At 41.6% G+C, this 72089-nt stretch overlaps 3 protein-coding genes and 2 pseudogenes across 3 annotated transcripts; 3 read left to right on the forward strand and 2 right to left on the reverse strand.

The window, feature by feature from the left end:
* Nucleotides 1-18885: 18885 nt before the first annotated feature.
* On the reverse strand, nucleotides 18886-19188 carry LOC132541477 (small ubiquitin-related modifier 2-like; annotated as a pseudogene).
* An 8685-nt stretch (nucleotides 19189-27873) lies between these two features.
* On the forward strand, nucleotides 27874-30759 carry LOC132541478 (PRAME family member 12-like). Its single transcript, XM_060202385.1, has 4 exons — nucleotides 27874-27917; nucleotides 28633-29205; nucleotides 29692-29833; nucleotides 30334-30759. Exons 1-4 carry the CDS (start codon nucleotides 27874-27876, stop codon nucleotides 30757-30759), a joined length of 1185 nt encoding a protein of 394 aa, XP_060058368.1.
* Nucleotides 30760-34223: 3464 nt separating this feature from the next.
* Nucleotides 34224-36747, forward strand: LOC103128191 (putative PRAME family member 26). The gene is made up of 3 exons (XM_016195192.2): nucleotides 34224-34543; nucleotides 35963-36035; nucleotides 36133-36747. The coding sequence occupies exons 1-3, from the start codon at nucleotides 34224-34226 to the stop codon at nucleotides 36745-36747; spliced, it is 1008 nt and encodes a 335-aa protein (XP_016050678.2).
* Nucleotides 36748-39434: 2687 nt separating this feature from the next.
* Nucleotides 39435-49483, reverse strand: LOC103128192 (PRAME family member 12-like; annotated as a pseudogene).
* Nucleotides 49484-66284: 16801 nt separating this feature from the next.
* On the forward strand, nucleotides 66285-68958 carry LOC103128193 (PRAME family member 12-like). Its single transcript, XM_007539060.2, has 3 exons — nucleotides 66285-66577; nucleotides 66961-67533; nucleotides 68355-68958. The coding sequence occupies exons 1-3, from the start codon at nucleotides 66285-66287 to the stop codon at nucleotides 68956-68958; spliced, it is 1470 nt and encodes a 489-aa protein (XP_007539122.2).
* Nucleotides 68959-72089: the final 3131 nt, after the last annotated feature.

Consider the following 72089-nt stretch of genomic DNA (forward strand, 5'->3'; position numbering starts at 1 on the left):
TAGGGTTGTGTAACAGGGAGAAGAGTAACAGGGAGGAGAAAAATTCTATTATTAACTATTATTTTTCTTATTTGCCTGATTGCCTCAACAAAAGTTTATCATGCTTCTTTTTTCGGGAGATTAAACCCGAAAAAATCGTGATTCAGTAACGAAAGACATTTTACATAATTGTTACACTATTCCACTCTAACACATCTAGTTTATATTAAACATTCTATCATACTTTAATCATAAGAAGCTAAGGACAAACTTTCATTGTTATGGACCTTGCTCAGGTGCTTGGTGGATGGAATGTTGAGTCTAGTGAGGTTGGTTCTTACGTTCTGGTCTGAAGATGTATGTTAGCTGATTAGACAACTATTAGTGAAGGGGACTGTGAAGACAAGATCCCACACAATGTCTCCAATTCCTGAGATGAAAGCTGTGACCAGGCAGGATTGTGAATATATAGACAGTGTAAACTTGCAGTGGGCACTAAACAGGCTGCAGCTGAGGAATGAGGAAATCTAGCAGAACATATACTGACCATGGTGACATGTCAGGGAGGCCCTGGAGACTGGCAGGACCAGCAGTTGCTATGGGACTTTGGTGAGCTTTGGTCTATGACTTACTCCTAATGGTCTCTCCAAGCCCAGAGATGGGGCATCTGGAGTCCAAATAAAGTCTTAAGTCAGCCTGAGAGAGGTGTCTTCATCTGTATCCAATTCTCCTACCAAAAGTGCCAACACTTTTGGATAGACAGGCCAGATCTCTTAGACTTTGTTCTACCTCATATTACTATCTTCAAGGATTGAGAGAGAAAGAGAAAAGTGTGGACATCTCTACCTGAAAATAAAGAATTGTGTTTTTGAACTGCAAAAAATGAATGGCAGGCTCATATGAATACTGTTGAAATGATTCAGCCTTAAATAGTGCTGGATTAGTTGGGGCTCAGATCTCAAAGGGCATGAGACTTGGCGTATCATCACCTCCTATGGTACTGAAACTACTAACAACCCCATTCCGGATCCTAACCTCTCTCCCCAGATATCTTAATGCCCCCTTGGAGGTCTTCTCACTCAATAACTGCACTCTTACAGAAGGAGACTTGACTCAACTGTTCCAGAGCCCACACATCACTCACCTGAAGGACCTGTGTCTGAAGGGGGTTCCCCTGACCTTGGTCAGTGAGCTTCTGAGAGCTCTGCTGGAGGTAAATTCAGCCACCCACCAGCACCTTTACCTGGGTCTGTGTGGCCTCCAGGACCCCCAGTTTGAGGCCCTGCTCCCTGCCCTGAGCATCTGCTCCCACCTCAGCTCCCTCAGCCTGAATGGGAACCGCGTGTCCATAGCCACCCTGGAAAAGCTGCTGTGCTGCACCTCGGGGCTGGAACATTTATGTCCCCAGCTGTTTCCTGCCCTTATAGAGAGTTTCAGCCTCCAGGGAGATCTCCAGCCTGTGGCATTTGATTTGATCTGTACTCAGATCTCAAAGGTTCTCGAAGACATAGGACACCCCAGGTCTATCGTGGTGAGCACTGGTCACTGCTCATCCTGTGCCAAGAAGCTGTTCATAGATGGGGAGCCAATCATTCTACCCTGCCTGTATTGTGCAAATCACTATAAGAAGCTGTCTTTTTGACTCACAGGAAGTGACATCTAACAATTTTTCTCCTCAATGTGCACACAACATGTAATATCTGGCTGATTGCTTCTGACATCATGCCCATGAGATGAAGAAGGAAAGGTGATGCAACGCAGCACCAGTGTTAGCCTGCAGAGAATGCATTTGACTCTTAAATCTGAAGGGACTAAATGCATACTTGTCTTATAGAATCAGAATCACAAATTTTGTGAATAATTGCAAAGATGTAAGGTGATAATTTGGGTTGAAATTCATGTGGGAGATTTTACTTGCTGGATGTTATGAAGTGTTGAGAAATAAAATGGATCTTAATGCTATTTTCACTTGTTTCTGTTGTTTTCCTACCAAAGTTATTTTTAAAAATTTATTATATTGAATTTTAATTAAACAAGCATGAGATACTGACAGTGGAAAAAAGATAGTGACAAAGAAGAGCGACATCTGTAGCACTGTTTTGCTAATTGTGAAATGTCTACCCTGCAGATGGGTCTTTGCTTCCAGTAAACTACCAATGGTATGGACCTGCCCATAAAATTTCCATAATTTCATCTCTTCCTTCTCCTCCTCCTTCTTCTCATCACCCTCTGCTCATATTCATACCAGCCAGAGACTCTGAGCCTGATATTTTAACTTTCCAATGACAAAAATTTGATGAGGCATGTCCTAACACATGGTTCCTCTTCAAGTGGTGCACTCTCTAATGACACTGCAGACCTCAGATGTAGGCTAGCACCTAGAGGACTGGGTGCATGTATACATGTGTCCTTAAGCTAGGGAAACATATATACCTCAGAGGAAAAGTGCTTAGTCGACCTCTGTTATTAGATTTAGACCTAATAAGGTTGGCATTGTAACAGAAAGGCCTAAGAAGGCTCCATAGATTGTCTACACAAGGATTCACTGCTTAGGCCTAGGCACACTCATACACTTTATTTCACTTCCCTCAATCACTCTATATACTCAACTCACTACACAAAAGAAAGTAACATATATGTCTTACTATCTTTAACAGCATCAACATTATTGTCACCCCTGCATAATATTAAAAAAATGTCTACAATTAACCAAGAGATATAGTATCAAAAAAATATATATCAAATAAAGGATAATTGTTGTCTGTATGTCAGCCTTTATTAGAATCATCACAGAAGTAAATGCAGTAAAACACAAGGTTAGATACGCCTCATTGCAATCCTAGGTCTATTTCCTCCCTAACGTGAAGCCAGGCTCCATAAACTTAATAAAGGTTTGAATACAACAAATGACTCTCATGGCTTTAACTGCTGGAAGAAAGCCTGACCTTGTCATGTGTAGAAGGGACTACAAAGCTAGGTAAGGGCAAGCGTGATGACCTTTGTCAATTTAGGCCATCCCATCCCCTGGGATCCTAATCTGGGAATCCTTGGATTCCCCCATAGATACAATGGACCTAAGCCTATAAGAGACACTTTGGTCCACTATCAGTGGTGATTTTCATCAGGAAAGAATCATAAGTCTTCTGTGGGCTTCTTCAGGACCTTGGCCTCACTATGAACTAGCATGCTAGGGACTGCCACACTCTCTGACGGTAGATTTGGTCATCCTATCTTCCATTCAAGGAAAACTGGCCCTGAAATGAGAGCAGCCTAGAATGTTCCCAGTCATGACCTTGGATTGTGATATCAGTCTAACCAGGACTCAGAGGTTATACAGGTTCCTGTGTTATAAATGTGAATATATACACATGGTCAGATGGACATGATAGATAGTTCATTGTATTTATATATTTTCTTTACATTTGGGAGCTACTCTCTGCCCTGGTCCAGCTCCTTAGTCCTATTCTCAGGTGTGACACCATCTTCCCAGACAATATTTTTATTCTGCCTCCATATTAGCCATCAGGCTCAAGCAAAAATTAACAAAGTCATGTGCCCCAGGATCAGATATAAAGCAGATGTCACAGATTATTTTTACCCTAAAATTCCTATTCTGATATTATCTATTCTTACTATTTATTAAACAATTTTTTTTTTTTGCTTTAGTACCTTTTCACCACCAAGTTGCAGATGCTAGTATGACTCCATCTTGAACTCCCTGGGCAAATGATCTCACCAGTGTATCCCAGAACTTTACTTCTCCAGAGCACTCCCCACTAGAGACAAGATAGAAAAAGGCTGGAAGTATGGATGATCCTGTCAATGCTCATGTGCAGCAGAGACTATTACAGAACCAGAACTTCAGTTTTCTGCACCCCATAGATAATTTTGGTCCATACTCCCAAAGAAGGAGTCCATATTCAGCTTAGGAGCCTATGTAACCTCTGCATCCCTGTAGGTAAAAGCTCTCATTCTGTGGTCATAAGTAGGGATGTTCCAGGTTGCACCAAATTCAGGACCCATCTTCTTCAGGTGGTAGATAGAGTACGTTATCCAGCCTCTGTTTGGAAGATGGAATATTCTCTACCATTGTTGATACACATTGAAGGCAAAGTCCTATGGGGTCCAATAGAGGGGTCCATTGTTTTATTCCTTGGTGGGAAATTGTGCAGATGCAGTCACATCTGCCATGTTGTCCCCTCAGGCTACTGCTAATTCCCGAGTGAGTTGTGACATTCTAGGAGTGCCTGTTTCGCCATTTTGTGCCCTCAGGGCATTGTCTATTTCCCCACGATATTTAGAGTGCTATGGTTACTCCTCCCCCTTCCCATTCTCGTGAAAGCTGTTCCTATAAAAGCCTTTCTTCTTCCGCACCTCGCTCTCTTGCCAGCGCTTCAGCTCGGCGCTTCACCTCTCTTGCCAGCGCTCCACTCCTTTGTTCAGACACAGGAAAGGTTACTGTGTGAGGCGGCCATTTTTGCTACCTACTCATGGCCCAACCTGCTTCTCTAGCACCCAACTCTAAAGTGCCAGCACAAATGAAGATTTGTGTTCATTCTTCTCCCCATACCTCCCCTCTCTCTGTTCTCCACGGCCCGCACAAGAACATCTGGTGCCCTACTGTGTTCCGCACCCATGCCCCGCTGGGTGGCCCAGCCTGAGGTCCCCGAAAGTCGCCCAGACACAGGTAAGGGGCATCCGCCTGCCTCTGTGGCCCTGCGTTTCCCTCCACCATGGGATTTTTTCCATTTTACGAGGAGGTGTCCCAGACATTATCTCCTTCTCTCCTGGGACAGGTTTTTGCTATCAGAGACGCTTTAATTTTCGCTACATCGTGGGTTCTCATGGCTATATTTACTATTTTCAGGATATGTACAAGGCCTCCTGCCAAAAGGTTAAGTGACCTTGAGGCTGAGATACGGCAGTTAAAGGATATTTGCTTAAGACTTAAACGCCCTAAGCGATCTGCAGTCAGCCCCAAAACCGCTGCCTCTGGAGACACGTCTGGTTTCTTCTGCAGTGGCTTCTGCTTCCTTGACCCCTCCTCCCGCTGCCCCCACAGACACAGGTTCGGTTTCTCTTGCTGAGGTTTCCACTTCTTTGACTCCTCCCCCTGCTAATACCTCATTATTAAGAGACCCTGTGGCTTCCTCTCCTTTGACTCCTCCCCCTGCTGACACCTCATTATTAAGAGATCTTGTGGCTGAGATACGAGAGTTAAAGGATATTTTTTAGCATTTAAGGACCATAAACTATGAGAGCTCCATCCCCATAGATACGTGTTCAGTTTCCCCTGAGGCCACTACAGTAGTTTTCACAGCACCTTCCACTTCTGTAGCTCCCTCTCTCGCACCATCGAACCAAATCCACACCTTCCTGGTAAGCGTGGCCCCCTCTAAACAAAACCCTCAGCCATGGCAGCGAGCTAGGACAACTCAGGCAAGCGGTCAGAGAGGACAAAATTCACGCTCCATGGACCAAGTCCATTTTAAGGAGTTTTTACCAACATCTTAATACCCCCCCAGGACTGGAAAGACCTGGCTCCTGCTGCACTCCCAGACTCCCTCTACCTATAGTGGAAAGCATGCTTCCGTGATGAATGCTCTAGACAATCGCAGGAAAATAGTGACAAACAGGTGGAATGGAATTTTGATGCTTTGTTTGGAGCAGGAGCTTATGAATCTGGAGCTCAGCAGGCAGAAGCCAGGTTTCCAACTGGTTATTTTGAACAGGTACGCATCTGCGCAACACAAGCATGGGAAAGGGTGACCCCACCCAATGAAGATTCGTCAGTTCCCATTAACTCTCTTCGCCAAGGAAATGACGAATCATTAGTGAGCTTCATCTCAAGGGTGAAGACAAGCTTAGAGAGAAAGGTTTATAATCCTGATGTCCGTTGACTACTCCTGAGCTCTATTGTCTGGGAAGGCATGACACCACAATTCCGTCAGGCATGCCTTAATCTTAAACACCTACACCTAGATAATTGGATTTTATCAACACAGGAACTTACATCAGGCAATTATGGGGCATCCGCTACGACACAGGTTTATGCAGTTACCCCACATAATTGAAACAAGGCCTAATTTCAGTGCGGTCACCAAGGACATTGGCGTAACCAATGTCCTGATAAGCTGTGACCATGCCTCCAGTCAGGGAAGCCCTGCCTCCAGTTAGAGCGACCACACCTACAGTCAGAGAAACCCCGCTTTCAGTTAGGGAGCCAGAAGCCATGTACGGTGTGTCCTAGATGCTGTAAAGGATTTCACTGGAAGAGAGATTGTCGGTCAAATTTTCACAACGATGGGTTGACCCTGAATGGTACAAATTTGGGGCCTGAGGTTTTGTGGACCACTCCTGTTTTAGAAAGAGGTCACCCTTCTATGACAGTAAAGATTGACAATATTCCTTTTAAATGTTTGATTGACACGGGAGCAGAAAAGACGATTTTAAGGCAAGCAGAGGTTCCCCAAGATTGGGAACTCCTCCCTGGTCCTAGTATACCTGGTGTAGGAGGGGTGACCCCATCATTTTGCACACAAGATTCACTTGTGTGGGAAGACCCGGAAGGTTCTACTGGACACGTCTGCCCTTTGGTAGCTAATATTAGCACCAATGTACTAGGTAGGGATCTTCTGGAATGTCTTGATGTTAGGATATCCACAAATGCCTCTGCAGAACGTAACACCCACTCCTGCGAGACCAGATCTAATTAGCACCCCCAATACTAACTGCCACTGTTTGTAGCCAAACTCCCTGCTTAGGCTGGCTTTCTAATGAGCCTGTCTGGGTGGAACAGTGGCCTTTACCTAGTGATAAGCTAGAAATTTTAAAGGAGCTCGTCCAAGAGCAGTTGTCCTTTGGACACATTCCTCATTCTCAAAGCCCATGGAATACTCCTGTCTTTGTGTCTAACTAACCTGAATCTGTTTATACTCCAAAGCAAAAATGATTAAAGATCAATATATATTTTAACTATAATTAGTTTAAAGATCCTGCTGTAGAGACTTCTAAAGGAGGTGACATTAGATGACCTTTTAACAAAATCATAAAGATATTCAAACCAATTATAATCATCGAGGTATCAATTATAGTAAACCTCTAACTTGTTACAAGTTTTATTTTTTTTCACAAGGAAGTGATTACAGCTATCAAGCCTTCATATGAAAAATCATCTGTTCATATGGTAAGGTATAAAACTGTAAGAAGTTCCTCCATATCCAACCTATGTGAATTAACAACATTCACATATTCTTATAAACTTAACTGGGGTATCTTGTCTTGCCACCATAAGCCATGCCTTTGTCAGCCAACAATAAAATTAAAATAAAAACAATAAAATAAATAATAAAGTAAAATAAAAAATAAAATAAATAATAGTTAATAATTAATAAATAATAGATAATAAATAATAAATAAAATAAATAATAAAATGAAATAAATAATAAATAAAATAAATAATAAATAATAAAATACAAAAATAAATAATAAAATAATTAATAAAAACAATAAAATAAAAATAAAGGGAAAGACATTTCCCTTTATAATATCACCCATGCCACGGACATCCTTTACTACCCCCAAAGACAAATGACTGTTCCCCTAGACATCACATCCACTGACTGCTTCCCTTAGACTTGAGATATGATCCCACCTCTTCATACCAATGGATACATTCCCCCTTCCTTACCTGTCTACCCTTAGTTGTGGGACCCTAGTTTGTTTTACTTCTTCTGCTCACAATAGGTCCTATAATTATTTTTTAATCATTTTAATTTATTCATTAATGAGAAAGATAGGAGGAGAGAGAAAGAACCATATATCTTTCTGGCATACATGGATCGAACTTGGGACCTCACGCTTGAGAGTCTAACGTCTTATCCACTGTGACACCTCCCAGACCACGGTCCTATAATTTTTAATAAGCTCATGGCCTTTTTGCAACAACAGATTGATGCCATAAAGATGAAACCTATACAAACTCACTATCATAGGCTGGGCATGGCAGAATATTGAGTTGCTGTGAAGGATTTGCCCCCCTCCATCAGAACGTCCACCATGTAGAGGGCTAGCTAGCCAATGATGGGTAAAAGGGAAACTAGCGTTATCCAATCAACCTAAGACAGGGCACCTGGTACTACTGGGCAGTAATGACCAGGTGTTCCAATGACAGGTAAGATGGAAGGCTGGTCCCCAACCTAAGACAGGCACAGTCCACCCTGCCACAAAATAAAGTGCGCCAAACATCAAAACATGATATAACAAAGCGGGACATGTGGGGACCCACATGTGCCCTAAAGGTTGCTATTGGCATGGCCATAGAGTTTATGTTAAAAGATAGTTCCTGGGAATTGGGCAGTGGTGCAACGTGTGTGTTTAGTACAGGTGGCGTTAAGTGCAAGAACCGACTTGAAGATCCCAGTTTGAGCCCCTGGCTCCTCACCTGCAGGGGAATCACTTCACAGGTGGTGAAGCAGGTCTGCAGGTGTCTCTTTCTTTTTTCTTCTCTGTCTTTCCCTCCTCTCTCCATTTCTCTCTGTTCTATATCAGTAATAACAACAATATAATTACAACAATAAAATAACTAGGGCAACAAAAGGAAAAATACAAAAAAAAAAAAGATCCTGCTTCCCTACACCTTAGAGGCCTTGTTAAAAGATAAGTTTTTTTTTCCCCATGAATCACCCAGGACCTTCCAGATAATGGCTAATTACCATGACAAATAATAATAATAATTAATAATTAGAAAATATACATCCCCAATACTCAGTTGGCTAAGGCACCAAACCTCTTTTTCTATAAAAAATTCAAATCAGATGCCCTGCTAACCACGAGAAGCAGATTGTTTTTGTTTCTTCCACAGGAATCCAGGAAAAAAACATCTGGACCGCTGCACACCCTGACATCACCCACTAGATGGCACGACTACAGTGGCATACCCGCCAAAACCCTAGATGTCACCTGATGCGATCTTAAGAACCTGATTCACAGACTCCAAAGACAGAACTTTTTTTTACTGCCTGTCTGCCTTTCTGGTTTCTGCTTTGACCTGTCATGTTTTGTTGGTTCCAGCTCACTCTCTACAGAAAAGCAGAATTCCAGAGGCTGACGTTCCCCATGCAGCATTTCATCCCCTGCCATTTCTCCCCCTAGTCGCCTACTTTGGACTGAGACTTCTATTGGACTTGCTGGTATACACTTTGGACACTTTAGACAATTTTACAGCAGCTTCCTTCCCTTCACGTTGCTGGTTTTTCATAGACTGACCCTGAGTAGTTCACAGACTTTACACACTGTTGCCCTGGGCATTAGATAAAAGGAAAGGGGGAGATGCTGGGAAATTGTGCAGATGCAGTCACATCTGCCATGTTGTCCCCTCAGGCTACTGCTAGTTCCCACGAGAGTCGGGACATTCTCGGAGTGCCTGTTTTGCCATGTTGTGCCCTCAGAGCATTGTCTATTTCCCCACGATATTTGGAGTGCTTTGGTTACTCCTCCCCCTTCCCATTCTCGTGAAAGCTGCTCCTATAAAAGCCTTTCTTCATCCGCACCTCGTTCTCTTGCCAGCGCTTCAGCTCGGCGCTTCACCTCTCTTGCCAGCACTCCACTCCTGTGTTCAGACGCAGGAAAGGTTACTGCGTGAGGCGACCATTTTTGCTACCTCCACATGACCCAACCTGCTTCTCTAGCACCCAACTCTAAGGTGCCAACAACAATAAAGATTTGTGTTCATTCTTCACCCCAGACCTCCTCTCTCTCTTTTCTGTGGCCCACACAACAACAGTTCCTGATGAACATGACCAGTGACAATGGAGGGAGGATCTATTTGAGGTCTAGTCTCATCATATCTGTATGAGAATCCCAGGAATCCCCAACTAAGGCCCCAGCTGAGGAGGGGTGGCCTGATAGTGACTAAAGAGTCATCATTAAATTATGATAGTCTCTTGCCCTTATTTGGCTTTTGTAGTCCTTAATTTGATAAGGTTTGCTTTGGAGTGACTGAGGGAAGTACAATGGGAAGTAGGTGAGTAGCATATCTAGATCTAAGTAGAAAGTATTTCACTAGGTACTTTATGGTGTCATTTTAGGCCTATCTACTTACTTACTTCATTTATTGACTCACTGCAGACTATTGTGCACTTTTTTCTTTCAGGTATACATTTTGCCATAATTTATGAGTACATGTGCATGATGCCCTATCTCATGGGACCTGGTCTATAGCTAGGTTTTGAGGCTCTGTTAGTAAGTCAACCACCTTGAATGGAATTAAGGTGTCCTATGATAAAGGAAAGGTCTCACCCAAGTAATGAGGTTGAAGGGCTAATATTCATTCCATGCCTGACATCTCTGGATGCAGTCCAAAGTGAAGCATGCACGATGGTACTTATTGTAGTGATGAGGTTGGCATCAGCAGATGCAGTGTCAGCTGGTATGAATTGAGAGAAGCATGCAGGAAGTGAGCCCCACTCTAGAGGTTCCAGGACTGGGATAACTATGGGCTTTACAGAGGAAGTGGGAAGTTCCTTCTGTCTTAGGGTTTAAGAAGGCGATAGATAGTTATTGCTATAATCAAATTATTTGGAAATTTGGTTAACTTTGAAAATCCCATTGTTAGGATTTGCTGTATCATACACAACATCACCATACTTATGTCCTTTGATGTTACTTATATTTAGCTATGTCTTATAGAGTAATGCCAGTAGTTGCTTCTGTTTTCTCTGGTCTAAGCTTTTGTGAGAGTCAACATTTCAAAGAACAATCATTACTAAAATGTATTAACAATTTAAGACCACTGTTAAAATTCAGTCTTATTACACATTTAAAGTCTTAATAGCTTAGACTGAAGGAACATATACTCAGCCTAAGTTCTGTTCATTAAAAACTTTGAGACATTCAATCAGGTTTTCCCCTTTCATATTAACTGAATAGTGATTTATGAGACTAAAGTTTAAAAGGAGTGCACATCAACACCGCCCCATCCACCAAAGTACTGTGTGAAGCTAAACATCTACTCTCACCCTCCACCCATTTAATACCTATGCTTCTAAACACTTAATACCAATACTTCTAAAGCTCTTCCAAAAGATTAAGAAATAGGAATACATCCTTCTAACTTCTATGAATTCAACATCACCCTTATATCAAAAGCAGATAGGGACACAACAAAAAAGGGAAACTACAGACCAATATCTCTAATGAACATAGATGACAAAATGTTGAACAAGATCCAATCCAACCAGATACAGCAGTATATCCAAAATATTGTTCATCACAACCAAGTGAGATTTATCCCAGGAATGCAAGGCAAGTTCAGTATATGTAAGTCAATCAGTGTCATTCACCACATCAACAAAAATAAAACCCAAAACCACATGGCAATATCAATAGATGCAGAGAAAGCCTTTGACAAAACCCAACACCCATTCATGCTCAAAATTCTACAACAATGGGAATAGATGTAAAATTCTTCAAGCAAGTGGAGCCCATATTCAGCAAACCTACAGCCAACATAATACTCAATGGACAGAAGCTGAAAGCATTCCCCCTCAGGATGGGGACTAGACAGGGTTGTCCATTATCACTATTACACTTCAACATAGTATTAGCAGTCCTCTCCATAGCAATCAGGCAAGATAAAGAAATCAAAGAAATACAGATTTGAAGGGAAGAAGTCAAGCTCTCACTATTTGCAGATGATATGATAGTATACATAGAAAAGCCTAAAGAATCCAGCAGAAAGCTATTGGAAGTTATGAGGCAATATAGCAAGGTGTCAGGCTACAAAATCAATGTACAAAAATCAGTGGCATTTCTATATGCAAATACTAAGTCCAAAGCAGAGGATTTCCTGAATCCACTCCCTTTCACTGTCGCAGCAATATCAATAAAATATCTAGAAATAAACCTCATCAAAGAAGTGAAAAACTTGTATACTGAAAACTATGAGTTGCTATTCAGAGAAATAGAAAATGATGCCTAGAAATGGAAAGACATCCAATGCTTGTTGATTGGAAGAATTAATATAATCAAAATTAATATTCTCTCCAGAACCATCTACAAATTTAATGTGATACCCATCAAAGTTCCACCAAGTTTCTATAAGAGAATAGAACTAAAACTACAATCATTTATCTGGAACCAGAAAACACCTAGAATTGCCAAAACCATCTTTAGGAAAAATAACAGAAATGGAGGCATAGCACTCCCAGATCTCAAAGTATATTATAAGGCCACCGTCATCAAAATAGCCTGGTACTGGAACAAAAATAGGCACACAGACCAGTGGAACAGAATTGAAATCCCAGAACTAAACTCCCACTCATCTAATATTTGATAAAGTGGCACAATGTATTAAGTAGAGGAAGGAGGCTCAGTTCATGGGCAATTTCAAGCTAGCTACAAAATTAAAACTACCATAGTTGTGTGACCCAGGAACATGCCTGAAATGGATTTTCTAGTTTTCTTATATCCTAAAGTCCTTAATGCCATCCTATCTAATCCTACTTTTTGATTTTTTTTCATTAACTATTTTGCCTCAACTTAGGTCATGCAACATACCAGATACAAGTTACAGATGCTACCATGACTCCATCTCAACTTCTCTTGGAATACAACCTCACCAATGTGTCTTGGACTATCATATTTCCAGAGCTCTGGTCCACTAGGGAAAGATAGAAACAAACTGGGGCCATGGATTGACCTGTCAACACCCATGTTCAGTGGAGAAGCAATTACAGAAGTCTGAGCGTATACCTTCTGCTCCACAAAAAAAACTTTTGTCCATACTCCCAGCAGGAATGATAGGATGAAGTGGTCTTTGAACTCCAGATGCATTCACACCCAGAGAGAGAGAGAAGGAAAAGAAGAGGAATGTATGATGTAATTATGATGCCATGAGTGGCTTGGAGTGGAAGAGAGGATTGATTTAGAATAAAAGGCAGCAAATATGTATAAATGTGGACAGACAGTTGTAGAGATGATGGTTGGCCCATGTCTATAACCTTAGGGGAATTTTGGTGGGTTGCCATGGGAAGACCTTAGATTCAGAACTCTGGTGGTGCGAATGGTGTGGATTCAAACCCATGTTGACATGTAATTCTGTAAAAAAAAGTTTTTTAAAAAATTATAATAATTTTTTAAAAAGAATGTTAGGAGGTGAACAAGAACTATTGGATAGTTTTTTTTTTTTTTTCATATTTTTCGGTGCCCCATCAAGAATACCAGGGATCCTGACACGGTCATCTCCTCTGGATGCATTCAGACTTCAAGGAAGCTGGGCAGGAAGGACGAGAATGGGATGATGCATTCTCCCCCCATTATTGTTACAAATAATTATACTGTCACAATTGATTAATAGTGCATGTTGGGAATGGAGAGTCAGAAGCAACCCCTCTCCCTTACACAGGGGCATATTTGAAAGTTACATTATGAAAGTGGGGAAGGTGGATCAGCATAGACGGACAAAAGAAGTCATGTTATGACCTGCTCCTCAAAGAAAGAATGAAGAGATTGAAGCCTCCCAGGTACAAGTTGACGTATCGAAACAAAGAAAGATTAATAGTTAAACCTACCAGATCTAGATGAGCAGTGGCCCAGGACTAGGCAAAGATCTGTATGCCCCCCATAGAAGATTACTGATAGAAAGAGCCCTCAAACAACAAACGGAAAATTATTAAAAGACATAGAATTTGGAAACTAAACAACATGCTCCTTAAGAACCTCTGGGTCAGAGACTCACTCAAAAAGGAAATTCAAATGTTCCAGGACACTAATGAAAATGAAGACACAACCTATCAAAATATTTGGGACACAGCTAAAGCAGTACTGAGAGGGAAACTTATCGCCATACAATCACATATTAAACACCAAGAAGAAGCACAAATGAATGACATTACTGCACACCTCAAGGACGTAGAGGAAGAGGAACAAATGAACCCTAAAGCAACCAGAAGGACAGAAATCACTAAAGTTAGATCAGAAATAAACAATATCAAAAATAAAAGAACCATACAAAAGATCAATGAAGCCAAATGTTGGTTCTTCGAAAGATTAAACAAAATTGACAAACCCCTAGCCAGACTCACCAAACAAAAAAGAGAGAAGACTCAAATTAATAGAATTGTAAACGATGCAGGAGATATCACAACTGACACCACAGAAATCCAGAGAATCCTGTGAAACTTCTATAAAGAACTATATGCCACCAAGCTAGAGAATCTGGAAGAAATGGAACAATTCCTAGAAACCTATGCACTCCCAAAACTGAACCAAGAAGAACTACTAAATCTAAATGCACCAATCACAGACAAAGAAATTGAAACCGTTATTAAGAATCTCCCCAACAACAAAAGTCCTGGACCAGATGGCTTCACAAACGAATTCTACAAAACCTTGAGGAAACAGTTAATACCCATACTTCTTAAGCTATTCCATAAGATTGAAGAAACAGGAATACTCCCTTCCACCTTTTATGAAGCCAACATCACCCTGATACCAAAAGCTGATAGGGACAGAACAAAAAAGGAAAACTACAGACCAATATCGCTGATGAACATAGATGCCAAAATATTAAACAAGATCTTGGCCAATCGGATACAGCAACACATCAAAAAGATTGTTCATCATGACCAAGTGGGATTCATCCCAGGAATGCAAGGCTGGTTCAACACCCGTAAGTCAATCAATGTCATTCACCACATCAATAAAAGTAAAGCCAAAAACCACATGATTATCTCAATAGATGCAGAGAAAGCCTTTGACAAAATCCAACACCCATTCATGCTCAAAACTCTACAAAAAATGGGAATAGATGGGAAATTCCTCAAGATAGTGGAGTCTATATATAGCAAACCTACAGCCAACATCATACTCAATGGACAGAAGCTGAAAGCATTTCCCTTTAGATCGGGGACTAGACAGGGCTGTCCACTGTCAGCGTTAATCTTCAACATAGTATTGAAAGTTCTTGCCATAGCAATCAGGCAAGAGAAAGAAATCAAAGGAATACAGATTGGAAGGGAAGAAGTCAAGCTCTCACTATTTGCAGATGATATGATAGTATACATAGAAAAACATAAAGAATCCTGCAGAAAACTACTGGAAGTTATTAGGCAATATAGCAAGGTATCAGGATACAAAATCAATGGACAAAAATCAGTGGCATTTCTTTATGCAAACACTAAATCTGAAGAAGAAGACATCCAGAAATCACTCCCATTTACTGTTTCAGCAAAATCAATCAAATACCTAGGAATAAAGTTGACCAAAGAAGTGAAAGACTTGTATACTGAAAACTATGAGTCGCTACTCAAGGAAATAGAAACTGATACCAAGAAATGGAACAATATCCCATGCTCATGGATTGGAAGAATAAATATCATCAAAATGAATATTCTCCCCAGAGCCATATACAAATTTAATGGAATACCCATCAAAGTTCCACCCAGCTTCTTTAAGAGAATAGAACAAACACTACAATCATTTATCTGGAACATTAAAACACCTAGAATTGCCAAAACTATCCTCAGGAAAACAAACAGAATTGGAGGCATCACACTCCCAGACCTTAAGCCATATTATAAAGCCATCATCATCAAAACAGCATGGTATTGGAACAAAAATAGGCACACACACACACCAGTGGAACAGAATTGAAATCCCAGAATAAATCCCCACACATATGGACATCTAATCTTTGATAAGGGGGTCCAAAGCATTAAATGGAAAAAGGAGGCTCTCTTCAATAAATGGTGCTGGGAAAACTGGGTTTTAACATGCAGAAGAATGAAATTGAACCACTTTATCTCACCAGAAACAAAAATCAACTCCAAATGGATCAAAGAACTGGATGTCAGACCAGAAACAATAAAATACTTAGAGGAAAACATTGGTAAAACAGTTTCCCACCTACACATCAAGGACATCTTTGATGAATCAAACCCTATTGCAAGGAAAATTAAAGCAGAAACAAACGAATGGGACTACATCAAATTGAAAATCACCTGCACATCCAAAGAAACTATTAAACAAACAAAAAGACCCCTCACAGAATAGCAGAAGATCTTCACATGTCATACATCAGACAAGAAACTAATCACCAAAATATATAAGGAGCTCAGCAAACTTAGCACCAAAAAAGCAAAGGACCCCATCCAAAAATGGGCAGAAGATATGAAAAAAAACATTCATTCGAACCCTGGCTCCCCACCTGCAGGGGAGTCGCTTCACAGGCGATAAAGCAGGTCTACAGGTGTCTATCTTTCTCTCCTCCTCTCTGTCCTCCCCTCCCTCTCTCCATTTCTCTCTTTCCTATCAAACAACAACAACAATAATAACTACAACAATAAAACAACAAGGGCAACAAAAGTGAATAAAATTTTTTTTTAAAAAAACGAAAAAAACATTCACCTCAGAGGAGCTCCAAAAGGCTAACAAACATATGAAAAACTGCTCCAGGTCACTGATTGTCAGAGAAATGCAAATTAACACAACACTAAAAGACCACCTCACTCCTGTAAGAATGCATACATCAAAAAGGACAGTAGCAACAAATGCTGGAGAGGTTGTAGGGACAGAGGAACCCTTTTACATTGCTGGTGGGAATGTAAATTGGTACAGCCTCTGTGGAGAGAAGTCTGGAAAACTCTCAGAAGGCTAGACATGGACCTTCCATATGATCCAGTAATTCCTCTCCTGGGGTTATACCCCAAGGACTCCATAACACCCAACCAAAAAGAGGTGTGTACTCCTATGTTCATAGCAGCACAATTCATAATAGCTAAAACCTGGAAGCAACCCAAGTGCCCAACAACAGATGAGTGGCTAAGAAAGCTATGTTATATATACACAATGGAATACTATGCAGCTATCAAGAACAATGAACCCACCTTCTCTGACCCATCATGGACAGAGCTAGAAGGAATTATGTTAAGTGAGCTAAGTCAGAAAGATAAAGATGAGTATGGGATGATCCCACTCATCAACAGAAGCTGACTAAGAAGATCTGAAAGGGAAACTAAAAGCAGAACTTGATCAAATTGTAAGTAGGGCACCAAAGTAAAAACCCAGTGGTGAGGGGTAGACATGTAGCTTCCTGGGCAGGTGGGGGGTAATAATATTAACTATCGATTGTCTTTTTGAACCCTAAGACAGCAGGAACCTCACATCTTCACTATAGAGACCCTACTTCCCCCAGTCCTGGAACCCTTGGATAGGGCCCACTTTCCTGTATGCATCTCCCAATCCAAACCAAATAATATTGCATCCGCTGATCACAACCTAACCAAAGCAACGATTGCCACCACAATATGCTTCACCTCAGACTGTATCCAGAGACTTCACGTGTGGAATGACAACCCTTCAACTTCATTACTCGGGTGAGACCTTTCCTTTTATAGTACACTCTAATCTCATCTCAGGTAGTTCACTCTCTAACAAAGTCCCATAATCTAGATATACACCAGTTTCTGTGAGAGAGAGCTTATGTGCACACGTATCCATAAACTACTGCAAAATATATACCTGAAAGCAGAAGTACACTAGAGTTTGCAGTATGTACCTCCCTAACACTTCCTCTCCACTATTTCAAGCTTGGGATCCATGATTGCTCAACAAATTGTTTGGCCTCATATGTTAACTCTCTTTTCAATCACCAGGTTCCAGATGCCACCTGGAGGCTGGCTAGGCCTCCCTGGATTGAAGACCCCACCAATGTGTCCTGGAGCTCAGCTTCCCCAGAGACACACCCTACTAGGGAAAGAGAGAGGCAGACTGGGAGTATGGACCGACCAGTCAACGCCCATGTTCAGCGGGGAAGCAATTACAGAAGCCAGACCTTCTACCTTCTGCAACCCTCAAGGACCCTGGGTCCATGCTCCCAGAGGGCTAGAGAATGGGAAAGCTACCATGGGAGGGGGAGGATTATGGGGATTGGGTGGTGGGAATGGTGTGGAGTTGTACCCCTTCTACCTTATGTTTTTGTTCACTAATCCTTTCTTAAATAAAAAATTTTTAAAAAAATGCTGGGGGAAAAAACAACCAGTAATTGTTATGCAATAAAGAAAAATGTTAATTACTAAAAAAAAAAAAAAAAGAGCCCTCAGCAAAAGTCAAAAAGAATTTTAAGTATGACCTCCCCTGAGAACAGGGTGATACTAAGTATTGTACCATTCTTTACAGTAAAAAGGGGTAGTGGCATGCACACAGCCAAAGTCACAAGACTATCATGCTAATTGCTACTTCCTTATGAGCTGGATGTTTATGTAACCTGAATGTAACCTGAATAAGTATAAAAGCTAATGCAGTTTCACTATTAAAATGAGTCCAGATTTACCCTCCATATGAGTGTGGTGTTTTCTGTTCTCCCTTGCACTGATTCCTGACCCAATGGGGAGGTCACCTTCTGAGACCCCTGACTCTCCTGCTGCTCATCCGCTGTGGTGGCCCACTGCAATATATGGCATAGAGTATTTACACCCATGAATTATCAGCCCATATCAAAAGAAACAAAGGAAGGAAGGAGGAAGGCAACTAACTGCTGTAGCTTTCTGATTACTTTGGAATTTAATTTGAGCACAGGTAGGCACAGACATTTGGTGTTGGGCGAAGTGTAGTATATGTCTCATCTTTAAACATTATTCTATTATGTTCACTGCTATCATCTTCATTTGACAGGCATTGATGATTTACAGTTTAGCTGTGGGCACATGTGTAAATGTTTTCATTACATGAAGACAGGTGACTGACTACAAAGCAGTCTCACCACCACCTCAGGTGCTTTCTAGCACCATGTAGGAGCACCCAAAGGACCCTCCTCTAACCCCTTCCTGCTCTCCTTTTTCAGGATGTGGTGGAACCAAATTGCGCTTTTCTAATTGAGAATGTCTTCTTGGTCTGAAGAAACAGAGCTCTGGAGTAAAGTAGCAGGGTCCCTTTTTAGTAGACACCTCCTGCCTGGGACTGGAACACATACATTATATCTACACCCTCCATTTCCAACTGTGCAAGTGTATCTGTTTCATTGATTGGCTGCCCGTCAAATCGGAATCTGATCTGCCTCATTGACAATCACTGTCATTCACAAGAGGCTTTCATTAGCTTACTAAGTGGTATCTGCCTCTTATTCTTAAACTTTACCACCGAACTATCCTGACTCACTACATTCAGATTAATGTGGTCCTTGTTCTCAGTCTTGACTCCTACCTTGGGTTTTTGTCAGGTATGGCGAACTCCAGGGTCTCCTCACTTGCCTCTTCACAAAAGAGGAACCAGGTCCACGCCAAACCAGCACACAAGCAGCACCAGAAGTGGCAGAAGAGGGAGTCAGCAGCGGTGGAGGAGGGAGAGGATGCGCCAGAATACATTTATTTCTCTATCTCTCTGTATCCTATCTGTCTCCCACTAATTGTATCATCAGGCACAGTGAATTCCAGACCATCACTCCTGGTGGACTCTTTCCTGCTACCCAGTTTGTGGATTCTCAAACAGTAAGACATGGAGAGGGGAGAGGAGAGAGGGAGGGAGGGAGTATGGAGAGATAGCATAATGGTGATACAAAAATAATCTGATTTTGAGAATCTGATTCTCAAACAGTAAGACATGGATAGGGTTTGGGGGAAGGGAGGGAGGAGGTATGGAGAGATAGCAGAATGGTGATACAAAAAGAATCTTATTTTGAGAATAATATTCTCAAACAGTAAGACATGGAGAGGGGAGGGGGGAAAGGGGGAGGAGGTGTGGTGAGATAGCATAATGGTGATACAAAAAGAATCTGATTTTTTATATTTATTTATTTATTCATTTTTGCCACCCTTGTTTTATTTTGGTAGTTATTGTTGTTGTTGTGTTGATGTAGTTCTTGTTGGATAGGACAGAGAGAAAATCGAGAGAGGAGAGGAAGACAGAGAGAGAAAGATAGACACCTGCAAACCTGCTTCGCAGCCTGTGAACTGACTCTTCTGCAGGTGGGGAGCTTGAATCAGGAACCTTAATGCGGTCTGTGCGTTTTGCACCACATGTGCTTAACCCACTGTGCTACTGCCCAACTCCCCAAAACTCTGATTCATAAGACTTCAAGGTCCGGGTTCAGTGCCCTACACCACAATCAGACAGAGTAAGGCTCTGCTATGCAAATGAATGAAGGAAGGAAGGAAGGAATGAATGGATGAATGAATGAAGGGAAGAAGGAATGAATGGATGAATGAATGAATGAATATATAAAACAAAAAAAAACCTCCAATATTTTTTTGAATTATCTATTTATTCTCTTTTGTTGACATTGTTGTAGTTATTGTTGTTGTTATTGATATCATCATTGTTGGATAGGACAGAGAGAAATGGAGAGAGGAGGGAAAAACAGAGAGGGGGGAGAGAAAGATAGACACCTGCAGACCTGCTTCACCGCCCACCAGTGAAGTGATTCCCCTGCAGGTGGGGAGCTGTAGGCTCGAACCTGGATCTTATGCTTTGTGCTCTAATACTTTTTAAGGTATCTTAGCGGCTAGAAATTAGATGATCATGGAAAACAAATTGTATGCTTTACCAATTGTCAGAGATGAACTCTTGAGAAGAAATCCCCAATGAGCAATGAGCTGTCACTATGACATTAGAAGCCTTGGGGACTCCCCATGGGTCTCCATTCTCCCTGACCCAGCTGTCCTCCAGGACACACAGACTGTCCCTGACTATGGATCCTCCTTACCTGGGGGAACTTCCTATTTGAGCAGGACATCAATTCCATCCATCACAGCTTTGAAACTTGGATTCTCAGGAAAGAAGTCTTGAACCAGGGCTTCAGGGAGGTTTTTCAAAGGGCCAGGTCTGCACTAGAGCCTTCAGGGTCTCCCAGTGTCTGTGAGTGTGTGCTTTCAAACAGATTAAGGAAGAGCTCTACAGGCAGGTCCCTTAAGGAAGAGATGGCCAAGTCATCACTCAGCAGGCTCTAACTGGCCTGTCATAGGAGACTGGATGGCTTAAAGTTGCTCCTTTTTGTCTCCTCAGGCAGCAAACCTGTGGGAATAGTCAAAGAAGAGGACATGTTTCTCAAGGTAAGCCATAAGCCACTCTCCAGTGTCACTACCACCTAAACACACAGGTAGCAAGTGTGCCAGCAAAGTGAGAATCGTGGCATGGTCTCCACAGTAATTTCCCACACTTTCTCAGTCAGAGATGGTATGGATTAAAAAAATAATAATAATGGAAACACCACCATATGAAGTTTCATTTTATTTTACTTGAACATTTTATAAAGTATTTTCATTTTTAATGTTTTAATTTATTTTAAAATTTTCTCTTTAGAAAGAAAGATCAGAGAACTGCTCAGCTCTGACTCATGGTGATGCTGTGGATTAAACCCCAGACCTTGGAGCCTCAGGCATGAGAGTTATTTTGCATAACCATCTTGCTATCTCCCTAGCCCTCTCTTGAGCATTTGAACATAAATCTTTGGTAGTCTTAAAACTACCCTGCTTGTTGCCCAGGAGGTGGCACAGTGGATAAAGAGTTTAACTCTCAAGCATGAGGTCCTGAGTTTGATCCCCAGCAGCACATGTACCAGACTGATGTCTGGTTCTTTCTCTCTCTACTACTATCTTTCTCATTAATTAATAAATAAAATCTTTAAAAAAAACTACCCTGCTCTTAGAAATGGAAAACAATAAGACCTACATCTCTAGGTAGCATCTCTTTACAGAAATTAGAAACACCTATGAGCCAGGTGTCCTAGGTAGTAAAGGAGCTCATAGTGTGATCAGAATGTTCTCTCTTGAAAATATCCTATGGTCTATTTTGAAACTCCTCCTTACAATGAACATATGATCCAGTGAGTGTTACCCAGACATAGAGTAAGCCTTGAATGTGTGTGGATCTTGGTTCAGTTCTTGTAACAGTGGATACCAGAGCCTTGCTATTCCATCTTCATGGCATAAGTAGTATGACTACAATGGACAGAGCATGGTGGATGTGGGATGATTCACAAACAGGCAAAGGGAATGGCCAGGTGGTGACTGCACTGTGTTGAACCCACACAGGTTAGTGCTCAAGGACTGGAGCTCAAGCCCCAGTCCCCACCTGCAGGAGGGAAGCTTCATCAGAGTGTGTCTCTCTCCTTGTTTGCCTTCCCATTTCCTTGTGTTTCTTTGTATTCTGTCAAATAAAGGGGGCAATAATGGCTGCTCAGAGCAGCTGATTCACATGCAGGTTCTGAGTGAGCCCCAGCAACAATCCTGGTGGCAAAACAAACAAATAAATGAATAAAAATGGAAAGGGGAATCTTGAAGTGAAACTTGGACTGGTTTTGTGTATTGTTGCCAAGCAAAGGACTCTGGCTAAGGAGACAGGGAAAGGGCTGTGCATACATGCCAGCACTTTCCGTCCTTAGTCCAGATGAAGGACCTGGGGGGTGTTATAGGTGTTAACCTATATGAACAAAATGAGGAAATGCATCCATGTGCCAACAAATTTAACCTCCCAATAATAATTTGAAAAAACAGTAAAGAACTGAAACAAAGTGAGTATTTGTGATATCAAGGAATAAAATGTCTACATTCAGCGTTTATCATTGAAAAATGTGCTTTGGCATGGAAGTAGATAGAATCGAACTGTGACACATTCACAAGTGAAAATTTTAGTAGAGAGGCCAATGGGAACATGAGAAAACTGTAGGTTCATTAATTTTCATTGCAGTGCTAATGCATTTGACTAGCTTCTATCAATAATATATTCTTTTTATTTTATTTTTTATCTTTATTTATCCCCTTTTGTTGTCCTTGTTATTTTATTGTAGTAGTTATTATTATTGTTATTGGTGTCATTGTTGTTGGATAGGACAGAGGGAAATGGAGAGAGGAGGCAGAGACAGAGAGGGAGAGAGAAAGATTGACACCTGCAGACCTGCTTCACTCCACTGCAAGTGGGCAGCCGGCTGATTGAACCCAGATCCTTATGGCAGTCCTTGTGCTTTGTACCACCTGCGCTTAACCCACTGTGCTACCACTTGATTCCCTGAATAACATATTCTTTCTGAAGAAAGGCATTCCTAACACACCAATACAGATTCAAGAACATGCATCATTTTCAGTTATATTTTGTTGCCACATACATTTATATTAAATAAAGAAAATCCTGACTCCAATCTTCATAGTTTGCTACCTGCAACTCTTCAGTGACCTGACTTCATACCAAGATGATTTACCTAATTATTTTTTATTCATTGTTGATTTTTAAAATTATAAGTTAATAAGTGTAGAATCACTTTTTATTTTGTATTTATTTATAAATTGGAAATATTGACGACAAGACCATAGGATAAGAGGGGTAAAAATCCACACAATTCCCTCCACCAGAACTCAATATCTAAACCCCTCCCTTGACAGCTTTCCCATTCTTTTTTTTTTTTTTTTTTTTTTTACCTGAGCACTGCTCAACTCTGGTTTATGGGGTGATGTGGTGGATTGAACAAGGGACTTAGGAGCCTCAGACAGGAGAGTCTCTTTGCATAACCATTATGCTGTCTACCCTCTGCGAGCTTTCTCATTCTTTATCCATCTGGGAATATGGACCCAGAATCATTATGGGGTACAGAAAATGGGAGGTCGAAGGAGGGAAGGAGGGATAAAAGAAAGTAGGAAGGAAAGGAGGGAGGGAGGGAAGCAGACAGGAAGACAGAAACAGTACATACATAATCCATTCTCTGCTAAGAATATTTCTGGAGTAATCTTTCCAACTCCTAAATATAACCCTAGGTACTCCAGACAAAAAAACAAAAATGGGAGGTCTGGCCTCTGTAATTGCTTCCCCACTAAACATGACCATTGACATGTTGATCCATACTCCCAGCCTGTCCCTCTCTTTCTCTAGTGGGGCACGGATCTGGGGAAACAGGGATCCAGGACACATTGGTGGGGTATTCGGCCCATGGAAGCCAGATTGGCATCATGGTAGCACCTGGAACTTGGTGGCTGAAAAAAGAGTTAAGATATAAATCAGAACAAAACGTTGACTAATCATAAACCTAAAGGCTGGAATATTGCAGATGAATATTGGGGGTTTCTGTTTTGGAAAAAGTTCGTAGGTCTATTTTAAGGTGTATAATTTTATAACATTCTCACCACCAGAGTTTTGTTACCCTCACACCCAGCAGCAGAAATGGAAATAGGTCTTGTAAGTCACAGACATGCTTTAATTATATATCCTCATCTACCTATCTACCTATCATTTATTTACTTAACCACTTTTATTCACTGTTATGACCCTCCCTTCGCTTCCTTTCCAAATCACACTTATGCCTTTTACTACTTCTGAGTGTACCTCCCTTTCGTTCTTCCCTCTCAGATAAGTGAGGCAGTGCCTGTCTTCCTCGTGTGTTTTCCTGATTTCTTCCATTTCAGAGATGTTATATTTTATTTATTTATTTATTTATTTATATTAGATAGAGAGAGAGATAAATTGAGGGGAAGGGGAGGTAGAGATGGAGAGAGACAGAGGGACACCTGCAGTCCCACTTCACCACTAGCAAAGCTTCCCCCCTGCAGGTGGGGACCAAGGGCTTGAACCCGGGTCCTTGCACACTATAGTGTGTGCGCTTAACCATGGCTTAGAGATGCTATAAATATAGTGTCCCGATGACAAATGTTTCAGGGTGCAGTGGAACTGAGGTTCAGAGCTCCACTTAGGCAGTAGTGGAGAAAATTCTTCTGGGAGTGTAGAGTGGAGGAGTTCTGGCTTCTGCAATTGCTTCTCTGCTCGCCATGTCTTTGGCAGATTGATCCATAGCCCCAGTCTCTCTCTGTGTCAGCCCACAAGTGTATGTCAGTGACCTTGTTCTATGAAAGCACACATCACCTGCTATGATTTTCAAAAACATAATGCAACTAGATATAGATCTGCTTTGGTATCTTTCGAGATGACACTGTTGATTAAAAAAGCAATGATTTGGGTGGGGGTAGATGGCATAATGGTTATGCAAAGGGACTTTCATGCCTGAGGCTCCATGTCATAAATTCAATCATACCAACATAAGGCAGAACTGATCAGTGCTCTGGTAAAATAAATAAATAAATAAATAAATAAATAAATAAATTTTGGTTATTAAAATAATAATACTATTGTAATTATTAGTAATAGCCGCATTTTTGCAGTACTTGCAATCACTATGATATCATCCTGGAGGTCAACATTATACTTTCTGGTTCTATGTTTTGGGGTTCTGTGGGAACATATTAAAATTTCTCCAATGTCACACCCAGCACTGAATGCTTGTATGGCTTCAACTCTGTCAATCTCTTGAAATGCATCACTTTCAGAGTCAGCCACAATTAGTCTCTAGCTCATAGGTATGAGAGCTAACCATTTCAACCAGGGAAGGTCTTAATCAGGGTTAAGCTGAGAAAGATGCTGGGATCTGAGAAGATAGCCTATTCCCTCAAGGGAATTATCCAAGAATTTGGAAGTGTAGGGTGTAGCCTACAAAGGATATAAAAAGGTAGGTTCTTAAACTGGGAAGGAAAATCTCGCAGCTCTACAGTCTTTGTGTTAGTTCTCCAGAGACCTGAGTTCTGAGCATATGGCCAACTTCATCACCGCTGGTAAGTTACCCTCTTCTGCTAGGGACCCATCATGTCACCTGTGGCAACTCAACTATGGTAAAATACACAAGGGATGAAAGGGATACTTATATTTTTCCATACTTTTAAGTATTTTATTTTATTTTAATTTTTGAGATAGATTTATAGAGAAAGACACAGAGAGAAATCCCAGAGCACTGCAAAGCTCTGGATTTTGGTGGTGCAGGGGATTGAACCAGGACTTAAGAGCCTCAGGCCTGATAGTCTGCTTGCATAACCATTATGCTCTCTACCCCTGCCCCTTTCTATTTTCACATGAACAGATATCAGAGTTTTCTGTTGCCTCTTCATAGTTGTTTATTTTAATCCAAAATGTGATGGTTTATATGCTTTATTATCCATCTTTCCACATATTTACTTATTTTTAAATACTTATTTTTTCCAAAACATTGCTCAGCTCTGGCTTATATTTGTGCTAGGGGATTGAACTTTGGACCTGTGAAGCCTCAGGCATGGGGATCTGTTTGCATAACCAATATGCTATCTTCCCTTCCCTCAAGGTTTTTAAATGACAAATAATTTTGGGAATTTTATTCTTTGATATCTTAAGTGTTTACTTGTTATCTTTCTGTTCTTGAATTTTTTTTTAATTGGAAAGTAAAAGATTTATAATACAGTTGTTGGCTTGTTGACAGATGGGTACAATTTTGAGAGAGAAATCAGGCCTATCATCCAGGAATAGGAACTCTGGATTTGGCCGATGCCTCTCCCAGTCTCTGTCTCCTGAGTCCCTTCTTTGGAGCAATACAGAAAACCAGTCCAAATATTGATTTATGTTTCCCCTTTCCATCTTTTCATTTGTGTTTAGTTTGTTTTGCCACCAGGGCTATTGCTGGGGCTCAGTTACTGGAAAGGAATCCACTACTGTTGACAGTCATTTTAAATATATTTTTTCTTTATTTGATAGTCAAAAAGAAACAAGAGACAGTGAGGGGAGAGAGAGAGAGAGAGAGAAAGCTGTGCTCTCATGAAGCTTTCTTCCTGTAGGTAGGGACCTGGGTCTTGAACCCTGGTTACTATAATGTGTTAGTACCTCAGTGTGATTCACACCCAGTACTGTTGTTTTTGTTCTAATTTCTTAAATTTTAAGTCATCACATATTCCCCCTTATCTTTAGATTATAGTCACATACTTAGAGCTAAAGGCTGTGTTACTGGAGGTGTTGTTTTTGTTGCAAGAATTAAATTGAGGGGCGCAGGGCAGATAGCATAATGGTTATGCAAACAGACTCTCAAGCTTGAGGCTCCAAAGTCTATCCCCAGCACCACCATAAGCCAGAACTGAACAGTGCTCTGGTTAAAAAAAAAAAAAAAAAAAAGAACTGAAATGAACTTAGGGCCTCATGCATGCAAGGCTTACTATCTTTGGGATACATTTACTGATTCATATATTCTTATAAGTAAGAACTTAAAAATAGATGATAGGGTAATCTGGGAGGTGGCGCAATGGATAAAGCATCAGACTCTCAAGCATAAGGTCCGAAGTTCAATCCCCAGCAGTACATGTACCAGAGTGATGTCTGGATCTTTCTCCTCCTATGTTTCTTATTAATAATTGAATAAAATCTTTAAAAATAGGTGATAGGATATCCTTTTTAGTTGGAATTTTAAAAATTGATTTATAAAATGGAAACACTGACAAGATGATAGGATAAGAAGGGTACAATTCCCACAACCTGAACTCCATAGCCCATCCCCTAAACTGATAGCTTTCCTATTCTTTAACTCCTGGAAGTATGAACCCAGGGTCATTATGGGGTGCAGAAGGAGGAAAGTCTGGCTTATTAGCTAAGAAATCTAGCCACTGGTATCTCTAATGCATGCAAAGAGATGCTACATAGAGTTGTATGCCACTGCTTCTTGATTTGAGTCCTCAGTTTTATATCAGCATTGTACTTGCATGACTATTATAATCTCACATCAAAATATCTAATTTAAAAAGAATGAAACCCTATAGGTTGGTGACTCTGGTTCTTTGAACTGATCTCTGACTGTGAACTCTCATAGTAACTAACAGGAAACCAAATATGAACTACGACAATCCATCCAGTCTCCTACAACTGACCATCCAGAGCCTGCTGAAGGATGACAACTAGGTTATCTCTTCCCTGAAGGACATACCTGATGCACTCTTACCCAGTCTGTTTCTGAAAGCACATATTCAAGGATGCTATAAGACCCTGAAGGCCATAGTGCTGTCCTGGCCCTTTGAAAGACTCCCTCTGGGATCCCTGGTTCATGACAGGGCTCCTGAGAATCCAAGTTTCAAAGCTGTGATGGATGGAATTGATGTCCTGATCAAGCAGAAAGTTTCCCCCAGGTAAGGAGGATCCATAGTCTGAGAGGGTCTGTGTTTCCTATAATATAGCTGGGTCAGGGAGAGTAGAGGACCATTGAGAGGAACCAAGGCTTCTAATGCCAATGTAATACCTCCTAGCCCACTGGGGAGCTCTCCTCAAGAGTTGACTTTTGGCCAGTGCTATAGTTCCAGTGTTGAGCACACAGGTCTCTCTCTATATATCTCTCTCTCTCCTTATTTGTTTTTGTTTCTTATCTGTTGGTATGACTTGACTGAGCTGTCATATATTGGTGTAAGGAATTGAACCAGCACTTTGAAGCTTCAGGCAGTAAAGTCTTTTTGTAGAACCATTATACTATGTGCCCTACCATTTCCATCTTTGTGAAACTCTCTAAATAGTTTCAAGAAATATTTCACCATCAGAGAAAGTCCTGTAGTTTCCATGCCCTAGTTATAGAACTATTGGAAAAGAGAGAACACAAGCAAAAAGAAGTCTTCTAATATCGAACTTGGCTTCATTGCAGTTACAATGAAAGTATATGATAGAGTTTTTATTTCCTTGATTTAGAGAATAATAACTTATAATGGGAAAAATAGATCTAAAATGTCATTAGAGCAGTGACTTGCTGAAATAATATCAGACTTACGCTGTCTGATTCTTTCAAATGTTAGCAATAGGTCAAAGACTGTGTTCATTTTTTACAACTACATCAGTGTCCTATTTTGCCCAAAGCAGGTGCAGATTACAAGTGCTGGATTTACAGTTCACTGGGCAGAAGTTCTGGAACACATGGACTGGAACCCACCTCCAAGTATATTCACAAAAGAGAGAACTGATGCCTGAGGGAACTTCAAAGAAAGAGAAGGCCACACCCTACTTGGAGGTGTGTGTAGACCTCTACCTTGGTGAAGAACAAGTTGATAGGTTTTCCACCTACTTGCTGAACAGGACCAAAAAAAGAAAGGGAGTGCACCTTTCCTGTAAGACAGTAAGGATACATTACCTGACCAGAAAGTATTTCAGGTTTCTGTATGCCGTGTCATGCTGTGACATCATGGAGCTGGGAATCCATTGTACCTTGCCATTCTCCACCCTGCGCATGCTTGCTAACCTGCTGGGCATGCTGAGTAACCTCAAGAGACTGGTGGTCTGCATCAAGATTCCTACTGCAACCACCCCAGAAAAGGCAGAATGGAGGTTGCTGTCTATCAACAATTTCACATGTGAATGCTCCCAGCTACTTCATCTTCAAGAGCTGTACCTGGAATCTCCCTCCTTCCTCAAGGATCATCTGCACTGTCTGTTCAGGTAGGACTGTGTCCCCGACAGAGTAACTGTGCAGGAGACACTGGGTCTCCAGATTCTTACTTCACAATTCTATTATTTACCATTGTTTATTGTTGTTATTATTGGCCAGATTGCCTCTCAAAATAATAGTATATGAAAGTGCTAGAGATTAAACCTGAGACAACTGAAGAGTCAGGAATGAAGGACATTTTATATAACCACTACACTCTTCCACTCCTACCCATCTCTCTCATACTAAATATTCCATCAGACCTTAACTATGAGAAGGCACAGGACAAACTTTCACAGTTATGGAAGGAATATCTTCCTCAGATGCTTGGTGGAATATTCAGTCTAGTGAGAGTGGTTGGTTCTCAGGTTCCAGTCTGAAGAGGTCTCTTAGATGACTAGACAACTATAGTGAAGGGTTTGTGAAGAATAGATCCCACACTATGCCTCCAATTCCTGAACTGTTAGCTGTGAGCAGGCAGCATTGTGAATATACAGACAGTGCAAGCAGAGGGCACTAAACAGTCTGCAGCTGAGGAATGAGGAAATTGGCAGAACATATGCTGAGCATGGAGACGTGTCACAGAGGCCCTGGAGACTGTCAGGTCCCATCCCATACATGCTGTGGGACCTTTTCCAGGTTAGTTCTGTGACATTACTCACAGTAGTCTCACACAGCCTGGTTATGGTGAAGCTCCCGTTCATAGAAAGTGTGAGGGAAGCCTGAGAGAGTACTTTCATTAGGATCCAATGCTGCTGTAAAAGTATCAACATTTTTGTAAAAGGTGACCACTTCTTTCTGAGTATGCTCTAGTATGTTCTATAATTTATACATTAAAAAGGTATGAATTTCTCTGCCTGAAAATAAAGAAATATAGTTGAGGAATTGCAATAATGCAAAGCCAAGTTCATTAATACAGGGAAAAGTATTCATTAAGAAGCATTATACTAATTTTGGACAAAAGGATCTTTGAGCCTTAGCACATTATGACCTCCCACAATACTGATACTCTCCTGCCAAACCCATGGTCCATCCTAAACTCTCTTTCTCACTTCCCAGGTGTTTTAATACCTCCTTGGAGGTCTTCTCACTCACTAACTGCTATTTAGAAAAACAATTTTGACTCACATGTTCCGAAGCCCATAGATCAGTCAACTGAAGGACCTGTGTCTGAAGGGAGTCCCTTAACCTCCCTCAGTAAGTGCCTGCGATCTCTGCTGGAGGTAAATGCAGCCACCCTCCAGCACCTGGACCTGGGTCTATGTGGCCACCAGGACCCCCAGATTGAGGCCCTGCTCCCTGCCCTGAGCAGCTGCTCCCAGATCAGATCCTTCAGCCTGCATGGGAACCGCCTGTCCATGGCCACCCTGGAGAAGCTGCTGAGCTGTACCTTGGGCATCAGCAGGATAAAACTAGAGCTCTATCTGGCCCCTCTGGAGAGTTTCAGCCCACAGAATGTTTTGTTGCCTGCAACATTTAGGTTGCATTGTACTCAGATCATAAAGATTCTCAAGGACCTTAGACACTCCAGGTCCATTGTGGTGAGCACTGGTCAATGTTCTTAATGTGCTGAGAAGTTGTTCAGAAATGGGGAGCCCATCATTCTACCCTGCAAGTCTTGTGTCAGGAAATTTAAGAAACTGTCAATAGACTGACAAGAACTGACATCTTATCAATTTTGTTTCTCACTGTGCACTCAACCCTGCTTCTGACACTAGGTCCATGTGATGGGGAAACAAACAGACCCGGCATCAGTGCTAGACTGTAGTAAATGGATTTCACTTTGGAATTTGAAAGGGTCTTTAGGGAATTTTTCTTTTTTTTAATTTTTATTTCTTTATTAGGGAATTAATGTTTTACATTCAACAGTATATACAATATTTTCTACATGCATAACATTCCCCAGTTTCTCATATAACAATACAACCCCCACTAGGTCCTCTATCATCCTTCATGGACATATATTCTCCCCACCCACCCCAGAGTATTTTACTTTGGTGCAATATGCCAATTACATTTCAGGTTTTACTTGTGTTTTCTTTTATGATCTTGTTTTTAAACTTCTGCCTGAGAGTGAGATCAGCCCATATTTATCCTTCTGTTTCTGACTTATTTCACGTAACATGAATTTTTCAAGGTCCATCCAAGATCGGCTGAAAACGGTGAAGTTACCATTTTTAATAGCTGAGTAGTATTCCATTGTGTATATAGACCACAACTTGCTCAGCCACTCATCTGTTGTTGGACATCTGGGTTGCTTCCCAGTTTTGGCGATTACAAATTGTGCTGCCAAGAACATATGTGTACACAGATCTTTTTGGATGGATGTGTTGGGTTCCTTAGGATGTATCCCCAGGAGAGGAATTGCAAAGACCTGGGTTTGAGCCCTCATGCCCACCATCAGGGGGATGCTTTAGGAGTGGTGAAGCAATGCTGCTGTTGTCTCTCTCTATTTCACTGATTTCTACCCATCTCCATCCAATAAATAAAGAGAACAAAAAAGTCTTTTAAAATATGGGAGTCGGGCTGTGGCACAGAAGGTTAAGTACAGGTTGTGCAAAGCGTAAGGACAGGATTAAGGATCCCAGTTTGAGCTCCTGCTCCCTACCTGCACAGGCAGTGAAGCAGGTCTGCAGGTGTCTTTCTCTCCCCACTCTGTATTCCCCTCCTCTCTCCATTTCTCTCTGTCTTATCCAATAACAACAATGATAAATAACCACAACAATAAAACAAGGGCAACAAAAGGAAATAAATACATAAATAATAAAATAAGAACACTTAAAATACATATATGTAATTTTAACCCTTTGGTTAGAGCTCATAAGTTTTGTAGCACTGTGATAGGATTCGTAGGTTTTGGTTTCTCATTGCTTGTTGTAACTGTTTGACCTGGAGCACTGCATAGCTGTGGCTTAGAGTTCACAGGGCAGATAATGGCACTAAGGTGAAAGCTGTTAGCTGTTGGTGCTACCTCCATGGGAACTGTTCTTTGTACTTGTGTTCCTTTCTCTTGGTTCATTTGTTTCGTGGAAGTGGGATCTAGATCTTGAGTAATGTCACTGCTCCAATTCAGATAGGATGACAGGTGAGACAGAGACATTACAGCACCAGTGCCCCCACCACTGACACAGAAAAACCATGTGTTACCTAGACTCAAACTTCTGCCATTCACGTAGGAATGCAGGAATCCAACCCAATGAGCTATCTCTCTGGTTCCTTGATTTGATTTGATTTTTAATTTCTTTACTGGAGGCTTAATGATTTGCAGTCAACAGTAAAACACAATAGTTTGAACATGTGTAACATTTCTCAGTTTTCTACATAACAATTCAACCTCCACTTGGCCCTTCTCCACCATCCTCACCCTCACCCCACCTCCACCCTCAGAGTGTTTTATTTGGGGGAAATACACCAGATTTTATTTTATTTTAGTATGAAGCAACTGTATTTCTTCTTATTTTTTATTACTTTTTAAATGTTTTTATTTGTGATTGATAGAGTGTTACAAGATTAAAAGATCACAGGATATGATGCCACACTGTACCCACCACCAAAGAACTGTATCCACCCTCTCCCTTATTTCTTCTTATGAAATTATCTCTCAAGGGTGGAGGTAGGTAGCATAATGGTTATGCAAAACAGACTTTCATGTCTGAGGCTCCATCAAGTCCCGATTCAATCCCTCGCACCAGAGCTTAGCAGCGCTCTGGTATATATATATAAAGTAGAATTTTATTTATTTATTTATTTTTGCGCTTCTTTTTTTATTTAAGAAAGGATTAATTAACAAAACCACAGGGTAGGAGGGATACAACTCCACACAATTCCCACCACCCAATCTACATTTCCCACCCCCTCCCCTGATAGCTTTCCCATTTTCCATCCCTCTGGGAGCATGGACCCAGGGTCATTGTGGGTTGCAGAAGGTAGAAGGTCTGGCTCTGTAATTGCTTCCCCGCTGAACATGGGCATTGACTGATCAGTCCATACTCCCAGTCTGCCTCTCTCTTTCCCTAGTAGGGTGGGTCTCTGGGGAAGCTGAGCTCCAGGACACATTGGTGGGGTCTTCAATCCAGGGAAGCCTGACCAGAATCCTGATGGCATCTGGAACCTGGTGACTGAAAAGAGAGTTAACATACAAAGCCAAACAAATTGTTGAGCAATCATGGACCCAAAGCTTGGAATAGTGGAGAGGAAGTGTTAGGGAGGTACTCACTGCAAACTCTAGTGTACTTCTGCTTTCAGGTATATATTTTGCAGTAGTTTATGGATACGTGTGAATATATGCTCTCTCTCACAGAAACTGGTGTATATCTAGATTTTGGGACTTTGTTAGAAAGTGAACCACCTGAGATGAAATTAGAGTATACTATGAAAGGAAAGGTCTCACCCGAGTAATGAAGCTGAAGGGTTGCGCTTTATGCCACATGCACTTAACCCACTGTGCTACCGCCTGATTCCCCTTTGAGTAAATTTTATTTTGAATTTGAAATTTAGACTGTCTTTTTTACTTTATTAATATTTCATTCAACAAGCTGTTACCCTCTGATTGTACTTAGGAATATGACTGACTACCAATTATTTTGAAACTCAAGGAAAGAGAGGGAGCTATTTATAAGAAATGGAAATTTATCTTAGTTCTAAGTGGATAAGTCAAGCGGATGTTAGAGGTTTGAACTACCCTATGATTGTTTTCCCCCTAAATAAAGTAGAATTTTAAGTAGAGAACAGACTACAAACTTTCTAATATTTGTTTACACATTGGAATCTTTTTTTTTTTTTTTTCAGCATTCCTGGTTTCCTATCCAAGAATACGGGGTTGAATATTTTGTGGACCGGAGTCAGCTTCTAAGTAGACTCACAAAGGACGGAACTGGTGACTGAGGGAGCTTCAAGGAATGAGGATGGCGTGCCCTGCTTAGAGGTGTGTGTAGACCTCTACCTCAGTCAGAAACGCACAGATCAGTTCTTCACCTACCTCTTGAACTGGATCCAGGAGAGAAAAGGGGTGCATCTCAGCTGTAAGAAGATGACGGTATATTCCCTGCCCAGCAAAAACGACAGGTTTCTGCATGCCATGCCATTGTGTGGTATCCAGGAGGTGGAAGTACACTGCACCTGGCCATTCTCAGGCCTGCACCTGTTTAGTCAACTTCTGGGCAAGATGAAAAGCCTCCAGAGACTCAGTCTTAACATCGGCATTCCTAAGGATGTCAACCCAGAAGAGTGGGAGAAACGGGCACAGTCTGTCAACCCATTTACTTCTGTGTTCCTGCACTTACACCATCTACAAGAGCTGTACCTGGAATCTCCCTCCTTCTTGCAGGGCCATCTGGACCAGGTGTTCAGGTAGGCTTGTGCTCTGGCAGAATCACAGTGAAGGAGAAAGTGAATGTCAAGTACATTGTCTCACTCATTCTATTACTATTGTTGTTGAATCTATTATTAAATCTTCCTGACCACGTATCAAACCCAATTTATGGAGGTGCCAAAGATTACACTAAGATCAATGGTGCCTCAGTCAGGAAATACCCATTTTCTTTTCTTTTTTTTTTTTATACTTCATCTCTTTCTTCTTCTTCTTCTTCTTCCACTTCTTCTTCTTCTTCTTCTTCTTCTTCTTCTTCTTCTTCTTCTTCTTCTTCTTCTTCTTCTTCTTCTCATACAGAAGAAGCTTGAGAGAAAAGAAAGATGATAGATAGAGACACTTGATCACCTGCTTCACTCTGCTGAAGCTTCCCTCATTCAGGTCAAATAGTCTATTATTATTGTTGTTGTTATTATTAAATTTTCCTTACCATGTATCAAAACTGATTCATGCTGGTGCTAAAGATTAAACTGAGATCAATGGTATGTCAATCATGAATTACTCATTTTTAAATAATAATTTTTATTTATAAAAAGGAAACACTGACAAAAAACATCACATAAGAGGGATACAACTCCACACATTCCTGTCACCAGAATTTTATATTCCATCCCTTCCCCTGACAGCTTTCCTATTCTCTATCCCTCTGGGAGTATGGATCCAAGGTCATTATGGGATGCAGAATGTGGAAAGTCTGGCATCTGTAATTGCTTCCCCACTGAACATGGGTGTTGACAGGTCGATCCATACTCCCAGTCTGTACCTCTCTTTCCCTAGTGGGGCAGGGTTCTGGGGAAGTGAGGCTCCAGGACATATTGGTGGGGTCATCTGCCCAGGATGGCATCATGGTAGCATCTGGAACCTGGTAACTGAAAGAAGACTTAACATATAAAGCCAAACAAATTGTTGACTAATTATTAACACAAAGACTGGAATAATTCAGATGAAGACTTGGGGGTCTCTTTTGTAGATATTTAGTAGGACTATTTTAGTCATATTCCAAAGGGCCCATGATTATTCTACTATTTTTTTTTCCCTGAGCCTGACATCTGATATGCTGGTGTACTCAAGTTATTGTCTGGGGAGATATATTTTTTTTACATTTTATTTATTCTATATTCTATTTTTTTCACTGATCCAGAGAGAAGCTTAAGGGAAAGAGAAGATCGAGACATGAGCCCTGCTACTGCCGAAGCTTCCCCCATTCATGTCAAACAGTGTTTGACACACTGACCAGTTTTCTCTGAGTCTCCTATCTGAGTCTCTTCTAGCACAAGCATGTACAAAGTCCATACATTCAAAAAAAAAAAAAAGAAAAGAAGAAGAAAGGAAGAAAAGAAAAATGTGCCATTCTCTGCCTGATACATGAGGAAATGTGTTTTGGAAATTGTCTGCTCCAGCCCCAGGTTCAGGAAGAGGTGGAAGAGCTCAGTTCAAACATCATTGGTCTACTTGGGGGGTGACTTTGTCAGAGTAACCTTGAACAGTGTGTATGATCACCACCACCCTTTCAACTTACACTCTCCTGCCAACCCGTGGTCCATTCTAAGCTCTCTGTCTCTCTCCCCAGGTATATAACAGCCCTCTGGAGGTCTTCTCACTCACTAACTGCACACTTACAGAAGAAGACTTGACTCACCTGTTCCAGAGCCCACATATCACTCACCTGAAGGACCTGTGTCTGAGGGGAGTCCCTCTGACCTCTGTCAGGGAGCCCCTGCGAGCTCTGCTAGAGTTAAATGCAGCCACCCTCCAGCACCTGGACCTGGGTCAGTGTGGCCTCCAGGACCCCCAGCTTGAGGCCCTGCTCCCTGCCCTGAGCAGCTGCTCCCAGCTAAACTCCCTCAGCCTGCATGGGAACCACCTGTCCATGGCCACCCTGGAGAAGCTGCTGCATTGCACCTCGGGACTGCAGCATTTGTGTCTCCAGTTGTTTCCTGCCCCTCTGGAGAGTTTCAGCCCCCACAGAGTTCTGCAGTCTGGGACATTTAATTTGCTTTGTATTCAGATCTCAAAGATTCTCAGGGACCTAGGACACCCCAGGTCCATCGTTTTGACCACTGGTCACTGCAAATACTGTGCCAAGATGGTGTTCAGAAACTGGGAGCCCATGATTCTACCCTGCTTGCTTTGTCTGTGTGACTACACGAGGCTGTCTTTTAGCCTCACAGGACGTGACATCTAGCAGCTTTGTCCCTCAATGTGCACACACAACTCTGCCTCTGCCATCATCACCCTGTGATGGGGAAGCAAAGGAGACCCAGCTCAGAGCCAGCCTGCAGGGAATACATGTGACTCTCAACTTTGAAGAACCAAATGGGCATTTTTCTAGTGAAATCAGAGTCACCAGTGATTGGATCTGATTTGCAGTTGTAATTTGCGTGGAAGTTCAAGCAGGAGATTTTCTTTGCTGGATTTTTCATGAAATGTTGAGAAATAAAATGGATCTCAATGCCGTCTCTCGCCTTTGCTCTTCATCTTGCTGTCAGAACCTGTCATCTCTGGTAGTGCTAGGGAAAAGAATGTGAGCAGAGAGACCATCTAAGAACCATCACAGACCACAGGGAACCTTGATGTTGTCCGCAGCCACCTGATCATTTCTTTATATATTTATTTACTAAAAGTCAGGAATAGAGAACATCAGTGCCCCAACAGCTTGTCTGTGAAACTCTGCTGAGGTAATGTACCAGAACTATGGCCCATGTTACTTTAAATTCTGTCTTGTGTAAAGCATCATCCCAAAGATAACTATTTTTCATTTTTTAAAAATGTTAAATATTTATTTTCCCTTGTGTTGACTTTTTTGTTTTTATTGTTATTGTAGTTATTGTTATTGTTGTTATTGATGTCATAGTTGTTAGATAGGACAGAGAGAAATGGAGAGAGGTGGAAAAGACAGAGGCGGGAGAGAAAGCAAGACACCTGCAGACCTGCTTCCCCACCTGTGAAGCAACTCCCCTGCAGGTGGGGAGCAGGGTCTCCAACCAGGATCTACCTGCACTTAAACTGCTGTGCTGCCGCCCAACTTCCTCAATGATAATTTTTCAAAATTTTGGTCTATACTCCCAGAGGAGGAGGAATGTTAGGAAAAGATGACTAGAGGACTCTGAAACCCAATTCCATCAGGACCCATAGAGAAAAGAGAGAGAGAAAGGGAGAGGGAGAAGGAGAGAGAGAGATGAAGAAAAGGAAATTCAGAGGTAGTAAAAGGTTCACATGTGACTTAAAATGGAAGAGAAAGTAGGACCATAGGGGAAAAAATAGGGAAAATTAGAGATAGATATTTATGGAAATAGTAGTCAACCCAAATCTATGACCTTGGGAGAATTACTGCAATTTCCAGTTAAGGGTACTGGGATATAGAACTCTGGTGGTGGGAATGGTGTGAAGTTGTATCCCTCTTGTTGTGTAACTCTACACATCACTAATACAATGCTGAAAGATCATTTTTAATTGTAGTAGTTAACTTGCTCTCCTGTAACCCTTCAAGAAATCTTTATAGACGTAACTGATAAACCATGGATCTAGCCTAAAGCAGATTGGACTATCTTCAAAATTGCAAAATCATTAGAGAGGACCCCATTTTGTCTTGTTAATGATCTGGAAAATTTCCTTTTATGCTTCATACAGATTTTTTTTGTTGTTTTTTTGCCAGAGTTTCTGTTCAGCTCCTGTTTCTGGTATGATTGGGCTTTGAAAATAGATAATTTGGTGTCTCTGGTTCTGCAATTCCATTATGCTAATCTACTCATGACAATTTAAAAAATTATTCTATTTTTCTTTCTATTTTGCTCAATACATCATTTACTTTCTACCGGATCAGTTGAGAGGGGAATTAGAGAAAGGGGGAGAGAGAGAGACACCTGTGTCTTTACTTGATTTCTGTAACCTTCCCACTGCAGGGGGTACTGAGGCCTTGAGCCTGGGCTTTCTCACTGTGCACTGTGCTCTCAGGAGTGTAGGAGCCATCATCCTGTCCCTCCACACAGCTTTGCTTTGAGGAGGTGCTGCATTAAATCCTCATGCTCTCCCTGTCCTCAGTGAGGAGGGTTCCCTTTATTCCCTCCACTGAAGCACAGCTTCTCTCCCACCAACAGCCAACAGACCTTTCCAGAATCCAGCTTGTTCCTGCTCTAGGCAAAGTCTCTTGTTGCAGTTAACTCAGCTCAAACTGCACTGGACCTGGACAAAAGGCACCAAGCAAACACTTCCTGCTGGGCCTCAGGGCTGGGGCTGCTGGGCTAGGGACCTTAGGGCAGGACTTCACTTTCCTGGGAAGGGAGGAGCCTGATGCTCACTCCATTGCTCTGATCTTGTGGGATCCAGTGAGATGAAGCCTCGGAGGCCTTGGCCCTGGGGAGGACCTACACTGAGAGCTCAGGCCATTTCCTGCTTTCTCCCTGCTGGCAGAAGTCTGCATGTTGACCCTACAATTGCACCCTGTACTCAGGATAGTTAGGCAAAGGAGCCTGGGATTCTCCAGATTTAACAGCCTTGGGGTAAAGAGAAGCAGGATGGACCGCTGAAGCACAAAATCCCCAGTCTGCAGTATTTTACTGCCACCTGCTGGCAGATCAGTAGGACACAAGCAGGAAATGTCAGCAAGACTTTTATCAGTAAACTGAAAACTCTGGTATCTATACAAGAGGAAAACAATTATTTGTGTTGAGAAGTATGTAAATATTGGAATTCAGAAATTGTAGTAATAAGGTGATTTTTTAAAAGAATTTATTTATTTATTCATGAGAAAGTACCAGCCATCACTCTGGTACATGTGCTGCCGGGGATCGAACCCAGGACCTCATGCTTGAGAGTCTAGTGCCTTAGCCACTGCACCACCTCCTGGACCACAAAGTGATTTAATCAAGGAGTTCATGCACATATTTTATAAATGTTGACACTGGTTTTGCATATCATCTGAAGAGAAGCATGGACATTAATTTTTCTTAGATTCAAGGGGACAATTGTACCCCTATATTCACAGCTGCCATCCTCACACTCCAGCTGTGGAGAGAGCTGAAATGCCCATGTACAGAAGATTGGAAGAAGAAGTTAGGGGACTCTTGGGAGTACTACCCTACAGCTTGAAAAGATGATACTGGGTCCTTTAGGACCGATGGAGCTAGGGGTGATTGTGCTCAGTGAAGTGAGTAAGGAGGTGACAGACTAGGGAGTTTCTGTCATACATGGAAACATGGAATAGAGTATTAAAGCACGTGGATTCCCCCTCACACACATCACAGGAAAGGAGCTTGTTTTGTAAGAATTGTGACATCTATTGCTAGGAATGAGGTCACTGAATTTTGACAGTGGGGGTGTCATGGAATATGCTCCCAAAATATTATCTTACCTATTCTATTTTATATTATTTTATATTGATATTATCACAGCACTATTCATCTCTGGCTTTTGGTGCTGCTTTGCATTTAACTTAGAATATGTGGCATCTCTGGTATCAAAATTATGGGCCTGAGATAGAGGTTAGAGTGCTTTGTGGTCACCAGTCTTCATGTAATGAAAACATTTGCACATGAGCCCACAGCTGTACTATAAATAATCAACACCTGTCAAATGAAGCAAATGGGCACACTAGAAAAATGTTTAAAGATGAAACATATACAACACCTCATCCAACACCATATCTGTGCCTACCTGTGCCCAAATTAACCTTAACAGTAATTAGAGAGCTATATCCATTTATTGCCCTCCTCCCTCCCTCATTTGATAGTGCCTGACGATACATTCATGTATAAAGCTTCTATCCCATAAATGAAAAGAATACCCTGTAGCTGTTGTTTACCTCCCTAATTTCTCTTTTATATTTTTATATTACAGAATTGCATGTCAACAGGGGTTTGAATGCACACCATTCCTGCCACCAGAGTTCTGAATCTTCAGTCTCCCCAAGGCAATCCACCACAGTTTTGCTCTGCTATAAGGTTATAGACATGGGCTAACCATCATCTCTACAACTGTCTGTCCACATTTATACATATTTGCTCCTTTTTATTGTGATTCAATCCTCTCTTCCACTCCAAGCCACCCATGGCATCATAACTACCTCATACATCTCTCTACTTTTCCTTCTCTCTCTGGGTGCTGATGGAGCTTGAGTTCAGAGTCCTCTTATCTTCATCCTATCACTTCTCTCCTGCTGGGAGTCTGGATCAAGGTTGTTTATGTGGAGTAAAAGGTAGGAGTTCTGGTTTCTGTAACTGCTTCTCCACTGAGCATGAGTGTTGATAGGTCAACCCATACCCTCAGCTTGTTTCTATCTTTCCCAGGGCATATTGGTGAGGTTGTCTGCCCAGAGAAGTTGGGATAGAGTCATGGTAGCATCTGTAACTTTGTGTCTGGAGGGTGGCATAACCTAAGTTGAGACAAAATGGTTAATGAACAGGAACCAAAAAGTAGGATTAGAGTAGATGACATTAGGGACTTTAAGGGTAGAAGAAAGCAGAAAATCCATCTTAGGCATGTTCCTGGGCCACACAACTATGGTAGTTTTGCTTGAGTTTGGTAGGTAGCTTGAAATTGCCTACAAGGATAATGAATAGGGTAGCTATCAAGGAATGTGATTGGATATGATGCTCTGGGGGTGGGCATTGTGTGTAAACATACCCCTTTTATCCTATAGTCTTTTCAATATTACCATTTTATAAGTAAAAAATAAAAGTAGAAAAATAACTAATAAAAATAATTTTGAAAAGGGGGGGAATGTAAATAGCATAATGGTTATGAAAACAGACTCTCATGCCTGAGGCTCCAAAGTGTCAGGTTCAATCCCCCACACCACCATAAGCCATAAGAGCTGGGAAGTTAAATTAAAAAAAACGAAAGTTGGTAGAAAAATGTACATAGACAAGTAAGAGATGGAATTGAGATCCATTTTATTTCTCAACCCTTCATGACATCTACCAAGGAAAATCTCCCATATGACCTTCAACCCAAATTATAACTCAACATGCTTTGTAGTTATTTACAAAATGTGTAATTCTGATTATTTTTAAAAATATTTTATTTATTTATTAATGAGAAAGATAGGAGGAGAGAGAAAGAACCAGACATCACTCTGGCATATGTGCTGGGGGGGATAGAACTCAGGACCTCCTGCTTGAGAGTACAAAGCATTTTCACTGTGACAACTCCTGGACCACTATAATTCTGATTCTGTTAGACAAGTGTGCATTTAGTCCCTTCAGACTTAAGAGTCAAATGTATTCCTGCATTCTTTTTTTAAAGATATTATTTATTTATTCATGAGAAATGATAACAGAGAAAAAGAACCAGACATCACTCTGGTACATGTGCTGCTGGGGACTGAACTCAGGACCTCATGCTTGAGAGTCCAATGGCTTATCCACTGCACCACCTCCCTGACAACCATTCGCTGCATTCTAACAGTGATGCTGGGTCACTTTTTCTTCTCCATCTCATGGACATGTTGCCAGTATCAAATTGCGTACGCATTGAGAAGCAAAATTGTTACATGTCACATGTTTTGAGTCTAAAAGACAGCTTCTTATAGTGATTTATACAAGGCCAGCAAGGTAGAATCATGGGCTTCCAGTTTCTGAAAATCTTCTTGCCACAATAAAAGCAGTGACTAGAGCTCACCAAGATGGACCTGGGGTGTCCTAGGTCCCTGAGAATCTTTAAGATCTGAGTACAAAGCAAATCAAATGTTTCAGGCTGGAGAGTTCCCTGGGTGCTGAAAATCTCCAGAGGGACAGGAAACAGCTGGAAACATAAATGCTCGAGCCCTGAGGTGGAGCGCAGCAGCTTCTCCAGGGTGGCCATGGACAGGCGGTTCCCATGCAGGCTGAAGGAGCTGAGCTGGGAGCAGCTGCTCAGGGCAGGGAGCAGGGCCTCAAGCTAGCGGTCCTGGAGGCCACACAGACCCAGGTCCAGGTGCTGGAGGGTGGCTGCATTTACCTCCAGTAGAGCTCGCAGGGGCTCCCTGACAGAGGTCAGAGGGACTCCCCTCAGACACAGGTCCTTCAGGTGAGTGATGTGTGGGCTCTGGAACAGGTGAGTCAAGTCTTCTTCTGTAAGTGTGCAGTTAGTGAGTGAGAAGACCTCCAGGGGGTCATTAAGATACCTGGGAAGAGAGAGGGAGAGAGATTAGGATCCAGAATGTATTTGGCACAGTTTCAGTACTGTGGGAGGTGATAAGATACACCAAGGCTCATGTTTACTCTCAACCTCAACTAGTCCAGTGCTATTTAAGGCAGAATCTTTTTGTCAGTCTTCATATGAGCCTGGCATTGAATTCTTGCAATTTCTAAAACACATTTCTTCATTGTCATGCAAAGATATGCACACCTCTCTCTCTCTCTCTCTCTCTCTCTCTCTCTCTCTTCCTAGTTGAAGATAATAATAATATCTGGTAGAACATTACCTAAGAATTCTGGACAGTCCATTCAAATGTATTGGCACTCTGGCAGCAGTATTGGATAGAAATGAAAATACTCTCACTCAGGCTGCCTTCAGACGTTCTTTGGACTCTGTCCTATCTCTGGGCTGGGTAAGACCATTAGGTCACAAACCAAACCTGTGCAAAGTCCCACAGCAACTACTGGTCCTGCCATTCTCCAGGGACTCTCTGATATATCTCCACACTCAACATATGTTTGGCTAATTTCCTCATTCCTCAGTTGTAGCCTGTTTAGTGCATGTTTGCACTGTCTGTGTATTCACAATCCTGCCTGTCACAGCTTGCAGTCCATAAACTGCATTGTGTGCAGACTTCTTCTTTCAATTATCTTTATTTTTTTTTATATGAACAGTCATGAATCCAAAGGAAAGTTGGTAATAGAGAAGAAGAGAGGCAGAGAGGCACCTGCATCATTACTTCAGCACTTAAAAACTTTCCCTCTGCAGGTGGGGACCAGGGACTTGAACCCAGGTCCTTGTGCACTGCAATACCTGTGCTCAACCAAGTGCACCACCACCTCGTCCCTGGGATCTCTCTGCACAGTCCCCTTCAATAATATTTGTCCAGTCATCTAAGAGACTGCTTCAGACCGGAACCTGAGTACAACCTCACTAGACTGATTATTCCACCAAACATCTCAGTAAGGTGTCCCTTCCATAACTCTGTGAAAGCACAAACAAACAACCTGATCACACGCCATAAAGGCCTAAAAGAAGAACAAAGGGACCATAAAGCAACAGGAAGGACAGAAATTACTAAAGTTAGGGCAGAAATAAATAACATTGAAAATAAGAAAACCATACAAAAGATCAACAAAAGTAAATGTTTGGTTCTTCGAAAGAGTGAACAAAATCAACAAACCTTTAGCCAGATTCAAAAAAAAAAGAGAGAGAGAGAGAGAAGATCCAAATAAGTCAGTTTATAAATGAAAAAGGAGATATCACAACAGACCCCACAGAAATTCAATGCATCATGCGAGGCTTCTATAACAACTATATGCCATCAAGTTAGAGAACCTGGAAGAAATGTATGTTTCTCCTCGGGAAACATGAGACAGGGAATCCAGAAAGTCCAAGGAGAAATCTTCGTGCATCTTCCAAGCTCTATGATCACGGTAATAAGGAACCAAAGTTCCTGGTCAGGGAACCAAAGTGTGGCCCAGAGCAAAATGTTCCAGAGACAGAGAAACTGTCTTATGAAGGAAGAGTAGAAGCTTTGGGAAACCTCTTCATAAGTAGAAAGGCAGCCCATGGTGGACAGGTAGCCAAGTTTACTTATATAGGGGATGGGCAGGTTAGGACCCACGTTGGTTGGGCGCCATATGCCAGTCCCTGTTCAGGGCGCCATTTGCCAGGCTAGCTTCATTGTTGGGAGACAGATGACCAGGGACTCATGGCTGAGCTGAGAAGCAGCATCTCTTTATTCATGTGGAACACAGAGCAAGCTAAGCTATCTCTAATCACAATCCTGTCCTCATATATCCTGAGGTGAAAGTGTCAGGTCCGAAGAGGATGTATGTAGGATGGGGGGTGGGGAGAAGGAAAAATCATGCAAAACAATGATGATTAAACCAATGCCCTGGAGGCAGGGTAGTGCTTAGTTAACAGTGGTTATGTAAATAGAATACAGTGTTAAGCAGGGGGGATTAAACCAATGAAACAGAAGGGGTCTTAGAAGCATACCAACACCAAGAATAAAAGTTCTGGACCAGATGGTTTTACAAATGAATTCTACAAAACCTTCAAATAAGAACTAATACTTCTACTTTTAAAAGTAGAAGATTAAAGACAATGGAATACTCCCTTCCAGTTTCTATGAAGTCAGCATCACTTTGACACCAAAAGAAGACAGGGAGACAATGAAAAAAGAAAACTACAGATCAATATCTCTGATGAACATAGATTCTAAAATATTGAACAAAATTCTAGCCAACCGGATACAGCAGTATATTAAAAATATTGTTCATCATGACCAAGTGGAGTTTATACCTGGGATGCAAGGATGGTTTAGCATATGTAAATCAATCAGCATGATCCACCACATCAATAAAAGCAAAACCAAAGACCACAAGGTTATATCAGTAGATGCAGAGAAAGCCTTTGAGAAAATACAACATCCCTTTATGATCAAAATGCTACAAACAATAGGAATAGATGGAAAATTCTTCAAGATAGTGGATTCTATATATAGCAAACCTACAGCCAACATCATACTCAATGGTGAAAAACTGGAAGCATTTCCCCTCAGATCAGGTACTAGACAGGGCTGTCCACTATCACCATTACTATTCAACATAGTGTTGGAAGTTCTTGCCATAGCAATCAGGCAGAAGCACGGAATTAAAGGCATACAGACTGGAAGAGAAGAAGTAAAATCTTCCTATTTGCAGATGACATGATAGTATACATAGAAAACCCTAAGAAATCCAGAAGAAGCTTTTGGAAATCATCAGGCAATACAGTAAGCTGTCAGGCTAGAAAATTAATATTCAAAGTCAGTGGCATTCCTCTATGCAAACACTAAGTTAGAAGAAGTTGAAATCCAGAAACAATTCCTTTTTTACTACAGCAACAAAAACAATAAAATATCTAGGAATAAATCTAACCAAAGAAGTGAAAAGATTGTACACTGAAAATTATGAGTCACTATTAAGAGCTCAAGGAAATTGAAAAAGACACAAAGAAGTGGAAAGATATTCCATGTTCATGGGTTGGAAGAATTAACATCATCAAAATGAATATACTACTCAGAGCTATACACAAATTTAATGCTATCCCCATCAAGATCCTAACCACCCTTTCTAGGAGAATATAACAAATGCTACAAATGTTTATCTGGAACCAGAAAATATCTATAATTGCCAAAATAATCTTGAGAAGAACAGAACTGGAGGCATCATACTCCCAGATCTCAAACTGTATTAATAGGGCCATTGTCATCAAAACTGCTAGGTACTGAAACATGAATACACACACTGACCAGTGGCATAGAATTGAAAGTCCAGAAGTAAGCCACCACACCTACGGACATCTAATCTTTGACAAAGGGACCCAGACTATTAAATGGGGAATGCAGAGTCTCTTCAACAAGTGGTGTTGGAAAAAATGGGTTGAAACATGCAGGAGAATGAAACTGAACCACTATATTTCACCAAATAAAAGCAAATCCCAAAGGGATCAAGGACTTGGATGTTAGACCACAAACTATCAGATACTTAGACTAAAATATTGGCAGAACTCTTTTCCACATAAATTTTAAAGATATCTTCAATGAAACGAATCCAATTACAAAGAAGACTAAGTCAAGCATAAACCTATGGTACTACATCAAATTTAAAAAGTTTCTGCACAGCAAAAGAAATTACTACCCAAACCAAGAGACCCCTCACAGAATGGGAGAAGGTCTTTCACACCATACACCAGACAAGAGTTTAATAATAAAAATATATAAAGAGCTTGTCAAACTCAACAAGGAGATAACAAATGACCCCATCCAAATATGGGGAGAGGACATGGACATAATATTAACCACAAAAGAGATCCAAAAGGCCGGGAAACACATGAAAAAATACTCCAAGTCTCTAATTTTCAGAGAAATGTAAATAAACACAACAATGAGATACCACTTCACTCCTGTGAGAATGTCATATGTCAGAAAAGTTAAAAGCAGGAAATGCTGGAGAGGTTGTGGAGTCAAAAGTACCTTGTATGGAATCTTGTATGGTGCTTGAAGAAATCATGTTAAGTGAAAATAACCAGAAACAGAAAAATGAATATGTGATGATTTCACTCTCAAGCAGAAGTTGAAAATCAAGATCAGAAGAGGAAACACAAGTAGAACCTGTACTTAATTTACTATATTGCACCAAAGTAAAAGTCTATGGATGGGTGTGGTGGGGAGAGTACAGGTCCTGGAAAAGGATGACAGAGGGCCTAGTGGGGGTTGTCTTGTTATGAGGAAAACTGAGAAATGTCATGAATGTACAAACTACTGTATTTACTGTAAAAATGTAAAACATGAATTCCCTAATAAAGAGGGTAAAAAGAGGAGTGGAATAGTATAGTGATTATGTAAAATGTCTTTCATTTCTGAATCATCATGTTCTCAGATTTAATCTCTAGCACTAACATAAACTAGCTTTTAGAGGCAATCTGGCAAATGAGATGAATAAATCATGGTTAATAATAGAACTGTGAAGCAAGGAACTTCAGATCCAATGTTTCCTGCACAGTCACTTTGTCCGGGATACAATCCTACCTGAGCAGCTGGTCCAGATGGCCCTGGAGGAAGGAGGGAGATTCCAGATACAGCTCCTGAAGATGAAGTAGCTGGAAGAAATCAGCTATTAATGGGATGATAGAATGATACCATTCCCCCAATAAACTGGAGAAGATTCCCACAGGTGTGATGATATTCAGACAGAGTCTCCTGAGATTTTTTTATCTTGCTCAGATATGGACCAAACATTTGTAGGTTGGAGGATTTAAAGGTGCAATATATTGTCATCTCCTTGACATCACACAATGGCAGTGTATGCAGAAGCCTGATATGCCATCTTCTCGTGGCAAGTATTATCACTGTCTTACAAGAAAGGTGTACTCCTTGTCTTTGATTGACCCAGTTCAACACGTAGGTAAGAAACTTATCTTCAGGTGCTACACTGAGGTAGAGGTCTACCCACACCTCCAAGAAGAGCCTGACCTTCTCTTTCCTTGAAGGTTCCTCAGCCACTAGTTCTCTCCTTTATGAGTACACTGGCAAGTTGACTCCAGCCCACACTCTCCAGAACGTCTGCCCAGTGTTGCGTAAGTCCAGCACCTGCAGTTTACACCTGTTTTGGGTAAGTAGGACATTGATGAAGACAGAAAACATGAACAGAGAATTTGACCCAGAGGGCCAGCATTTGCCAGGCTCTGCCCAAGTCTGCTATTTCCTCATATTTCAGATTCCACCTACACTCTCCCCACTTCTCTTCTAACTTTCTTCATCAAATTTCCACATTACATATTTAATATTCAGTAAACTGAGAGAATAAAAACTACTATGATGCTATACCATTGCAACTGCATTAAAGTCAACCTAGAGGGTGGGGGCGATAGTATAATTGTTATGCAAACAGACTCTCATGCCTGGAGCTCCAAAATCCTAGGTTCAATACCCCATACCATCATAAGCCAGAGCTGAGCAGTGCTCTAGTCTCTCTCTATCTCCATCTCTCTCAAAAATAAATATTTTTTTAAAAGTCAACCTAGAAAGTAGAAGACACCTTTTCCCTCCTGCTCTCTTTCCATCTTTCTTTCTGCTAGTTTTGTGCCTTTGGCAAAGTGACTTCTCTGCTGGTGACCTCTCTGTTGACTCCATTTAGATAGAGATTTTTCACAGGGAGGGAAACTGTAATAGTGTAATGGTGATGGAAAAAATACTCTGATGCCTAAAGCTTAAGGTCTAAATCACTTAAAATATATGCTAAAGCAAAGTCATGCCATGAAATGAGAAAATAAATAATATGGATAGAAAGGCTGACTACCGGGAGTCGGGCGGTAGCACAGCGGGTTAAGCGCAGGTGGCGCTAAGCACAGGACCAGCGGAGGGATCCCGGTTCGAACCCCCGGCTCCCCACCTGCAGGGGAGTCACTTCACAGGTGGTGAAGCAGGTCTGCAGGTGTCTGTCTTTCTCTCCCCCTCTCTGTCTTCCCCTCCTCTCTCCATTTCTCTCTTTCCTATCCAACAACAATGACATCAATAATAACTACAACAACAAAACAACAAGGGCAACAAAATAAATAAATAAATGAATAAAAACAAACAAAAAAAAGTTTAAAAAAAAAAAGAAAAGCTGACTACCTCTCCACTACATTTGAAGCTTCCTCCATGAGGGTGCTTAGGGTCTAGAACTTGTGCTGAGATTCTTGGCATCATGTGTACATTTGAGCTATATCTCTGAACAGAAACAAACTTTTTTCCTCTTTTTACAAAAACACTATTCAGCTCTGTCTTGTGGTGCAGGGGATTGAACATGGCACTTAGAAGCCTCAGGCATAAGGGTATCTTTTAAAAGAGAGCTCCTCAATGGGCAGTGAGCTGTCACATTGGCATTAGAAGCCTTGGGTCCTCCACATGGGCCTCCACTCTACCTGACCCAGCTGTCTTCCACAGACCACAGACCTTCCCTGACTATGGATCCTCCTTACCTGGGGGGAACTTCCTGCTTGAGCAGGACATCAATTCCATCCATCACAGCTTTGAAACTTTGATTCTCAGGCTGTAAATCTGGAACCAGGGCTCCCAGAGGGAGACTTTCAAAGGGCCAGGTCTGCACTAGAGCCTTCAGGGTCTCCCAGTGTCTGTGAGTGTGTGCTACCAGAAACAGACTTGGGAAGAGCTCTGCAGGCAGGTCCTTCAGGGAAGAAATGGTCAAGTTGTCATCCCTCAGCAGGCTCTGAATGGCCAGTTGTAGGAGACTGAATGGATTGTTGTAGCTCATCTTGAATCTTCTCAGGCAGCAAACCTGTGGGAACAACAATGAAAAGGACATGATTTGCAAGGCATCATGAGAATGCCAGAGTCCATCATACTGCTCTCCAAGGAACTACTTCAGCAGCTAAGTCACAGCTCTGTCAGGTGAGTGAGAAATGGTGGCAGAGTCTCCACAGTTAGTTACTGGAAAAATCAGTGATTTTTGAATCAGTGATTCAAAAATCAGTGATGGATTCAAGGAACCAAAGAGTCACCAACACACAGGGTGTCATTCTATTTAAGTTAGATATTTTGATATGTGATTATAACACCCAGGCAGTGAGGGAGTCAGGCGGTAGGTAGCACAGTGGGTTACAGACTGGTGTAAGGATCCCAATCAAGCCCCCGGCTCCCCACTTGCAGTTGAGCCCCTTCACAGGCGGTGAAGCAGATTTGCAGGTGTCTGTCTTTCTCTCCCCTATCTGTCTTCCCCTCCCCTTTCCATTTCTCTCTGTCCTATCCAACAACGACGACATCAATAACAACTGTAATAACTACAACAATAAAAACCATGGCAGCAAAAGGGAATAAATAAATAAATAAATATTAAAAAAACAACCAGTCAATAACACCACTGTAATAAAGCTGAGAGTTCAAATCAAGAAGCAGTGGACATACAGCTCTATGGAGCATCTCTTTACATACATTAGAAATATCTGGGGAGTCGGCTGTAGTGCAGCAGGTTAAGCGTAGCGGGTTAAACACAGGTGGCGCAAAGAACAAGCACCAGCATAAGGATCCGGGTTTGAGCCCTGGCTCCCCACCTGCAGGGGAGTCACTTCACAAGCGGTGAAGCAAGTCTTCAGGTGTCTTTCTCTCCCCCTTTCTGTCTTCCCCTCCTCTCTCCATTTCTCTCTGTCCTATCCAACAACCATGACAGCAATGATAACTACAACAATAAAACAACAAGGGCAACAAAAGGGAATAAATAAATAAAATAAAACACTGGGGAGGTGACTGTACTTTAAAAAAATTTTTAAAAAAGAAATATCTGGGGGCCAAATTTCTTAGCCAATAAGAGTTCACATTATGAAGAAATATTTCCTCCTAAAGATATTCTATTATTAAGTTCTTACTTATAATGAAGCTATGAACTGTGAATGTAGCCCTAACATAGTAAGCCCTACATGTGTGAGGCATTCAGTTCAATTCTTAAAAAACAAAAAACTGTTCTGCTAGCACAGTCATAATCATCCAGGGCCCTAGTCATGAATTCCTGGGATTCTCACATAGATAAGATGAGCCTAGACCTCTAAGAGATACCTCTCACCACTGTCACTGGTTATATCCATCAGGGACACCATAATCCCTCTTGTGGACCTCTACAAGACCTTGCCCTCAATGCAGAACAACAAGGTAGAAACTGCCTCACAGTCGAAAGAGAGGCTGGATCAAAATACTCTGCCATTTGAGGAAGACGGGTCCTGAATTGAGTGTAGCCTAGAATGTTCCTAGCTATGACCAAGGTCAGTGGCATTAGACCTATCGGGATACAGAGGTTGTACAGGCTCCTGTGTTAAATATGAATAGAGATGGGCCCTGGGTCAGATTGATAGGGGTTAAAGTTAATGATATTTATAAACTTTTCTCATATCTGGGAGGGAGCTACTCTTTGCCTTGATCTTTAGTTTTATCCTTCTATCCCCAACTATGACAATGTCTCCCTAGACAATATTTTTGGCTCACCTGAATGTTAACTCTCAGGCTCAGGAGGAAATTATTGAATTCATGCCGCCCCTGGAATATACCTCAAATAGACCTCCTAGACTTTTCCAAAATGGAGACCCCAAATAGCTTCTGCTATATTCACATCTTTATGTTACTGATTTTTATATATTCTGTTCTGCTTTATATCTTAATGCTTTTTCAGACATCAAGTTGTAAATGCTACCATGATGTGAACCTGACTTCCCTAGGCAGACAACACCACCAATGTACTCAACAATCCCATCTCCCTAGAGCCCTACCCCACTAGGGAAAGACAGAAACAGGCTGGAAGTTTGGATCAAAATGTCAACACCTATGTCCAGCAGAGAAGCAATTACAGAAGCCAGACCTTCTACTTTCTGTATCCCATAAAGATCTTTGGTCCACACTCCCAGGAAAGCTTCCAATGGAGGGGATGTGGGACTCAGGTGGTATGAATTGTGTGGAATTATCTCACATTTTTGTAGATCATTATTAAATCACTAATAAAATAAAAATAAAAAAAATAGCAGGGTGGGTATGGCATGACTCACTCACAAATTCAAGAAGTTAGAATAGAAAAGGCAGGGCTGGGTGCGACACACCCTGAGATGCTAACACCTTCTAGTGCCTGAGGGCCAGGGTTCAAGACCCAGGTCCTATACTGCATATGGGAAGTTTCATAGAGTGTGGCTTTCTCTATCTCTGTTCTTTATCCCCCTCATGTGTGCACTACCAGATAGCAAACAAACAAACAAAGAAATATCTGTTAGAGCACTGCTTTCCTGTGTAGGAGCTGAGCTTCAGTAATAGCTCTGATTGCAAAACAAATAAATTAACTAACTATAAACAAAGAAACAAAAAGATGGAATTGGGAAACATGAAGTGAAACTAGGACTGGTTTTGCGTATTGCACCCAAGAAGGGGCTCAGGGGCAGGAAGACTGGGAGAGGGATGGGCTGACTCCTGGGGTCTCAGTCCTGGCCCTTGACAATAGGCCTAATGTGGGGGTGAGACTGTTTTACAGACATCTCTTTTGATGATACGAGAAATTGTACTCATCTTTATCAAATGTACTGTATATCATTTATCTCCAGAAATGATCAAAAATACATAATTTAAATGTCAAGGAAGAAAATTCCAAAAATTCATTGTCATTTAAAATTGTGCTTTAGGAAATGTTGACAAATGAGTAAACAAGTACACAAAACATAAAACATCACATTTTGGATAAACAAAAAATTCTCTGGAGACACAATAACCAAATCTGAAATGTGTTCATCTAAAAAGAAAGAAAGAAACATACTTTGATCCAAGGAGCATCTCATGGTAGGCTGGTGGTTCTCTGGTCTCTCTCTTGTTTTAAGTTTTTTTATTGGGCAATTAATGTTAGAAAGTCAAGAGTAAATACAATAGTTTGTACATGCATAACATTTCTCAGTTTTCCACATAACAATACAACCCCCTTGGGTCTCTGTCTTAATGGCCAATAGAATTTTTTGTTTGTTTTTGTAAAACAAAAAAGAAATAAAGCCTAAAAAGGTAAAATTAAAACTCCCCTCCTTATCCCTTGTGTAGTTTACCATAGTATGATCACAGGTAACATGATGGGTCCTTAGAAAAGGAGGGTAACTTACCAGCTGTGATAAAGTTGACCATGTGCTCAGAACTCAGGTCTCTGAAGAACTCACAGGCAGACTGAAGAGCTGGAATATTCTCTTTCCCTGTTCAGGGACCTACACTTTTGTATCCTTTGTAGATTATGCCCTACACTTGCCAATCCATGCAGGAAATAGTTCACTTGAGCAAACAAGATGTTTCCTCAGATCACAAAATGCTCTCAGGTTAATATTGATTAAGACCCTCCCTCCCCCAGCTGAAATGGTTAGCTATCACACCTCCTATAGGCTACAGACAAATTGTGGTTGACTCTGGAAGTGATTCATATCAAGAGGCATAGAGTTGAAGCCATACAAGCATTCAGTGCTGAGTGTGACATCGGGGGGAGTTCAATATGCTCCCACAGAACCCCAAGGACACAGAACCCAAAGTATTAATGTTGGACTCTAGGCTCAAAATATAATGATCACCGGTACCACAGAATACTGCTACTAGTACTAACAATAATAATGATCTTATTGCTATTAATTTAACAACCCAAACTCTTGCTTCTCAAAGTGATAGTGTCATCTCTAAAGACACTAAAGCAGATGTATCTGCATGTCTATCTGTCATAAAGATTTATGGAAATAATACCAGGTGATGTATGATTTCACAGAACAAGATCACTGACACAGACGTGTGGACTGATATAGAGACAGACTGGGGCTATGTAGCGATCTACCAAAGTCTAGGCCAGCAGAGAAGCAATTATACAGCCAGAACTTCTTCATTCTGCATTCCAAAACAAAAATTTTCTCACTACTACCAGAGTGGGGCTCTGAACCTCAGTTCCACTGTGCCTGGAAACATTCGTCACCAGGACTCTGAATTTATACCATTACTGAAATGGAAAAGAATCAGGAAAACACCTGAGGAAGACAGGCACTCAGGAAAAGGAAAGGGAAGGACACTCAGAATTAGTAAAAGGCATAAGTGTGACTTGGAAAGGAAGACTGTTAGATCTAGATGTATAGTCAAACCATGCCTGTGACCTTGGGAGATTTATTGCAGTTTCTGCTGCTAGGCGTGGAGGTAACAGAAATCTTATAGTGAGACTGGTATTAAATGATACCCCTGTTATTTTGTAATTTTATATATCACGAATGAATAAATTTTTAAAATAGTTAAATAAATTATTACTGTACAGTGTGAGGTCAGTGACCTGAAGAGTTGTGGGGATGGAAGTTAGGAAGCTTGGGATCAGGTATTCTTTCCTTCTCTCTTTCTTTCTATCAGATACTGCTAAACTCTTTTTTTTTAATTTGTTTATTGTGGAATTAATGTTTTACATTAAACAGTAAATACAATAGTGTGTACATGCATAATACTTCCCAGTTTTCCATATAAGAAATACAACCCCCCTAGGTCTTCTATCATCCTTCTTGGATCTGTATTCTCCCCACCCACTCACCCCAGAGTCTTTTACTTTGGTGCAATACCCAGCTAAACTCTTCTTTATGTTCATGCAAGGTATGTGGGAATTGAACCTGGAACTTTGGAGCCTGAGGTTATATAGTCTCTTTGCATAACCATTATACTATCTACCCCCACCCTTTTTCTTTATTTCAATTGTACATAGCAACAAAATATAATAGAAGAGCTGTGCATGCTCTTGAGTCTATATTTGTTTTGGGGGATGCTGTTTCTTCAGAGAAAACATGTTATTGGTAGAAGCTGGACAGGACAGGTTCCTTAGCATTGCAGTAGACAGTGATAAGCTACAATGCCCTCATGCATTTTTTTCCAGAGCACTGCTCAACTTTAGTTTATGGTGGTATGGGGGATTGAACCTGGGACTTCAGAGCCTCAGGCATGACAGTCTCTTTGCATAACCATTATGCTATCTCCCCCATGCCTCTTTTTTCTATATACTGTAACTCTCACTTATGAACACTTTACAGGTTCTGTTCTAAAATTGTAAGTGCTAGAAACTCTACATAGAAAAATCTATCTCTCTCTTTTAGTTAAGGGGTTAGTTTGTTACAGTGCAGTCACTGGTCCATGAGTAAGATGTCATTATGCACCAGGACCCCACAGTCCTCTTCCATCTCTCTGTCCCCTTCCTTACCTGAGTCCACTGCTCTGAAAGAATACACCATGCCCAGTCCATGTTTCATTTTGTGTTTTCCCTCCCTGTCCCTATTATTTTGCCCCATTTACAAGTCAGATCACTTGGTATTTGTTTCTTCTCTTTTTGGCTTATTTCACTTAACATGTTGTTTTCTAATTACACCCAAGATGACGCAATGGGTACTACTTCACTTTAAAGACCTGAGTAATATACTATACCACAGTCTTTTTAGCCACTCAAGTGTCACTGGGCTTCTGAGTTCCTTCCAGGTGTTGGCTATTACCAGTGTTGCTGCTGTGAACATAGGGAGACATAGATATCTCCTGAAAGGTGATTTTGTTTTTTTTTTTTTTTGGCTAAATCCCCAGAAAGAAATTACTAGGTCATAGGTGAGACCTATTTTCTGTGTTCTAAGACATCTCCAGACTGTTTTCAACAAAGTTTGGATCACGCTACACTACAGCCAGCAGTGTAAAACTGTCCTCCTTTCCCTACATCCCCCTCAACTTCTGTAGTCACTGTTCTCACAAGTGTAAAGTGGTCTCAAATTGTTGTCTTTAGTTAATTTTTCTGATGACCTGTGTGAGTCAGGCATTTTTTAAAAAAGATTTTATTTATTTATTAATGAGAAAGATAGGAGAGATAGAAAAAGAAAAAGACAAGTGCTGCCGGGGATTGAACTCAGGACCTCATGCTTGAAAGTCTAGTGCCTTAGCCACTGCACCACCACCCAGATCTCAAGTCAGACATTGCTAAGAATCCATAAGAATGGCCCAAGATATTGTGGCATGTGGATTTGAAGCATTAAGGGAAGAGGGGACTTAAAAAAAAAAAAGGAAGGTAGTTAGAAGTTGATTCTTGAGGGGTTAGTCAGAATGGAGATCGATTCACTCTGCAAGGCAGAAGGGACCTGGGTGGGGCTCTGTTCTGATACTTTCCAGGAGGTACAAGGTGCTTCTTCACAGGATGGTGAGATCAGCTCAGAAATTATGGCCTCAGGCAAGAGACTCTTTTGCATTATCACTCTACCCTCCCTGCCTAAAACTTTCATATGAAGATTGTTCTGTATCTGCTAAATTCTGTAGCAGGGCTGGGATTAGAATCCAGTTTGGTTAGCATGTTTTTCATCAGGAAGACTCTGTCCCAGGACACAGGAGTCATCATCCAGGGCAGCTCCAGGCTGGGAGAAAGAACCTCAGAGTGAGAGGAATAGCCAGGTCCCCTTGCACACACCACTCTGCATCTGTGTCTCTGGGGCCAAGGGTTTGTTCTTTGTAGCCTGGGAGTCTGGTCATCTCAGGACAGCACTGAAGTTCACTGTCATCTCCTGGATCTGCCCAGAAAACCTGTGTAAGGAAAAGCAACACTTAGGCCTTATAAGACTTGATACCATTGACAGTAGTTTGAGGATAAAGTACGATTAAATTAGGTTGCAAAGCCTTTTCTTGTGTTAGATCTCTCTTTGTTGATGCACATACCACATACACCTGATGTCCTGATTCCTAGGCTTAACCCAGCACAGCTGTTCCCACTATGAGTATCCAATACTCTTCTAATATTAAGGCAAATCAATAGTGCTCTCTCTCTCTCTCTCTCTCTCTCTCTCTCTCTCTCTCTCCCTGTTTCTCCCTTTATTTTTTCAGATTCTAGAGTGACACAGAGAGAGGAGAAGGGAGGGAGATAAATGTATCAAAATTTCTTGAGTGGGAGTTGGGTGGTGGTAGCGTAGTAGGTTAAGTGCACATGGAGCAAAGTGCAAGGACCAGCATAAGGATCCGGTTTTAGCCAACAGCTCCCCACCTGCAGGTGTGTCCCTTCACAAGGCAAGAGTGGATGGAGATTTTTGGTCTCCATTTTATAGAAAGCTAGTAGATCTATTTTAGGTATATCCAAAGTGGTCCATGACCCAACTAGTTTTTGCCTGCACTCAACATTCAATATGCAGTTGACCTAAGCTCTTATCTTGGGAGGATAGTGTCACAGTTGGAAAAGGACCAGAAAGCTGGATTAGGGAAGAGAATTGCTCCCAAATATAGGAAAAGTATATAAATATTGTTAACTGTAAACACTATCCATCTAATCTGGGGCCCATAGTCAACAAAGGAACCTATGTAACCTCTGCATCCCTGTAGGTCTGAGCTCACATTCCACGGTCACGGCTAGTAACATTCCAGGATGCACCTATTTCAGGATCCATCCTCAGGTGATAAGCAGAGTATGCTACCCAACCTCCCTTCAGAGAATGGAACATTCCCTACCATTGTTGATTTGTATTGAGGGCCATTTCTGATAGGGGCCTACAGAGTGGTCCATTACATTGTTCCTGATGGAGATGACCATTTACAGTGGTGAGAGGGATCTGTTAGATGTCTAGGCCCATCATGTATGTGTGGGAATCCCAGCATTCCCTGACTTAGGCCCAAGGTGATGGGGTGGCCTGATAGTGACTGAAGAGTCATCATTTAAGTATGCCAGTCTCTTGCCCTTATTCAGCTTTTGTAGTCCTTACTTTGTCTGACAGGTTTAGCTTTGGAGTGATTGAGGGACATGCAATAGGAAGTAGGTGAGAAAGGTATCTGGGCCTAAGTAGAAACTATTTCATTAGGTACTTTAACGTGTCTTTTTTAGGTCTTTCTGCTTGCTTGCTACATTTACTGACTACTGCAAACTACTGTGCACGTTTGCTTTAAGGTTTATGTTTTTCCCCAACTTCTGGATATATGTACTTATGCTGGGCCCATCTCAATGACCCTGGTCTATATTTAAGTTTTGAGGTTTGATAAGAAGTGTACCACCTAAAATGAATTTAAGGGCTCCTATGAGATAGGAAAGTTCTCACCAGAGTGATGAAGCTGGTGGGTTCACATTCCACTCCTGCCATCTCTGGATGCAGTCTGAAGTGAAACGTGCAGAGGTGGTACTTGTTGCATTGATTAGGTTGGTATCAGCAGGGGCAGTATCAGTTGGCATGAACTGGGAGAAGCATGCAGGAAAGTTTCAGGATTGGACTTGAGGGTTCAGCTTGAGGTTTCAGGACTGGGAGAAATATGAGCTTTATAAAGAAAGGGGAGGGTCCCTGCTGTCTTAGGGTTTAAGAAGGCAATGCTATAACCAAATCATTTGGCAACTGGGTTAACTTTGAAAATGCCACTGTTAGGTCTTGATTGCTACACCATACAAGACCTCACCATAATTTATGTTTTTTTATGCTATTTACTTATATCTGTATCTTATAAAGGAAACACCACTAGTTGCTTTTGATCTCCTTGGTCTAAACTTTCAGGAGATTTAATATTTCAAAGAGCAAGATATTCATTTTTATTTCTTGCCACCAGAGTAATTGCTGGTGATCCATGCTGGTACTATGAATCCACTACTGCCACTAGTCACTTATCAGTATTATTTTTTCTTTTTAATTTCTTTATCGGGGAATTAATTCTTTACATTTGATAAAAAATACAATAGTTTGTGTTGGTCTGCTTCTAAATTCTGCTTCTAAGACCTCTTCTGTTGCACTGTTTATGCTGTGGTCTATTTACATAATCACTATGTTACCTGGGAACTGCCCTACTTGCAGGGCATTGGCTTAATCCCCACTGGTTCCTGTGTTTTTCCTTCTCCCCACCCCCTATCCTACATACATCCTCTTCTGACCTGACACTTCAGCCTCAGGATATATAGATGATTTTATTGTAATTAGAGATAGCTAGATTGAACTACATCCCCACTCGTTAATAAATATTGAACTGCGTCTCAGCTCAGCCATGAGTCCCTGGTTGTCTCTCTCCCACCTGTGAAGCTAGCCTGGCCCAGCAAGTTTGTACATGCATAACATTTCCCCATTTTCCATATAACAATACATCCAACACTATGTGCTCTGCCATCCTTCTTGGATCTGTATTCTGCCCACCCACCAACCCCAGAGTCTTTTACTTTGGTACAATATGCCAATTCCAGTTCAGGTTCTACTTGTATTTTTTTCTGATCCTGTTTTTCAACTTCTGCATGAGAGTGAGAACATCAAATATTAATCATTCTGTTTCTGACTTATTACATTTAACATGAAATTTTCAAGTTCCATCTTGAAAGATCTTATACCGAAAGATCTTTATATATTCTGGTTATTAGCCTCTTATCTGATGTATGGCATGTAAAGATCTTCTCCCATTCTGTGAGGGATCTCTTGGTTTGAGTAATAGTTTCTTTAACTGTGTAGAAGCTTTTTAATTTGATGTAGTCCCATAGGTTTATGCTTGCCCTATTCTTATTTGTAATTAGATTCATTTCATTGAAGATGTCTTTAAAATGTATGCAGAAAAGGGTTCTGCCAATATTTTCCTCTAAGTATCTGACAGCTTGTGGTCTAACATTCAAGTCCTTTATCCCTTTGGAATTTACTTTTGTATTTCGTGAAATATAGTGGTTCAGTTTCATTCTTCTGCATATTTCAACCCATTTTTTTCCAACACCACTTGTTGAAGAGACTATGCTTTCCCCATTTAATATTCTGGGCACCTCTGTCAAATATTAGATGTCCATAGGTGTAGGAGATTACTTTTGGGCTCTCAATTCTATTCCACTGGTCAGTGTGTCTATTCATGTTCCAATACCTAGTGGTTTTGATGAAAATGGCCATGATATCTGGGAGTGTGATGCCTCCAGTTCTGTTCTTTCTTCTCAAGATTGTTTTGGCAAATCTAGGTCTTTTCTGGTTCCAGATAAATATTTGTAATATTAGTTCTATTTAAAAAATGTGGTTGGGATCTTGATGGGGATAGCATTAAATCTGTAGATGGCTCTGAGCAATATATTCATTTTGATGATGTTAATTTTGCCAATCCATGACCATGAAATGACTTTCCACTTCTTTGTGTCTTTTTCAATTTCCTTGAGTAGTGACTCATAATTTTCAGTATACAAGTCTTTCACTTCTTTGGTTAGGTTTACTCCTAGATATTTTATTGTTTTTGTTGCTATAGTAAAAAGAATTGATTTCTGGATTTCAACTTCTTCTAACTTAGTGTTTGCATAGAGGAATACCACTGACTTTTGAATGTTAATTTTGTAGCCTGACACCTTCCTGTATAGCCTAATGATATCCAGAATCTTCTTACTGGATTCCTTAGGTTTTTCTCTGTTTTTACATCTCCCTTGCAATAGGGAGAGGTTGATTTCTTCTCTTCCACTCTGTTTGCTTTTAATTCCATGTTCCTTTCTGACTGCTATAGCAAGAACTTCTAACACTATGTTGAATAGTAATGGGGATAGTGCACATTCCTCTTTGGTACGTGATCTGAGGGAAAATGCTTCCAGTTTTTCACCATTGAGTATGATGTTGGCTGTAGGTTTGCTATATATAGACTCCACTATATTCAGGAATTTTCCATCCATTCCCATTTTTTGTAGTGTTTTGATCATAAAGGGATGTTGTATTTCCTCAAAGGCATTCTCTGCATCTATTGATATGACCATGTGGTTTTTGGTCTTACTTTTGTTGATATGGTGGATCACGTTGATTGATTTATATATATTATACCAATCTTGCATTCCTGGGATAAACCCCACTTGGTCATGATGAACAATCTTTTTAATATACTGTTGGATCTCGTTGGTTAGAATTTTGTTCAATATTTTAGCATCTATGTTCATCAGAAGTATTCATCTGTAGTTTTCTTTTTTGGTTGTGTCCCTGTCTGCTTTTGGTATCAAAGTGATGATGGCTTTGTAGAAGCTAGAAGATAGTATTCCAGTGTCTTCAATCTTCTGGAAGACTTTTAAAAGTAGAAGTATTAGTTCTTCTTTGAAGGTTTTGTAGAATTCATCTATAAAACCATCTTATCCAGGACTTTTATTTTTGGGAAGATTTTTGATAACTGTTTCAATTTCAACTGGTTCATTAGTTGTGATGGGCCTGTTCACGTTATCTACTTCCTCTTTACTTAGTTTTGGAAGTTGGTAGGTATCTAGGAAACTGTCCATTTATTTCATGTTCTCTAGCTTGGTGGCATATAGTTGTTCATAGAAGCCTTGCATGATATGTTGAATGTGGTGTCTGTTGTGATATCTCCTCTTTCATTTATGATACTATTTATTTGGGCCTTCTCCCTTTTTTTGTTTTGTGAGTCTGGCTAATGGTTTGTTGATTTTGTTTACTCTTTTGAAGAACTAACATTCACTTTCATTGATCTTCTGTATGGTTTTCTTATTTCCAATGTTATTGATTTCTTCCCTAACTTTAATGATTTCTGTCCTTCTGGTTACATTAGGGTTCCTTTGTTCTTCTCCTTCTACGTCTTTAAGATGTGCAATCAGGCTGTTTATTTGTGCTTTTTCTTGTTTCCAATTTTCTGCTTGTATGGCTATGAACTTGCCTCTCAGTACTGCCTTAACTGTGTCCCACAGATTTTGATAACGTGTGTCTTCATTTTCATTGAACTCTCAAAACATTTTGATTTCTTCCTTTATTTCCTTTTTGACCCATTCTATTATAGAACATGGGTGTTCTGTTGGGCTCTGGAATGGAGCAGAAAAGATGCTCCCCCTGTCTGTTTGGGCTCCCCAGACATTCCAGTATTTCCCTAAGATGGTGGTGGGAGGGTATCACCTGGTTAGTAGAGCAAAGACTATTGTATTTTCTCAGAGTTTTTAGTTCATACTTTCCAGAATTTATGTAAGCCCCCTTCAAGCCAACATGACTTCTTCAGAGAAGCCGGGATCCTGTACAGGGCCCTCCCTACCTTGGGAGTTTTCATTTCTCCATCTCTACTGATTCTCACATGAAGTCTATCAGTTAATCTTTTCTAACATTTGGGTGTCCTGACAATTAGAGGGAGCCTTCTAGAGCCCTCAGCTGAGGGAATTCCCCAAGCATTACCTGCCTGAGGCTGGATAGTTTCCTTTGCCATGAAGATTTGGTGTGATTCTTAAAAATGAAGAGAATTAAAAAGAACCTTAACATTTTTGTGGAGGTTCCTGAAGGTGTGGAGAGAACCAAAATCTGTCACCCCCAAAAGATGCTATTTTTCTACCTATATTTCACCAGAAAGGTTTTGAGTCTGAGTGTTGAGTGAGTCTTATAAAACACAGGAACTAGGGTTGGGCAGTGAAAGATCCATGTTAAACACCTGCTCCCTACCTGCAGGGGGTACTTCAAGAGTGCTTAAGCAAGTCTTCAGGTATCTATCTTTCTCTCCACTTATTTATCTCTCCTGTCCTATTTCAATTTCTTTGTGTCCTAACAAATAATAAAAAGAAAAAAATAATCCAGAGGAGGGGCTACGAGCAGCAGCAGATGTGTTTCTCTCCTCTCCTCTCCTGGATCAACTAGGAATACCAAAGGAGACCATCTGGGACTGAAACAAGACAGGAACAGAACAATTTCAGGAACCCATCAAATAACCAGTGAGTCCAAACACACGTGGCTGGTGCACAGAAAGAAGCCTAAGGAGAGATTAAGTGGCTGGTAACAGTTGGCAGTTTATCAGTAGAGACACTGTCTCCAGTCTGGAGGACTCCCCGGAGACTCACCAAGTGCAACTCTGAGTCTCCATTTCTACTGCCCTAGGAATCTGGAGCAGCTGCAGGGAGGCTCTGGGCTGACACCAGGGGACAGAGAACTAAAAAGGAAACTCAGGAGACCTATATCTTCTTTGCATAGTGGAGGGGCTGTGAAAGTCTCTTTCCCATTAGTTGCTTCTGATCTACTTGGTCTAGACTTTTGAGAGAGTCCACATATCAAATACACAGCCTATATATTAAAAGGACTCATTCTATGTTTTAAAAACTTCGAAACATACAATTAATTTCCTCCTCTCATATTAATTAACTAGTGATTTATATGACTACACTTTACGGGGAAGCAATTACAGAAGCCATTTTCTGCAACCCACAAAGACCCTGGGTCCATGCTCCCAGAGGGATAGAGAATGGAAAAGCTATCAGGGGAGGGGATGGGATATGGAGATTGGGTGGTGGGAATTGTGTGGACTTGTACCCCTCCTACCCTAAGGTTTTGTTAATTTATCCTTTCTTAAATAAAAATAAATTAAAAAAATGAATGCCTCTTTGCATACCCACTGGATTATCTCTGCCACACCCTGCTTTATCTCATGATTGGAAGTCAGTGATTAAGCTAAGAAGCCTACTTATAGTTTAAAAGCCATTAGGCTTTCATAGCCTACAGGGAAGAAAAAGCAAAAAAAGGCTTTTAAGCCACTGAGCTCCAACTCAGGGATTAAAATACTTTGAAACAACAGTTAACTTCCACCACTGTGAACCCTTTAATTACCTTACTTAGACACAAGTCAATCCAGGCAAATGTGATCAGTAATTTGAAAAGTACTGAGAGGGGGACCTCATAACATAATATATAAAATGGTTAAACCAACAAGAAAAAATATGGGAAAAATGAACCAGCACAAGTGTCCAGTTAAAATCCCCCCAAAGGTTGAAGCACAAAATAATGAGATGAGCATCCAAACACCTACACTTAACATGCTGCACTATGGCCCTGCTCCCGATATAGTTATTTATAATAGCATTAAATGACATAAAGCAGTGACTGTTGTCAGCATGCAGGAGAGCTGTTATGAATTGCAAAGTCAAAGTCATCAAGCCAAGTTGGCATGTGGGTATTCCAGTCCCTACTCTCAAACCAGACTCCTTCATTGTGAGGCTGATCCCATCAGTCTTAAAAGAAACACCTTCTTCCTCCAGAGGCAAGAAAAAGTGAGCTCCCTCTCTGATTTCAAGCCTGAATGTGTCTCTTGGATATTCCTTTCTATGACAGAAATTCTAAATTCCACAAGACATGGTTAGCTGAATATTTCATTGTTATAGTGAGCCGCTGTGCTATGTGTCGGATCCCTGGTTGGAGATGGGGAAACCCCCTACACTGTAGGAAGCATTGGGTCAGTAATCTCCCTCTCTCTCTCTCTCTCTGCTTTTGGCCTTTCTGTACTGGTCTAGATTAAAAAATACAAGGAAAAGTAAAGAACAGAGAAATTTCACACAGGTGAGTCTCTTAGTCTCTCTCTCATGTATGTGATATTGTTAGGGGAAGGTTAGCACTCAGAGTGGGCCCTAAACCCAAGGTCCACCTGACCTGACATAGCCAGGCTCTGTTTCCTTACCTTAGAGAACAGAGGAATAATGAAAACTAATGGAAGTTTGGCTCAGAAAGGAGGTGAAGACAGGGCATGACAGGTACATACAAGAGCTCAATTCTGGGCCTAGACCTCAAATAAATCCCTCTCACCTTTTTACCACTCATCTCTATCAGGAACAACAAGATAGACCCTGTGTGGGACCCCCATAGGACCTTGCCCTCAACTTGGATCAACAATGGTAGAGAATGTTCCATCCTCTGAAGGGAGAATGGACAACATACTCTATGCTACACCTGAGGAAGATGGGTCCTGATATTGGGGCAGCCTGGAACGCTCCTACTCATAATGAGCTCAGATTTACAGGGATGCAGAGGTCACGTAGGCTCCTAAGTTGATTATGTGCCCCAGATCACATCAAATCCATGGGGTTTATAGATAACAATATTTATACACCTTACAATATTAGGGGACTACTCTCTTCCCTGATCCAGCTTTCTGTTCCTTTTCCAGCCATAACATCATCTCACCAGACAATAGCTCGGATCCACCAGTAGATCAGATTTCAGGCTCAGGGTAAAAAACAAAACAAACAAACAAACAAAAAAAAACTAGTATAGCCTCAGGCCCTTTAGAATATAACTAAAATATGCCTACTAGCTATCTACAAAATGGAGTACCCACAACTCTGCATCTGCATTATTTCAGCCTTTAAGTTCATGATTGATCAACAATTTGTTTGGCCTTGTATGTTAGCTCTCTTTTCCACCATCGGGTTCCAAATGTTAGCAGGATGCGACCAGACTTCCCTGGATAGACAACCACACCAATGTGTCTTCTCCAGAGCCCCACCCTACTAGGGAAAGAGAGAGGCAGACTGGGAGTATGAATCAACCTATCAATACTAATGTTCAGTGGGGAAGCAATTACAGAAGCCAGACCTTCCACTTTCTGCATTCCACAATGACATTGGGTCCACACTCCCAGAGGGTTAAAGAACAGGAAAGATACCAGGGGAGGGGATGGGATACAGAGATCTGTTGGAGGGAATTGTGTGGACCTGTACCCCTCTTATCCTATGGTTTTGTCGGTGTTCAATTTTTAAAATAAATAAATAAATAAATAAATAAAACAAAAGCCAAATTCTTTGTCATGTGGCCTGTTTGTTCATAGATTTCTCTGTTCACATGCTTTCACTTTGTCTGAATAAATGTGTAAAACTGCCCAGAAATCATACATTTCCCCCCAGTTATTTGTTGAAATCAGTACTAAGAACTATGGTACAAAGAGAAGAGAGCCTCTGAACCTCAATAGTGTTTTCCTGGTCCTCCATAGCATCCTGTGAGAGGTACCCAGTTCCACTTCTATACTGATGTCCTACAAGAGAAATGAAACATCCAAGCTTCATGGTTTTGGTCAATGGTTGACAGATTGCCATTTTCCCCTGCCACACCCTGGGCTGAGAAGGCCTTTGTCCCCAAACTCAGTGTCTACCTGTGAAGCCCATCCAGAGTCACTGACTTGCCCCTCCCCTAAGCCCTTCTCTTCTGTGATTGGATGTCTGCTGCCTGATCAATGTATCTAGAGAAATACTTAAGTTGGATTCATATGATGGATTTAGCCATCTACCCAATATTCTTTTTACCCTCAAGGAGAAGAGATTAGGGTGGGGAAGGTGTGCCTAGAAAGGCCTATAAAAGCCCCAGGTCCCAAGGCTGAGAACACAATCTTCCTTGCTTCTCCAGAGATCTGAGGTCTGAGCAAGCCTCCCACTTCCTCACAGCTGGTAAGTTTCCCCCTCTGCTAGGCTCACCTCATGTTATCTTCAGTCACTCAGCCATGGGAACCTGCATACTAGATGCAAATGGATGACTACCCCTCTCCTTCCCTTATTGTAGTTATCCCTGGGGCTTCATTGCTCCAAGCCAATCTTTTCAGACAGAAAAGGGGGCAGAGGCAACAGCCTGTATAGTTCCACAGCTTGACACAGTGCTGCAGAGGCCAGACAAAAACATGGGTAATTGACATGGCCAAGCAGGACCCATTTTGATGAGGACTGTTGCCAGGCTAAACTGCCAGGAGTCATCTCTCTGTATCATTCTTTCTTTCTTTATTGTTTAAATATTACTTGAGGCCTGATGTAGAATCTGTGAAGTCCAGTAAGTCTATGGGACACTCTATGCATATTTGAGAATGATGACTTGTCCCTTGAGATTGTCTTGGTTTCCTTTCTAAGAATATTCAAGATGAATAAGTTGGAGCCACCCAGCCTGCAGAATCTGGCAATAGAGAGCCTGGTAAGGAACAAGGACTTGGCCATCGATGCTCTCAAGGCCCTCCCTGCAGCTTTCTTCCCAACCCTCTTCCTGGAAGCCTACAGGCACAGATGCCTAGAGATCCTGAAGGCCATAGTGCCAGCCTGGCCCTTCCCCTGTCTGCCTCTGGGTGGTCTAGAGCCTGACATGATGCCCTGGAACCAGAGGGTGAGTGCCGTGTTGGATGGCATTGATGTTCTCCTTGCCCAGAGTGTTGGCCCCAGGTGAGTGTGTCACAGATAGCCTGGTTGGGTGATGGGTGTCTAGCAGTCAGTGGGGTGAGGGAGTGTGGAGGCCCCTGGGGTGGATCAATAGCCAAAGAGATAGCCCTGTTGTGCTCCATTTGGAGATGCCCTATGAGTATGAGGTGGCTTAAGTGCTGGGGAAGCTGAGATGTCATCACCCCTTGCCCCATTATGTGTTTCTGAGAAGCTCTGAATGAGTACGCAGGATGAAGGGGACAAACGGGAGAACTAGCAGGTTATAGGAAGAGACAGCATTGGTCTGGAATATGAAGACAGACACAGAATGTGCAGAGGTAGACACTCACATCATTGCAAAATCCTTACACTCTGAGTTTCTCATCTATGTTCTGTTTCCTGCAAAGGAGATGTAAGCTGCAGGTCCTGGATTTACGGAATACTGGTCAGGAGTTCTGGACTGGGAGGACTAGAGTGAAGCTCAGTGGACACTCACCCAGAGAAGAGCCATGGACCTCTCAGTGCTCAAGGATGAGGAAGCCTTTGCCGTTGCTGGAGGTTTTTACAAGACTTCACATCCATGATTCGTGCCCTGACTCTTTCTCCTCCCACCTCTTGCAGTGGGTAAAGAAGAGGAAAGCTGTACACCTGTGTTTTGTGAAAGTGACAATTGTGTCAGTGATCTTGTCAAGATGTAGACTTCAGTACATAGAGCTGTTGTGTATCAAGGAGTTGGAAGTCTACAACACCTGGACATTCCCTACCCTGAAAATGTTTGCTCATCTGATGGGCAAGATGAAAAATCTGAAGAAACTCACTCTCCATATTGATGCTCGTGCTGCAACAACCCACGAAGAGCTTGAGCTTGGGAGACGGTGTGTTGCCCAGTTCACCTGTCAGTTTTTGCACCTAAGACACCTCAGAGAGTTGTATCTGCAATCTCCCTACTTCCTGCAGGGCCATCTGGAACAGCTCCTCAGGTAAGATTGGGGCCATTGTCTGTAACACTGAAGTAAATGCTATCTCACACTTTCCTCTTTCCTGACGGGAGTTATCAAATAATCGCCTAAAGCAAGATGTACAAACAGCCATATCATGTGGAATCACGATCACATGATAGGAAGTTTCAGGTGAGGCATGAAGTCTAGTGAGCAGAACTCTCAGAATAGACATCAGAGCTGACCTAGAATAATGACTAAGTGAAGAAGGCAGGTGAGTAGGCTCAGCACTGTTCCTGAGATCTTCACATACAGGCCCTGTGCTCACCAGATCGTGAGCAGGAAGGAGCCTGTCTCAGACTCCCCTGTCCATCTCTGCCCATACAGCATGGAGAATGACAGGCCTGGCAGGTTGAGGAGGAGGAGTCTATGTGATCAACAGGAGTGACAAGTGCGGAGAGGATTACTGAGGATATGGGGTGCTCACTAAAGGTGAGCAATACTGGAATTCCAGCCGATGGGGTGTCACCTGCTTGGGTTAGGATATCCCACTCATTTCTCACCATGAGATTTGGATAATCCCAGAATCAACGGGGAGGCCCTAAAGGTTTTCCCTCCATTGTTATACTCTAGGAAGACCACAATAGATAGAGATAATTAATCAGACACTTTCTAAATTACTGAAGTATGTATTTCACAGAAGAGTTAAGGGATTTTTAGACATTGTGTGCTCTTGAACCATCAGACAGTACAGGGTTAGGGTGGAGGTTTGCTGCCTACTGAATTCCATCAAGTAGTCAGAGCAAACTCATAAGATCTGAAAATAGGATTCAGCAGAGCTAACAATTCTCTTCTTTTCCCAGGAGCCTTGCCAACCCCCTGGAGGTCTTGTCACTCACTCACTGCATGTTTACAGAAAAAGACTTGACTCACCTGTTCAGGAGCCCTCATCTCACTCACCTGAAGGACCTGTGTCTGAGGGGAGTCCCCCTGATCTCAGTCAGTGAGCCCCTTCTAGCTCTGCTGGAGGTAAATGCAGCCACCCTCCAGCACCTGGACCTGGGTCTGTGTGGCCTCCAGGACACCCAGCTTGAAGCCCTGCTCCCTGCCCTGAGCAGCTGCTCCCAGCTCAGCTCCCTCAGCCTGCATGGGAACTGCTTGTCCATGGCCACCCTGGAGAAGCTGCTGCGCTTCACCTCGGGCCTCAGCAGGTTGAGACAAGAGATCTATCCAGCCCCTCTGGAGACTTTCAGCCCTCAGGGATTTCTGCAGCCTCAGACCTTTGATTTGCTTTGTTCTCAACTCTTTGGGGTCTTGAGAGATATAGGATGCTCCAGGACTATCTTGGTGAGCCCTAAACCCTGTCTTTCTGGAATCCTGATGTTAGGAAACTGGACTGTGACAGCATCCTGCAGTAACTGCCTATGTCACTCTAAGAAGCTGTCCTTTGGGCTCTCAGAAACCTGAAATCTAGCACATTATCTGCATGTGGACATCGCTCCTGGAATGAAGCATCATGTCTCAGTCGTGGGGTCGCAAAGCTGATGCAGTTGAGGTGCAAGATTGCAGGCTGAGCTGGAGAAACAGCATAGCTGTTTCCACAGCAGTAGTTCAGGTCTGCGGCACCAGAGGTGTTCCTAGAATCCTTCCCATTTCTCTCCTATCGCAGTAGTCTATCCACCAGGATGTGGCAGGTCTTCACTACTTCAGGCTGATCATGATCTTTGAAGTTTTCTCTTAAATAAAATGTTGCATGTTGAACACTGTGTTTTAGGGTTTTTTTTCCCCCTCACTATTCTTCTGTGATTTGGCCCTGGCTGCCACCTATATTTGCTCCTGCACTGCCTGTCCACTGGGTACCCCCTAACCCTGTTAGTGTTCATCTTCTGTTACCTCCATGAGTTGCAGGTGAGAACCTAGTGCTTCCCTACACTGAGTGTCACCAAGGATCAGAGTAAACTGGCCTCTCTCACTGACAAAATGCAGCCACTGTTAGTTCTAAATTTTCCTCATTTTTATTATCTTTATTTATTGGATAGAAACAGCCAGAAATTGAGTGGGGAGGAGGAGATAGAGAGATACTTGCAACCCTGCTTCAGCACTCACAAAGCTTTCCCCCTGCAGGTGGGGGCCATGGATTCAAACCTATGTCCTTTCACACTGTAACATGTTGCTCAACCAAGTGCACCACCAACTGGCCCCTTCTTTTTTTTTTAATTTTTTATTTAAGAAAGGATTAATGAAAAAAAAATAAGGTAGGAGGGGCACAACTCCACACAATTCCCACCACCCAATCTCCATAACCCACCCCCTCCCATGATAGCTTTCCCATTCTCTAGCCCTCTGGGAGCATGGACCCAGGGTCGTTGAGGGTTGCAGAAGGTAGAAGGTCTGGCTTCTGTAATTGCTTCCCCGCTGAACATGGGCGTTGACTGGTCAGTCCATACTCCCAGTCTGCCTCTCTTTTTCCCTAGTAGGGTGTGTCTCTGGGGAAGCTGAGCTCCAGGACACATTGGTGGGGTCTTCAATCCAGGGAAGCCTGGCCAGCATCCTGGTGGCATCTGGAACCTGGTGATTGAAAAGAGAGTTAACATACAAAGCCAAACAATTTGTTGAGCAATCATGGATCCCAAGCTTGGAATAGTGGAGAGGAAGTGTTAGGGAGGTACTCACTGCAAACTCTAGTGTACTACTGCTTTCAGGTATATATTTTGCAGTAGTTTATGGATACATGTGCACATAAGCTCTCTCTCACAGAAATTGGTGTATATCTAGGTTATGGGACTTTGTTAGAAAGTGAACTACCTGAGATGAGATTAGAGTGTACTATAAAAGGAAAGGTCTCACACGAGTAATGAAGCTGAAGGGTTGTCATTCCATACATGAAGTCTCTGGACACAGTCTGAGGTGAAGCATGTTGAGGTGGCAATCGTTGCGTTGGTTAGGTTGTGATCGGTGGATGCATTATTATTTGGTTTGGATTGGGAGATGCATACGGGAAAGTGGGCCCTATCCAAGGGTTCCAGGACTGGGGGAAGTAGGGGCTCTATAGTGGAGATGTGACGTTCCTGCTGTCTTAGGGTTCAAAAAGACAATGGATAGTTAATGTTATCATCACATTAGTTGTTAATAATAGTGGGAGACTTTAATACCCCACTCTCACACTTAGACAGATCAACAAAGCAGAGAACCAATAAAGATACAAGAGAATTGAATGAAGAGATCGACAGACTAGACCTCTCGGACATTTTCAGACTCCTTCTTCTTCTTTTTTAAAATCTTTATATATTTACTGGATAGAGACAGCCAGAAATCGATAGGGAAGGGGATCACCTCTATCAAAGAGAAGGTAAGAGATAGAGACACCTGCAGCGCTGCTTCACCACTCACAAAGATGTCCAGGGTCTCAAGCCTGAGTCCCTACACATTGCAAGATGTGCACTAATATAGGTACTCCACAGCCGGGCCCCACCCTTTTTAAAATCTATCATCTATGTATGTATGTATGTATGTATGTATGTATCTATCTATCTATCTATGTATCTGTTTTTAATCTTACCACTGTCAGTACTTAGACTGTAATGTGTGTGCTTAGTCAGGTGCATCCGACCTGGCCCCAGGTTCTTAGACTATAACTTTTTCTTTATACATAATCCTAGACTAAGACCTCAGTCTTTTGACCCACAGCAACACAGCAGGTGCATAAAATGATTGAAATAGAAGGTTTGGGAAGAAGATTGACACTTATTTGCCAAGATGGACAAAACAGCAAAACCCTTTGATGTCTATAGCAGTGCTCCTCTTCTGTTGATTATACTGCTGTAAACAGACCTTGTAAGATCAGTCATAAAGAACTCTTTGCATTACCATGATGCTATTTTCCAACCCCAGGAATGTTCTCTTACACAAGCATTCCTGTAAACACAAGAAAATATTTGTCAGCTTAATATTAAATATATTTGCTGTTTTTTAATTGATTTAATAATAATTGAGAAGACTATAGGATGAGAGGGCTACAATTCCACACAATTCTCAACACCAGAATTCAATATCCCATTCCCTTCATTGGAAGTTTTCTTATTCTTTATCTTTCTGGGAACATAGACCCAGGATCATTATTATTGTTTTTTTAGATTTTTTTTTAATTTAAGAAAGGATTAATTAACAAAACAATAGGGTAGGAGGGGTACACAATTCCCACCACCCAATCTCCATATCCCATCCCCTCCCCTGATAGCTTTCCCATTCTCTAGCCCTCTGGAAGCATGGACCCAGGGTCATTGTGGGTTGCAGAAGGTAGAAGGTCTGGCTTCTGTAATTGCTTCCCCACTGAACATGGGCGTTGACTGGTCGGTCCATACTCCCAGTCTGCCTCTCTCTTTCCCTAGTAGGGTGGGTCTCTGGGGAAGCTGAGCTCCAGGACACATTGGTGGGGTCTTCAATCCAGGGAAGCCTGGCCAGCATCCTGATGTCATCTGGAACCTGGTGACTGAAAAGAGAGTTAACATACAAAGCCAAACAAATTGTTGAGCAATCATGGACCCAAAGCTTGGAATAGTGGAGAGGAAGTGTTAGGGAGGTACTCACTGCAAACTCTA

This window comes from Erinaceus europaeus, chromosome 11 (genome assembly GCF_950295315.1).
Source record: "Erinaceus europaeus chromosome 11, mEriEur2.1, whole genome shotgun sequence".
NCBI lineage: Eukaryota > Metazoa > Chordata > Mammalia > Eulipotyphla > Erinaceidae > Erinaceus > Erinaceus europaeus.

Excerpts from the sequence above, each read along its gene's own strand:
- LOC132541478 (XM_060202385.1), top strand. The coding sequence starts at position 27,874 with ATGGATGGAATTGATGTCCTGATCAAGCAGAAAGTTTCCCCCAG. Across the intron at positions 27,918-28,632 it reads AAGCAGAAAGTTTCCCCCAG|GTGCAGATTACAAGTGCTGG; the intron begins GTAAGGAGGATC and ends TGCCCAAAGCAG. Across the intron at positions 29,834-30,333 it reads TGCTGTGGGACCTTTTCCAG|CCCATAGATCAGTCAACTGA; the intron begins GTTAGTTCTGTG and ends CATGTTCCGAAG.
- LOC103128191 (XM_016195192.2), top strand. The coding sequence starts at position 34,224 with ATGACGGTATATTCCCTGCCCAGCAAAAACGACAGGTTTCTGCATGCC. Across the intron at positions 34,544-35,962 it reads CATCTGGACCAGGTGTTCAG|CCCCAGGTTCAGGAAGAGGT; the intron begins GTAGGCTTGTGC and ends TGTCTGCTCCAG. Across the intron at positions 36,036-36,132 it reads TGGGGGGTGACTTTGTCAGA|GTATATAACAGCCCTCTGGA; the intron begins GTAACCTTGAAC and ends CTCTCTCCCCAG.
- LOC103128193 (XM_007539060.2), top strand. The coding sequence starts at position 66,285 with ATGAATAAGTTGGAGCCACCCAGCCTGCAGAATCTGGCAATAGAGAGC. Across the intron at positions 66,578-66,960 it reads GCCCAGAGTGTTGGCCCCAG|GAGATGTAAGCTGCAGGTCC; the intron begins GTGAGTGTGTCA and ends TTTCCTGCAAAG. Across the intron at positions 67,534-68,354 it reads CATCTGGAACAGCTCCTCAG|GAGCCTTGCCAACCCCCTGG; the intron begins GTAAGATTGGGG and ends TTCTTTTCCCAG.